Here is a 72,089-nt window from a genome sequence, read left to right on the forward strand (position 1 = left end):
TAGTTTTTGCTGGAATAGTTAGAAAATTTGGAATATTTAGAATTTGGAATATTTCCATTCTGGAAAATTTAGAATTTGGAATTAGAAATTAGAAATTAAAATTACAAATACTTCTAATTTGGAATATTTAGAATATTTGGAAAATTTAATAGTATTTGCTGGAATATTTAGACATAAGTATCAGACAAGTTGAACATGATTCATAGGTTGATGTGGAGAATGGTAGAGCCAATGACAAAGGTTCAGCTAAAGAAAATGATGAGTTTAATTTATTGAAGCGCTGAAGTCGAGGTAACAAATTTACCAGGTGGAAACAGCTTGAAGTCATTTTAAAACGTTGGAATGGGTATGGTGTGAGATGTCATCCAGATATCTTAATCTGGACGCCCTTCTGCTCCTGAAAAGCAGACATTCTCCTCTGTGTTCACTATCTTGGTTAACAACACAGAATTCTTGTCAGAAATCTTGAAGCCGTTTGAGATTGCTCTCTCTTCCCCCATTTTCTTATCCTTTTCTATCATCATCTGAATCTTCTCTCTTCTCTCCATCCCCACTGCCACTTCCCGGGGCTTTCGCCCGGACTATTTCACCAACTGCTGAACTACTCTCTCTGCATCCACTACTGCTCTCCTGTAATCGTTTGCCCTTTCCTCCTAGAGTGACTTTTCCAAGAAACCAGAACGTCATTTTTCCCGCTAAGTATCTTTAAAAGGTTTCCAATGCCTACAGAATAAAATCCAGACTCTTTATCAAGGCTCTATGGTTTGATCACAGAATTCCAGAACTTCACTTCTATCTCCTCTGTCCAACCATACCAAACTACTTATCCCCAAATGCCACGTGCTTCCCTTCTTCCTTGCTTCTTTCCTTTCAACCTTATTGAAATAACAAAGTTATTCTGGCTAAGGAAGAGATATATTGTTTAGGATGGAGACAAGAAAAAAAAGCGCCAAGGAAACTCCTAGCCTTCTAACTCAGATGTGGCCTCCTGAAGCCTTCCCCTCTAGGAAAATTGAGAGTCCCACTGGTTATCCGCCAGCTCACTGCAATCCTTAGCCAAAGGTTAGCTGAGTCACTGACTCTCACATAGGTGAAGTTAAGCTCACTATCCGGCATGTCTATCCTTGAGATAATCTAGCTACAAAACGTTTGGCCACAAGACGTAACCTGTTGTCACACCTCTTTCCGGGCTGCAAATGTGGCCACGGAATTCTACTCCACGACCTCAAGAAGATGGCTACTGGGGGGTGTCGTTACGTCTTACGTAATCACGTGCACGGAGGGTGGGGCCCTCGAGGGAGACGGAGTGGAAGGGCGGGGCCAAGCGGGAGGGGCGGGGCCACGAGGGGCTGGGCGGGGCCGGAGAGGGGTCGGGGGCGCTGCTGCTATTCAGCCGGTGCGCGCGGCGGCGGGAGGCAACGCCGTGCGGGTGCACTCGACGCTCCATCCCGGGAGCGTGCCCAGGACCACTGGCTCAGACCAGGGGCAGCTGCGTAGCAGAGCGGAAGCTGGTGGCACCGGGAGTGGCGGCCGGAGTCCAAGCACCGCGGGCGGGAAGCACCCAGGATCGGGGAAGCCCCAGGAGCAGCGCGGCGGCGCCTCCCTTACCCAAGGGGCCGCGGCGACGGTCACGGGGCGCGGCGGCACCGCGCGCGACCCAGGCCGGCATTCCAAACAGGCTCCTCCTCCGCACGGGCCGCCTCACCTGTGGGCAGCGCCGCGCCGCCTCCGCCGGTGTAGAGGGCACCTGCGCCGCCTCGCGCCCCGGTATCCGCCCCTCGCCCCCCGGCGCCAGGCCCGGGCGGCTCACCTGGGCGCGCGGGGTTGCGGGAGCCAAGGCGCGCGGGGCGCGGCGTCTTCGCCACCGCCCGGGGAGGACGCAGGTGGAGCGGCGGGAGCGGCTTCGTGGAACTCGGCGCCGGCCGCCGCCGTCCGAGTCGCCGCCGGGTCCCGGGGACTGGGCCGTCCGCACCCGCGCCCGGGGAGGAGCCGCCGCCGGTCGGGCACCATGAACAGCAGCAGCGCCAACATCACCTACGCCAGTCGCAAGCGGCGGAAGCCAGTGCAGAAAACGTGAGTGGCGGGAGCGCGTCCTCGGTGAGGGGTGGGCGCGCGGGTGCCGGGGGCGGCCGCCCTCCGCCCCCAAATCCCCGCGGGCTGGGGATTAGGTCCGTTCCGGACACAGCACGTGGAATCGAGATTTGGAGGCCGGTCGAGAGACCCAGGCCTTGGCTTTTCCCTTTTTGAATTATTGCATTTTAAAAATTGTCCCGCCTGTCCCCAGCGCACACGCACCCTCTGACACCCCCACCCATTTGCTGCTCTCTTCTCTTTGCTGTGGTCCTAATTTGTTGACAGCTCTGGTCGGCTATGTGGGGCTGGTGGATTACTTAACCTAAGTCCGGCTTGAAATCCCTTTCCACTTTAATATCCTCATCGGTTAGGTTAGAGGACGGTCATAATTCTCGTTCCCGGTAGGGCGAGATGTTTTAAAGAGCTGAACACGTGCTGTGTGCAGAAAGGGGCTGGGTGCCTCTGAAGGTATTTTTTGGGCCAGCGCACCTGGTTTTCCGTTGGGCTCTTATTTACTTATTTGGCAGTAATTTTGTAGCGCTCAATGTGACCATATCGGTAAAATGTAGAGAGATGGTATCAGGTGTGAGTGAGTGTAATGGACAGGATACAGTGGGGGATTTGTGTTTTCAGCCACCTTTGTAGGGAGCTTTCGTATCATTTTTGGGGTAGTGTTAGGGTGTGTAAAATACAAGATTTGGAACTGGAATTATTGAAACAGACGTTTCCTTCTAAGCATCTTTCTCTAATTTCCTTTTCCCCTGCTGCAAAGTTTTGTCAATTCTAATAGAACGATGACAAACTTAGATTTTTTGTTTGTTTTGGTGAGCTATTTGTGTGAGATGGCAAATACTGTAAAATAATTTTTTTTTCAGAAAAAAATCCGTGCTTGAGACAGGTTCACTTTTGTTGAGTTGGCTGTATTCATGTGTTTATTCCTATTACTTTACTTCCCATTTTTCAGATTTTCCTAAACAATTTTAAGAACACGTTAAAGGTTTGGTCAGAGCAAGTCAGAAGTATGCATTTTGCTTAAAACTTAGGTCACTAATCCAAACCAGAAAAATAACAGTTTAAGATTTCTATTTAAAATCAGTAACTTGGTTTAAAAGTTTCATTATTCCGGAGCTTTAATTTCCTTTTAGAATTTCAGTGATCACAGTTCTTCAGAACTAGGCTTGACATTAATAGAGGATATTCATCTATAAATAGACTGATTAAAATTTGGAAGTCTTAGCCTGCAGTGTGGCTGACATTAGGAATACTGCCGAGTCAGCAATTTTCTGTCTTGGCTGTTCTGTGACATTGGTTTACAATACATGCATTTTGTAGAGTGGTTTCTTATATAAAAATGTATTTGCCTAATTTGACTTTAACCTTGATGGTTATTTAACATTGAGAGGCATTACAAATGCCTGTTCTATGTAATTACTAAAACAATAGCATAATACATAATAGAGGTATCATGGGTTTTATGTGTATGGTCAGAAAACTTGAAGATCTCCCTGATGGATTTTTAAGTTAGTGGGTTTCAGTCAGTGTTGCAAAAGGACCTTAGGTGACTTTTTTAAGAAAAATCAAAAACCTTAATTTTGTATTCATTATAAAGTTTATTTTTGGCTCCTAGTTAACATTTTATTAAAGATCTTCCCTTTAAACGTATTACATTTTCTTTTATTTAGGTAACATGTACCTTTTATTATTTCATCTTAACATCTTAATATACTTCCTAAGACTTTAACATATTGTATTTAATAATCTCTTGTACTACAATATAACTAAAACATTTCCCACATTTACCCTCATTTTGTTTTTTTTAGTTAGTATAGACGTTTATCAGATCTTTATTGAGCACCATGCATTACTTCTAATCATATAAATGCCTTAAAATGTCACTACATTGCTCCATAAGAAACGCTTAGTGCTGGCATTTACAGAATCATGTGGAATTGTTTATCAATTGTTTTTACCCAAATGAAAAGTAATTAACTTTATAAACAGTTAATCAAAGTTCATTTTAGGAATGTGACCATTAAACTCAATATTAAGTTGAATATGAACTTTTTAGCTAAATTACTAGCTTGGAGCTAATGGGGTCTAAAATATGCCAACGTTGTCAGAAAAATACATCTTGTTTAGGCTAAAAATGCTATTGAGATCTATTTAACTTTGACCCCTTAGATGATAGCCATTTTATTTCCTGAAAGAGAAAATATATTGTAGCATAATTATGTGACTGTTAGTAAGATGGCCATTTGAATATACAATTCCATAAAATTTTGGAATCAAGAAGATGACAATTTTAACCTGAAGTTCTTCCAATCTTCAGTTGAATTATATTAAACAAGATAAACTCCCCCTAGTGGCAAGTCTGACATTGAAAATTATCGTATTAGTAGGAAATACATTCTAAATGTGTTAGATTTTATCCCACTAAAGTATCTTGTACGTAGTAGATATTCAGTAAATGTTTCCTTTTTCTTTTTGGAGTAATGAAAGTTAGGAAATTTAAGGATCTGAAGCAACCTTGCATCCGGTACATGTTCTTAAAGAAATTTTCAAAGATACCCTTAGGAATAGATTCTACTATAATTTTCCTTAAAATGTTGTTCTGTACTTAATAACCTTGATCAAAAATAAAAACAAAACGAAATAAATTTTGTGTGTGTGAGGAACATTCGTCCTGAGCTAACATACATTGCCAATCCTCCTCTTTTTTCTTCTTGAGGAAAATTAGCCCTGAGCTAACATCTGTGCCAGTCTTCCTCTGCTTTGTATGTAGAATGCCTCCACAGCATGGCTGATGAGTGGAGCAGATCTGCACCTGGCATCCGAACCCCGGCCCGCTGAAACTGAGCACTCAGAACTTTTAACCACTCGGCCACGGGGCTGGCCCCCAAAATATTTTTTACTTAAGTCCTGGTTTTATTTTACTTTCTTTGGAGATGAAAGCGTTTTTGTTCATTTGTTTAGTTATCTTGTCTCTTGAAGATAGGTATAGTAGTACTTCAATTTACCGTATTTCTAGAATGTTAGTACTGAATGTTGGCAAATAGTAGGTTTTGAGTAAATGACATTTACACTTGAAAAATTACGTCAGCAATTGTGGTGATCAAGCCAGCAGCCATCATGAAGTGTCAGAACTGGAAATAACTTCCCAACCTTAGCTGATCCTTTTTACTTTGTTAACATACTCATAACATTAATATAATATAAAAGTGTTGTCTTCTTTGCTGTATTTTCTAAATTGTTGTTCATTCTATTTAAATCTCATGAATCTCATTTTATTCTACTAAGTAGAATAATGTTTCACTGAAAATGTTTCACTGAAAATGTTTCATATAAATATACTGTGATATTTTCTAAATAGCTTCTAAAATACGCTAAGTTTTTTCAGTTAGATAATTATTTCTCCACCATCATTTTTCTTCAAATAGCTTTACTTAAATAGTTTATACCTAGTGACTATAGAGGCTCTTACGAATTGGAACTATGAAATAAGTCAAAGTGTTTAGTTATGGGTAACATTTATAAAAAATAAATGGCAGCAGTAGGTCTAAACTAAAAGGTGAAGTCTACTTCCCTTGCTTTTGCAGACCTGAGCAAGTGATTGACCAGTAAAGCAGGACAGTCAGCACTTACACTGACACTCTCACAGCTAAAATTAGCAGAACAAAAACATTTTATAAATTATGAGGACTGCTAATGATAGAAATGAAACAGAGACACAAATTCTAGTCTTTAAATAATTTTTGTCTGTGATTATCACAGACAGTCAATTCTCCTGTGAAACAGTAAGAGGCAGTATATGATTATGTTCTCAATTACGGGTATGGCTGAAATATGCTACTCCACTGGCAAATAAACTTACATCCCACATGCTTATTGATGGATATAATTAAGCAATTACTTGGAAATAAGTACCATGCAAATCTTTAACAACGGTAACTTTCTACTTCCACACTGCTTTTACAATTTACTTTTTTGCATAGTGGTTTAATATAAAAGAACTACTGTTTATTAGTACTCACTGTGCTACAAGCATGCACAGTGCCCTACATACATCATCATTTTATTTCATTTTTATAATCGTGGTATGAAAAGGTATTGTTTCAGTTTTCTAGATAGGGACCTGAGGTTCAGATTCACTTGTCAGGTAGTAGATGAAAAAGCTGAGTTTGAATATCGGGTTGCAGGTCTTTGGCTCCAAAGCTTATGTTCTTAACCAGCTCCACGGTACTGCTCAGGTGATGAAGTTCAGTGATGCATATGGCACACCCATATTCTAGGGAGTTCTTTCCTGTCCACTGTTTCTTCTCAAATGGTTAGTGTTTTGAAATAAATTATTTACCATTTCCCATGCATGATTTGTGCTTGCCTATCTGCATACTTGCATTGGCGCCCTTTCCTCCGAGAGTCTTTTCCTCCCTCTGATTGATTTGCTACATATGTCGCCTCCTTTAAAACATTGTTTTCAATGGCTGCGTGGTCCTCTATTCTGTTAATGTTCCACAATTTATTTCACTATTTTTCTTTTGGGGGAAATTCTGTTATTTCCAGCCTTTTAATATGTTAACTAGTATTTCAGAGAATACCCTTGAGATATATGAATTTCTATGCAAATTATTAGTTATTTCTGTAGGAAAAATTCTGTAAGTAGAATTTTGGGGTCCAAAGGTAACTTTTAAGGTTGAGTCAAATATTATGCTCTGGAGCATAGTGTCACATTACTCTACAAAAAATTTACATTCCTATTGGTAGCCTGTAGGAGTGCCTATGTCTTTGCATTTTTGCTTTAAAAATATTGTCAGTTTCATAGGCAAGAAAGATGGGGTAGATAATTGAACTTACATGTTGGGATTGTGTGTGGGTCTGCATGTGTATGTGTGTGTTGTATTAGTAACAGTGTGTGTGCACGCAGACTTTTCTACTCGAGGTGTCCTTTACATTTTGATTTGCTTTGTCATATATCTTTCAGTTTGCTCTTTTCCCCTTTTTTGATTGAAATATTGTTTTGAAAAGTATTCCTATTAAATACACATGCACATGAAAAAAGTCGATAATATATGTATAATGCTGTCTTAAGTTCAGTGTATTAGGCGTTATCTGTTGGCGTGTTATTTTGATAGCTAAGGTTATTAGCACTATTTCATCTCTCCTTCACCTTTCTTTATCCTCCCAATATAATTTTATCACAATTTTGGATTAAATCCGTTTTCGGTGTTGCATCTATAACTGTAAATATTGTTTACTGCTAAGCAAAGTAATACACTACTGATAACATTTCCTTCTGTGATGTCATTGGTTTCTTTTCTACCAATTTTTCGTCTTCATATTATTCATATCTGAGTTTAGCTGTCTCTTAAATTTATTGGAGACAGACTTTGTGTTTCTCTTTGTTTTCCTTGTTTTTCATGATTTTCGGGAAGAGAAGGGTAGTTGCAAAAAACTACGTACTCTGCCATCCTGAGACCAGAAGCGACTTACCTGTCTTTTAAGACCTGATTTAGATGCCACATCGCCCTGAAATCTTGCCCCATTTCTCTACCTGTCCATGAGCTCTGACTTTCATGCCTTTTATGGCACATACGTTATTGAACAAAACATTGTTTGATTTTGCCTTTTTATAGAATGTATCTCCTCCTAAGTAAGAAAGATAAGCTCTTTAAAGATAGATTTATGTTTTATTTGTCTCTGTAGCAACCAGAGCTTCAAAGTCTGTGCACATAGTAGGTATGTGAGAATTATCTACTAATTTAACAGTTAAGCACCACTTAAAATTTTAATGTTTTCATGATTTTGATATACTAGGTATATTTTATGTGAGTTTCAAGGGAAATACTAAAAAAAAGGTGTACATTCATAGAAGAAAAGGAAAAAAACGAACATTCTTAATGATGTTTTTTAGGATTTTGGAAGTAACAGTGCTTTCTAGGACATATTTCATGTTCCAGGTTTTCACTGTTAAAGTCTTGTGCTAGAGACTATGTGCTTTTTATACCTTAATAGCTTCTCCTTAGGAATAGCAAAAAGAAGGGAAAAACCCATCACAGCTGTAGAGTGGCAGCAGGAGAGTGGTCGCCGGAGAATTCTAACTCATTAAAAGTGACTTTCAGCCAAAATTCTCAGAAGTTTTTGTAGATGTTTTTTGCCTCATATAAGGAAATAAAATATCCAGCTGGATTCAGCCTAACAATGATATTTGACTTTGTGTCACAGATCACTTCTCCTTTATTACATTAAGCATGTAATTTATGACTGTAAGCATTCAACATTTGTATTCAGAGATAAATAAGTACACACTGAAGCTGCCGTGGGAGGGAAATGAAGAATGAGTGGGTTTAAGAGTTGGGCTTAATTGGGTGTAGTTGGTATGATAGATTTACTGAGGAATACTTCAATTTCCTAGTTGTTGGATTGAGAGTAGTACCATAGTAGATGCAGAGAAGGGAGTGCCCAAATTCTGGAAAATATGAATGAGAGGACATCCAGGTACAGAGCCTGGAAATAAAGATAAACAAGTAGACTGAAGCTGTGGGAGTAGATTAAATCGCTGAGAGGAAAAAGCTGATACAGCAAACGCAGTACTGTGATAGGTAATCTCTGTTAGAAAATGTCACTTTAATCTCATAGGGTTACTGAAACTGTATGTATCTTTGCATGTCATTTGAGGTTTTATGATAAATGTCATATAAAAATATAAACATTTACAATTACAGTAATTTATGATTAAACTAGGTGGTTAAATTTTCCACTTTGTTTCAAACACTGGGCACAAGTGGTGAGCCTAACAGACATTTTAGATTGGGATATTAAAAAGCCTTTAAGATAGCATTCAGACTGGCATTGGACACGCTGTTGGGCCTGTCACCACCAGTACTCACAGCATGCGGGGCTCCTAAAACACAAATATGGCCTGCAGTCAGCTAGAGTCTTGATTTCACAACAATTTTGATTTACAGGTTGGGACAAGATTTTTGAGGTTTAGGTTTAAAAAACTAATAAATTGTTCCTTTGCTTGATGAACAGCTATGGTGTCTCATTTCGGCCGATGTTTGAACACCAGATCTCCAAAATCCAATCTTACAGGGATGTTTATTTATAGTTCAAGTGTAGCCTTCTATTTAAAGCAATTTTTGTTAGTATATTTTGTCATAAACTTAAAGTTAATACAAAAGTAAAAGTATTAGCATAACCCAAGTCAAGTGTGATTGATGTAGGGTTACTCTCTATTTTTAATTATTCTGTGTATCTTCAATATGTGTGGATAAGTAGGAAATATTTTCACAAAATATTCTAGATATTACTCACAAAATCAGTGAAAAAGTGTGTTAAATCTATTACTTTAACAACAGTGGATTTGAAACACCAAGTCCAGCGGGGACTTCTCCGCCCTGACCTTACTTAATTCTCTGTGCATTTGACTTTGTTTTGTGGCCTCCAAAATATTCTACCCTGGTTCTTGTCTGTCTTATCATTCCTCCCCTCGCCTCTTCCTCAACCTTGTATCTAAATGTTGGTATCATTGAGGTCTGTCCTCAAGACTCTTTTTCTCTTACTTTGGTGTACCTTCCTCTAGGAAATGTCATTGTTATCCTAAGCTACAAACTCCAGTTATTTGCGCCCTCTTCTCACTCAATGTTTTCGTCTCCCTTACTTCCTATACCTAGTCAGTCAGCAAGTCAGTTCAGTTCAGTGAACATTTGAGTCTGGCTATGTACCGGACTTTGCAATAGGCACAAATGCAATGTTTAAGTATCTCAAGCCAGGCCTTACTTACTATTCTTACATCGTTTCCTTTGGTCAGCTCCAGTCATTTCTTTTCTGAATACTCCTAAGCAGTAGACGTTAATCGAGAGTCCACTCTGTGTCAAGTACTATGCTGAGCACTGGGGATACAAAAATGCTTGTTTACGTAGTAATAAGAGCAACAGACAAATATAAGCTTATAGGTTACATAACACTTGACTTAGGAAATTTGATCTCATGCTAAATATTCCATAGTGTGCGCAATAATACATTAGAGCTGTGGACAAGTGTCCATTGTGTAAAGAAACAGTCTCTTCTAGTGCAGGGTTGAATACTGCTGAAAGCCAGCACAAGATAGGCAGCAACACCACGTGGAAGAATACCTTTAAGCTTCTTTCTCATACTGTTACTGTTACTTCTCTCTGTGTCATGTCAGCTTGTATTGCTTCAGTGTTTGTGTTCCTCTCTTCTCCCCAGTGTTTTGTAATCATTACTGGAGAGCTACCAAGAGTGCAAGACTGGATTTCATTTTCAATTTATGGGAAATGCTATCTGCACAGAATATTCCTTAATGGAATGGTTGTATAAGACATTTACATTAAATGCATAAGATACAGATGTATATGGAGAGGCATCCTTTGTGAGTAGGCCAGGGAGGACTTTAAACAGTGATCTAGGGGCCGGCCCCGTGGCCGAGTGGTTAAGTTCACGCTCTCCGCTTCGGTGGCCCAGGGTTTCGCCTGTTCAAGTCCTGGGCGCAGACGTGGCACTGCTCAGCAAGCTATGCTGAGGCGGCATCCCACATGCCACAACTGGAAGGACCCACAACTAAAAATACACAACTATGTATCGGGGGCCTTTGGGAGAAAGAGGAAAAATAAACTCTTTAAAAAAAAAAACTGATCTAATTAAGCAGGACTTTGTAGCTGGTGAGACAGAACAAGAGATTCTGGGGAGTAACGTGTGAAAGCACCACAGTACTTATTGGTAACTAAGTAATCTGTTCACTCTGGAGTATAATGGACAAGGAAGGCTTTAGCTGGAGGAAATGAGGCCAGAGGAGTAGTTAGGGGCTGTAGAAAGATCAAGGATTTTGTTTGCTAGGCTAGAGAAAGTGGACTGTGTGGAGCTACTGAAAGGTTTGAATCAGAGGAATGACATGGATTTATATTTTAGAAAGAACTGCTGGCATCATTGATGTCTGCCCTGTGTTCCATCCTCTCCATCACCAGAGTCAGCTTAGTAAAACACAAGACTGGTCATGTAAACCCGAGCTAGAAGCTTAAGATGACTCTTAGATACGAAAGTCCGACTTTACACCATTTCTGGGAGGAAACTTGCTGTTTCCTCCGGCTTGAACATTTTTTCATCAGACACCCACATGGCTCACTCCTGCATCGTATTCATGTCTCTGCTGAAACATCACATCAGAGAGACCTCTGCAGGCTATCAAAACCAGCAGCCTCGTCACTCCTTAGTTTCTTATCTTGCTTTATTTTTCTTCTTAACACTTACCAGCCTGAAAAGGTATCTGTTTGTTTATTTATTGATTCCTTTCTTTCTTTATGTATCCTCCCGCTGGAATATAAGCTTCCTAAGAACAGGAGCCTTTAGTGTGTTTTCTTCAGTGCTAAGTGTTCTGTGCTTGGCACCTGGCCGGTGCTCAAGATTTGTTAAGACAGTGTGGCCCCAACCAGCTTCCCCCTTCTCCTGTCTCTTGCCGCATGTGCCTCACGCTTCACACAGGGAACTTCCCACCGTTCCCCATTCCTTCGTCATGCCTCCTCCTGAAATCCTGTTCATCTTTCAGGACCCATCTCAGATATCACCTTTTGTCTAAAAATCTTTTTTCAAGCAGTTGCTCGCTGTACTTAGCTCTCATAACCCTTTTTGAATATTTAGGAGGAGTGTTTTCTTGGACTGCCCAGGACATGATAGGGGCAAATAACTATTTGTGTTAACAAGTGGTTAATCAGTGGAGAATTATTCAATGAGGGAGCCTTGCATTATAGGGAAAAGGTGAAATTCAGTTGATTAATTGTAGAAATTCAGTCATTAGGAGTAACTTGAATTTGATTGTAAATGGAATATGATTAGGGGAAGATAGCTGGAGGAACAGTCACCAATGTCTGTTACGTATGCAGGTATGCCAACAGTCTGGAGAAAGTGTCTACTGACTTATTTTGTATATATGCTACTTTACCAATTTATTACCCCTACTTTTTGCAGAAATAACATGAACTGTAATAGAAAAAATAGAAATAGACAACTTCTGAAGAAATGACTTGGTAGGGACAGCGTAGAAAAATGCTAAAATTTCATATTTGCTTTTTATCATCTTTTTGCATAAAGTATTACCTTTCCACATATAACGTTGGAAATGTAAATTATCTAGAAATGTTTTGCTAGAGTCAAATTAATATCACTGTGCTCAAGCCAATTTCTGCTTTTTAAGATACTGTAATTTACATTGTCAAAAATGTCTTTGTCTTCTCGATAAAACTGGGGAAAAAAATGTCTTCATCATAAGAATACTCCAGATAATTCTTTATTTTTGTGGCAAAAGAAAAGTTGCAGAGGCATGATCTAAAAATTACTTCGTTTTTTTTTAATATCTTCTCTATTTATATTTCAGCATGGGTGTCTGAAGAGCTGTAATTTTACTTTAAATAATAAGTTTCTGCTCTGAAATCCTGGCTACTGCCTTTATGCGAAGTCCAGTTTCTCACTTCTGAACTCAAGTTCTGTTCCTAACCATAAATATCTTTTCTCCCAGATGAAAGTCATGCTAAATGTTGGAGTTTCACTGAATTTTCTGAAACAAACAACTGTGAAAGCTAATAGTCAAGTAGAATTACTGACTAGTCATAAAAGCAAAATTTGCCAGGAATCACTAGTTAACCTCTAGTCAGTCAACAAGTGTAAAGAACTAAAGTCAAATTTTTTCTTCTTTAATATTGGAGGACCTCACTGGCTGGTGGGAGGATCATCTGGAGGTGCCAGAAGGGCTTTGAGAAGTCGTCACTGACAGGTTGAAAGTTAAATATAGGAAGCTGGGGATGATGGAGATAAGCTTTTTATTTAGAGTCGCTCTTATTTATCTGTAACATAAATGATTCCAAGATGCTTCTTGTGTGAAGACAGCAAAGGAAGCATAATTGTCACATAATTTATTGCAGATTTCTTTTTTTTCTTCCCCTAACAATGGCTGTGTTTGAGGGGGAAAAAAAGAGTCCTGGTAGACTTTTAATTGGGAGTCACTACACCACAAATGGATGAAGTAAATGAAGTATGAAGTCTATACGACGTGCACTGCATTTTCCCATGATGACTTCCTAAGCTTTTAATAAAACATTTTAAAGAATTTTATGCATTCCCTTGTTTTTCTTAATTAAGATATAAACCAAGCATTTTGAAGGGATTTATGTAAACTTCAAGTAGATTTTAGATGTTTGTTTTATTAGAGAAATATTTGAGATGTTGTAATGCAATAGAAATTTTTGCTTTATATATTTTAAAGTATTTCCTGGTGTGTGTTTGTTTTTCAGCGTCAAGCCAGTCCCAGCTGAAGGAATCAAGTCCAATCCTTCTAAGCGGCATAGAGACCGACTTAACACGGAGTTGGACCGTTTGGCCAGCCTTCTGCCTTTTCCACAAGATGTTATTAATAAGCTGGACAAACTTTCAGTTCTTAGGCTCAGTGTCAGTTACCTAAGAGCCAAGAGCTTCTTTGATGGTAAGACAGAAGGGTTTAATTTTTCCGTAATTGCCTACAAAATACTTAGGTTGAATATGGCTGTTTCTGCTTCTGTGTTGAAAACTGCAAAAATCAGCCATACGTGAAAAAGTTTTGTTTATTGCTGTGTGGTAAAACTTAAGTGGCAAAGCCAAAGTTTTAATATTTCCAAAAATCAGTTTTCCACATTCATTCATCAAACAGCTGCTGCCGCTTTAATGGTATGTGGTGTCATTCTTTGAAAGTCTTCTGTTTGGAAGTTATGCTCAGAGTAAGTATGTCAGTTTCCAGTTCCATTTCTTCCAATTCAGTTTTTTAAAGTCTCTCTTTTTATGGAAAGAATAAACCACATTAACTGCTATGATATTTTTTACTGGGTTTCCATCAATATGTTTTTATAGATGTCATTTCATTTATCCTTCAAAATTATATATACTTCTACAGCTTTATATTAACTGTATATTTACTCCAGGAAAATGTAATTAAAAATCTTTTTTGCACTGGAAAGAGTATTTCATTAGAATTTCAGTAAAATTGGATTTCAGTCTCCATTGTACCACTGACAAAGTATTTGACTTTAACCAAACCAGTGAACGTCTCTGTAGTACCTCATTCACTCAGCTGTAAAGTCAGGCATTTGAGCTAGGTGATATTTGTTACCTTTTAATCATACTGTATTTCATAGTCATAAAGTACTTTAAATGGAAGTTTTTATTTGAAAATAATGTTCCGTTGTGTCTTCTCATGTAAAATAATTCCTCAGTGTCTCTTGTTTATCTGTTTATGTGTCAGAAATAGATTTTTTCAGGAAATGTTCAGTCTTTTAAATATATCATGTTATTTTACAAACGCTAGTAAAGGATTAATAATAAAATCTCAGTGGCCTGTATCAGTGCTAATGTGCCTACAAATCACATAGAGATCTTGTTAAGAAGAAAGGGGTTTAGGTATGGCGAGATTTTGCATTTCTGACAAGCTCTCAGGTGCTGCTGATACTGATACCCTAGACACATTGACAGATACTTGAGTTTGTAGTTTGTGTTTAGAGTATTGCGAAACAGTTTTTTCCCTTTAGGTTTATGTTTAGATGGTTTGACGTGTTTAGTCTGAGCATCTTTTTATTTATTTGTTTGTTTGTTTGCTCTATGTTCTTTATTTTGGATAAAAGCTGTATTGTTTAACGATTGTGATCTGAGTAATATACACTGATTTGAGGATAATAATTTCAGGGAAGATTTTTGTTTAAAGGTTCATAGTAGACACTTAAATTTTCTCTGCTCTATATAAAAAGTCTTTGAATTTTCACTTTTCATCTATTCTAGACCCATCATCATCAAGATGAGTTATGTGATGATATTCGGTGGTGTGTCTGTATCAGCTGTATAGTCAGTTTGTGAGAGAGCTGGAGCTAGAACCGAAATTTCCAGATTCCCTATATTGTTTTTCCTGACCATATGTCAATTACTTCTCTTTTCTAGGAACCATTTATATCTAACAAAACTCTGTGGACTTTTCTCTAGATGTGTGGTTCTCAAATGTAGTCCCCAGACAGGCAGCATTAGGGATCACCTGGGGACTTGTTAGAAATGCCGGATCATGGAGCGCACCATAGACTGATGGAATTATCAACTCTGGTGGTGGGGCTGGATGCATATTGACGTTTGCGAGCCCCTGTTGTAGATTGTAACCTCGAGGCCGCTCCCATCTTCATGGAATGCTGTCCTGATCCTCAGCATTTGTTCACATGCTGTGCTTACTGCTTGATGCCATGATAGTGGGGGTTCCATGACATGTAAGATGTGGTCTCTGGCCTTAGAGAATTTGCAGTCTAGAAGCCAAGGAGGCATTCCTTGACTCTGGTAAAGATGTATTGACGGAGTCATTTTGCCTTTTCATTTCCTGCTCATTTATAATGGACAATCAAGCTAGATAGATGTGTTAAAAAGAGAAAAAAATGTATAGGTTACTCTTGTTTAGAGGTAGTGGAGCCGAACTGAAGCTGCTTAGAGAGTAGCCAGTGTGTCACTTAAGTACTAATTACTACTTTCTAGGCAGTGTGTGCGTATGTCTGTACATATGTGTGCATATATGCACACACATTAATATATGTATATTTAATGTATACATTTATATATGTGTGTGTGTTTCATGATTAGACATGTGTGTCCTGTTCAATTCCTCAGATATAAGAAATTCCAAAGTCTGCCTGATAAAGAATGTCGTAGTTTAGTGGGGCTCATCATGCAGTTCTCACTAGTTAGCAAGTATTTTCTTAGCTCTTCATTAAAGAGTTTGTCTGTTTTTTATTCTGGTTCAGTGTATTTGACAGTAGGATCTGATTACCCTATTTGTGTCATTCCTTCATCAATTATGCTATCTTAGTTTTAGGTCCTTTGGATTACTGATTTTAAAGTTCAGTGTACGTCGGAATAACCTAGAAAGCTTGTTAAAATGCACATTCTAGGACATGCCCCTTTTATGCTGATTCTGTGTAGGTTCTATGTAGAACCTGGGAATCTATATTTTCATTAAGCATCCAAGGCAGTGATTTAACCTGGCCTTGATTATGCCCTGAATTACTTTTGAAAAAAAAGTTTTCTTTGCCTTCAGAAAGACAAATCCAAATGTACAAAATTGTAGGGCGACTGTAAATGTGTTTGCTTGGGTTTCAGTGGAGTGCGCACCCTAAGCAGTTTCTTAGGTTGTTCAGTACAGGAGCAGGGATGGAAGGTGAGGGAAATAATCAGTAAAAAAAGCTCCCAAAGTCTTCTCCAGACCACCAGGGGTCTAGGAGACAAAGTAATATTTTGAGAGGACACAGAGAATAACATTTTCAAGGTAATCCTTATGATCTGAACAAATAGCAAATGCCAACAAGGAGACATGGAGCATGCCCACAGTGAGTAGGATTTTGTGTGCAGTTCAGACCACTCTCACACTGTTAGGGAAACAGTATAGCGAGGTGAAGGGAAGCTCTGAGTGAATAACAGGATGCAAACAGGGGGTGTGTGAATTCCTGCGGAAAGAATAATATAAACGAGTAATCACACAATCTTGTTAGAAAGGAAACTCAAGTTTTACTGTAACAATAGATATTTTTCCAAGAAAATACATCTATTTATTGCAAGTTTAAATAATCCAATTTGGATGGATGTTCCTAAACTTTGGAGCCATGACTATATGCTATGACTGTCTGAAAAGCAACACTCAAGTGCAGTATTAATATTTATTTACCCATTTCTAATTAATCAAAACATTCTAAAATATAACTTTGAAATACTTCAACGAGAATTAGTAATTTTTCAGTTATGGTAGTTAGAAGCAGTTTCTTTGACACTATTAAATTGAAATTATAATAAATTTTGTAATTCAAGATTGTGCTTTATTCTAAACACAGCAGGTGCTAAATTCACAAAGAAAAAGAGGGAGAAAAAAGGTTTCTGTCCTCTGATAGCTCAAGGTCTGGTGTCTCAAACTGACAAATACAGTATGCACAATCCTTTAAAAATGTGCATATTAAATATAATGGAACATTTAGGGGACATTTTCAAGAGAAGTAAAAAGATTAGAAGATTTGTTAGTTATTAATTTTGGTTTCAACTAAAGAAATAATCGAAGGAATCTAATTCTAATGTTTAATCCTTGAAAACTGTTGAATTGTAGAATATTCTAGACAGTAAAACTCAGAGAATTGTTTTCCATTTTGTACTCTGTTTATGCTACAGACAAAGTAATGATTATAAAAATTTTCATTTTCATAATCTTTTTTTTTGCTGAGGAAGATTTTCCCTGAGTTAACATCTATTGCCAACCTTCCTCTTTTTGCTTAAGGAAGATTCGCCCTGAACTAACATCTGTGCCAGTCTTCCTCTGTGTTTTTGTATGTGGGTCACCAACACAGCATAGCCACCAACAAGTGGTGTAGTTCTGTGCCCAGTATTCGAACCTGGGCTGCTGATGCAGAGCACACCAAACTTAACCACTAGGCCACAGGGCAGGCCCCCATAATCCTTTATTTTTTTCGCTGCACTTAAACATACCATATCTTATCTATTTCTCTCACTAGAATGGAAACTCCTTGAGAATACTGTGTTTAATGCTGTACCTTAAACACTTAGAATAAATAATGCCTGCCCCATAGTAGACATTCAGTAAATATTTACTAACTTAATTTCACTAACTTATATCTGAAAAACAATGTAAAATTCATGTTGAAATTCTAGATTATGTGTTTTGAAATATGTTACTAGGGTTTGGTTTAAGGTTTTAATATTTTGGTATTTTTTTCTGTTAATAGCCAGTTACAATTATTGGTTCTTTCAATTATTTTATTCTCTATCTGTAAATATACAGATGCAAGAAATATTTGTTTTGTGGAATTACAGCATTAAGAAATTTTTCACATGGTCTCTAATTGGCTGACTCATTCAGTGAAACGTGTAGAAGTATTTAAGGATTCAAATGTCAAACCTGTATCATCCTTTTTGAACCAATTGCTATTGACAGTACCCTTTCTCGGTGCTTTCGGTATTGCCCTTTGTGTTCCTCAGCCATACTCTTTGCTCTTTCCCTTGGCTTTACGTTTATTATCCTGTTCCTGGGCCACTGGTCGTTTTCTTCTTTGCGGGATGTTCCTTTTGTGCTTCTCAGCAGTCTGGCGATCTTGGTACATTTTTTGTCAGTGTAGATGGGATGCACAAATAGGACTCTGGGTTAAAAAAAATCACTCCCTTTGCGAATTTGATAGATTAAAAATTTCAAAATAAGGTGATACTTTATTTTACATTTCTGCATAATGGATACATTTAGACATATTTTGTGACTAATAACAATATAGTACTAATAATAGATTATTGAAGATAGTAGAGACTGTTTAAGTGCTATTCAGTTTCCACCGTAACATTGCTCTTCTGTGTTACCTTCTCTTCCCGGCTTGCTTTTGTTTTGTGAAGACTTCTCTAATCTGTATCTTTGAAGTATTTCTGTAGAGTCTTTTCTGTTTTTAGAAAATAACAAAAATACAGAATTGCTGTTTTCTAATATTGGCAATTAAACGTGGTGTAAAGGGCAGTTTTTGCCTTTCAGGATAGATTAAAAGAAACTAGAAGGGAGCCTGCGGACAGCTAAATGCTCAGGTGGAGCTGTGGCCTGACAAGGCCATGTGCACGTCGTCCCTGAGATACAGACCGAATGCCTAAAGGCTTTAACATTTCATTCAAACTTTTTCACCAAATCCCAGAATGTAAGATTAAACTGTCCTCTTATAATTAAAAAAAGGAGTAGAATGTTAACCACTAAATGAGTATTAAACTCAAATAGCACATTACCTCTGAGATGGAAAATATTTAATAAGTTTAAGTAACTTAATGACTAGGATCAATAATAGTTTCTTAAGGGAGACTAGGATTTGAGTGGTTACCACTCAGACTTTGAAATTGGTTGGTGTTAAGGGAAAAGATTGTTTCCTCTTATATTGTGTGAGTTGATGCCAGGATCAAACAGTGGACAGTGGACTTGTTGACCAATCTGAGTCAGTGTGGTAATGTTTTATTCTTAGTAAGAGCAATTTCAGCATATTAAAAAACGAATTAGATTTCGTTATCAGTTTTTAAAATACTCATCATCATGTAAGTATTATGTTTAAATTATTCTACTTTTTGACAGCAATCCCCAAAATTAAAAATTCGAGAAGGACTAATTCATGTAGTCTGTGGAGATATAAATCTCTAATGAGGTATAAAAGGTCAAAAAGTTTTCTTTCTATGAGACGATAGTAGGGGTCAGTGGCATGTAGTATGTGTTAATTCAATAAAATGTTCATAGTACATATTGCAGCATTAAAATATAATCATTAACTGAAATCTTTTACATCCTCTGTTATATCTGAATCATTCTTTATTTTTTTTATTCTTTATAACGTTTTTATAATTGAGATGTATAAATTTAATTTGTGGAAAGGAAAACTTAGAAACAAGAAAAAGATGATTTTGTCTAGGTTATGTTACGCCTGACAGAAGTGAGTTTGGAGATCTGAATTTCTAATTCCAAAGTCCTGCATTTGCAGCTGTCATAGGTTATTTCTGGTTATTTTAAAAACTAGGTGATAGAGGAGAAAATCTGAGTCTTGTCGTTATACATGCTTAAAATAATCACCATTTTATAAAGCATGTAGTAGTATTTACATATTGGAATATTTTAAATTCACGAAGCCTGAAAACACTATGAGAGGAGAGGATAACAGTTAACTTACATTATGTGGTGATCTAATATTTATTATACATCATTGTTTACCATGGATATTTGTTGACTTTATTTTAAATCAAAAATTGTGTGTGCTCTTTTCTTAGTCTTCCTTGTGTAGATACTTTTAACAGTTCATTTCCAGTTCATTAGGTTTTCGAAAGAGAGCTATTGTGTTTATTCATCTTCAGCTTGTGTTTCTCTGAATTTCAATCCTGTTTTTGTATCTGTGTAACAAAAACATTATCTTGAAAGACAAATATATACGCCAAAAATGAGCTTGAACAAGCAGTAAAAATGAATTAAATAAAAAGCTCTCTAAGGGTTGTTTTATAAAGTGTAATGGGTTTGCATATATATGTGCTTTTTTCATTCATGGAATTTGTATATTAATTACATCTGCTTTGCTATAATTTTTAAATTACTGTATGCCAAGTAATTTTTAAAATTTTTGCTATCACAGGATTGCAGCAAATGTGATTTCTTTATTCTAGAAATATCCAAAGTAGGTTTGTTTGCCTGAAAGATCAGCATGTTTGAAATCACCAAATACGTAGTGTTGAGTTTCATTTACCCGTGGTGTTATCCATCTTGGACTGTAATTTAGCTGTGTATTTTTTTCCCAGAATTCTCATTCTAAGACATGAAACTCTAAACATTCATGATACTTTCCATAACTAAAACTATAAAATTTAGAGATTCTTTTCAATTTTAATTTATGGTCTTTATGTAATCAAATCCATACAAATTGAAACATGGATGAATAAAAAGGATAGTAGAATATTCTTACTGAGTCAGGTTGAAGTGATACTCAAATCTTGGCTCTTACTATTTAATAATATGATCTCTTTGGATCAGAAATTTAATCTCTCTTGTCCTCAGATATTCTAACTTAGAGTATAAGATCCATTAGATTCTGTGAATAAATCTAATACTCTGTGATATTTTACATAGGACACATTCATCCCTGAGTGTTTTTGTTTGCTTTGACAAGTATTGTAAAAGAGTGACAAATACATATCAGAGGTTCAAACTGAACCTAAACTCATTACATCCTTTGTTATGTGATTTGCTTCTTTCCTGTTTTCTTTTCTTTTTTATCTTGTTCAAAGATTGGCACCCGGGCTAACAACTGTTGCCAATCTTTTTTTCCCCCCTGCTTTTTCTCCCCAAATCTCCCCAGTACATGGTTGTATATTTTAGTTGTGGGTCCTTCTAGTTCTGGTATCTGAGACACTGCCTCAGCCTGGCCTAATGAGCGGTGCCATGTCCACACCCAGGATTCGAACCAGTGAAACCCTGGACTGCCGAAGCAGAGCATGCGAACTTAACCACTGAGCCACAGGGCTGGCCCCATTTTCTTTTAAATTTACTGCATTAATGGATTTTCTCTTTGATCATTACCTAGTGTTATATGACTCTGGGATCTTTAATTTCTTGGCCATGAACAGGTCCAGTTGGTCATAAGTTTATGCCTTTATATTTCTTTTTTCTAAGGAAGATTACCACTGGCTTAATAGAATCATGCGCCACATAACGATATTTCAAAGATGGACTGCATATATATACAACGGTGGCCCCGTAAGATTAGTACCATATAGCCTAGGGATGTAGCAGGCTGTACCATCTAGGTTTGTGTAAGTACACTCTATGATGTTCGAACAACAATGAAATTGCCAAACAATGCATTTCTCAGAACATCTCCCCACTGTTAAGCGACACGTGACTACACTAAAGCCAGCTAACTTTTAGCAGTTTATTTTTTTTTCCCCAAATACAGATTTTAAATGTATGTAGTTGAATTGTTTGATTTTTTTGTGAGGCTTTGTGACCTGGTTAATGGAAATATACAACATCTTCTTCTTATAGTGTTTTAGAAACTATATTAAGATATAAAATTAATCACTTTAAGGTCTGTAATGAAACATAATTACATTACCGCTAGTCATTTTTATTTAGTGATCATATTTATGTGTTATTTTAAATCTCGTTCTTACGGCCTTTTGACTTTTTGATCAACCATTTTTAATCAGTAGCTCAAATTCATTTATTTGTTCATAGCTGGAGATGTAGATTTTGGAGTCATTATAATGTAGTTGGAATAATATTTTAAACCGTGAAAGTGAGTAAACTACTCCGTGGGAGAGCATGTGGAAGAAGAGAGAAAATACCAAAGATGAGGTGTTTTAAGGATGGGTGGAGGTGGAGGAAAGCCAGCCTGTATGTGTGCGGAATATGAACCTGTGCCTCCGTAATAATGAGTTGGCTTAAAGGTGCCTTCTTTTGTGGTTTCAAGTTGTTAAATTAGAGGATCGAAGAGAAAATTGCATGTGAAATTGTAAACTAAACTGAAATTACAGTCCATACAGAAAAATACTAAGATGAGGTAATTTCTGGTCCTTGGTTGTCTAGCATAAAGCCATTCAGGTGTCAGCAGCGGGAGGCTGAGAAGGGAGACAAGCAATCACGTGGGATCAACTTCATGAATCTAAATTTGCCTGTATTGAATTCTTCTTTCTTCAGCCTTAAATTTGCCCACATGATGTGGGGGTACCTTTTAAGGTCAGTTTTACAGAATATTCTGTGTCAACTGGATTCTTGATAGGGTCTAGTTTCAAGTTTCTCGTCCCTGTGTTATGGAAGCAGCATTCCCTCTCTTGATCTTCGTGTGGGAGGGAGAGCGTGTCATGTAATGAAAGCCCCGGCAGGCAGGAGACATGGAGGCAGTTCAGTTAACTAATCTTGGCGCTTTAAATAAGACCTTTAACCTCGCTGTTCCACAGTCTTCATCTTCTCAGCATGGATGATACAAAGGCTTGTCTGCCTGGTGTTTTAAATCTGTAGTGGATTTATCCTAAAAATAAGATTTGTGAAGTTTTATAATTAGAATTATTATATAGATTGTCATTGTTTCTTGCAGAATACTGATATTTTGTTTTAATGGAGAACTTTGTTGTTTTTGAATATGCATAGGTCTCTTTAGGGACCTGGTCTTAATATCATTTGAGAATCCCTTTGTAGAATTAATTTTGTATTTCAATTTAGAGATGGAAATTTGCTAATAAACTCTTTTTAGCCTTTTGGTGTAGTATGTAATAATTTATTTCCCCATATTGTTTTCTTTTTCAGAAGTGGCACACTCAAATCTAGACACATGGTTCAGGGGAAAGTGACGTAGCTTGCTTTGGTGAGGATATAAACTGGACAGTGTGCTACTTGCTGTATTTGTATATAGAGAGAATTTTTCTTTATTGTCCTGTGTTTCAATCTTAGATCATATGCCTCTGTTTTCATTTTTATAAAATTGGGATTAGAGTTATTTCCTGAAGACATTCCTTTTAATAAGTGCACTCTTTAAGCAGAGAAATGGTAGTTTTAGAAAATATGAGGGAATGAGATCCAGAACATTTGTAAGTTATTTCCTAAATCCTGATTCCATAAGTCACTATTTCTGAAAATGTGGCACCGGTCCTCAGCATCACTTGGGAACTTGTTAGCAATGCAAACTGTGGGGCCCCCTCCTGGACCTGCTGAATCAGAAATTTTAGACGGTGGGGTCCAGCACTGTTTTGAATAGCCTTCCAGGTGATTTTAATGTCTATGAAAGTTTAAGAATCACTGCTCTAATTGATTAAATTCTGCTGCTTAGAATGCAGGTTGAGTTCCCCTCTTGTATATGTGGAAAGCTAAATGCAACTCATTCCACTGCAAAGGTAAATTAACTGCTCTCGTTGGTTCCATTCATTCAGAAGAGATCTAACATAATAGTTACAGTAGAATTGCGTATAACTAAATGTAAAACTGGAAAGATGTTAAGTGACATCTTTGGAAGTCAGTTTCCACAAAGTTGACAGTAGGAATAGGTCTAACTTTTAAATACTTTTTCAGCTTTAGAATGATGTTTTTTAGATTTGCTAAAAAGACAGTAACCCCTAGTTATACAAAGTACATTCGTTCATAAAGATATAAACTAACACTTGCATTTTAAAAAAATGAATTTACTTTTATTCTGCCTTGGTAATTAGACTTTTCTAGGCAAAAAATAATAGTCTGTCAATATCCTCTGAGGGAACTGAACTGTGTAGGCCTCATCTTTGGCTCTTAGAAACTTAGAATATAACATAGTTTTCTTAATTTCTGTTTCTTCCGTCTCTCCCTCAAAAGAACACTTCATTTACAAAAAGAAAACCTTGTACTGAAGTGAAATATCTACCTTTTACCCTGAAGTATGTAGAAGAAACTCTCTTTAGGTACAATTACTATCTTATTTGGAAATTTTTTGTAAATACTCATGCATACCAGACTAAACCAAACTGGAGATAGTTTCATTATATTTAAGAAATGCTGCATTACTTAACCCTTTCTAGTTTATAAAAGTTTATGGAGTTGGTTGAATTTTATAAGTGATAGCTTTTCTCTCTTATGCTTATATCAATGTGGGAATGGAATTTAACTTTTCCTGCCAGAAGTAACAAAAAGGATAATAAATATTATTATAAAATAAATTGAATTAATATCAACAATTAGAGATTTAAAAGATTTATGCTTTTCCCTGGCAAGACATTTATCATGCCATCTTTTTATTTAAGTACAAACTATAGTAACAAAACACAAAATATAGTTTACCACATGCCGGTATTTCTTGCTCATGAATTTCTCCCTTGAACAATTCAGAGCGTGTTTTTTGGAGAGGAAATATCTGGCTTGTGGAGAGGTGGAAATCTGAGCTTAGGTGTATTAGGAAGGAAGTCGCCCTATTAGGAAACATGGATATGGTTAAATGCATGTGGTAATAAGACTTGAATCAGTAGGTAATGTGACAATTTGATAATGCTGTGATAGGTTTGCACTCTAAATTCCATCATCAATTAGATTAAATTATTCCTTGTATAATTGCTTCATTGATCTCTCAGTGAGGAAATAGTTGAAATATTTTGATGGTTTATTTTAATATTCCACTGACAGCTCAAGGTCACTTGCTTAGACTTTGGAAGGTGTGGTGATCCTGCAGATGGGGAAGATTTTAACAAATGTCTGTTCAGTACAGCAAATGCTTCCCAAGTAGCAGAATCGGCTCGTGACTTATTTTCAGATGTCACATTTTGTTTCTATGAACTGCTATGTCTTTAATTCCAGTAGTGTAATGTTCAAAGTGTCCTGTATATCTGATTATGCATATAATTTTCATAACAATTTACAATTTTGAAGTCTTTCCAAATCTAGGTTGTATAGTTGTCATAGCAGTGCTGTTAGATACTCACTAATGCTCCCTGTTGAGAGATGAGAAAATGCTTAATCATCCCTGGTGTGCACTTTTACTGTCAGCTTTCTGTAATGGGTTGGAGGTGTGTGAACTCAGCATAGAGCCCATTGTCTGTCTTGTTGACTGTCAGTTATAGATGCGAAGCGTTATGCAGATACTCTGCATGTTATTTTAGCCCTCACTAGAATTTGTGTCCAGAGGTATCACGGTCCTCATTTAAAGATGAGAAAACTGAAGGTCAGAGGTGGTTAGCCTAGGGGGAGCTCTCTGGTAGGTGGTTGGTAGTTGCTCACACACTTAGGGTCAGGCTGCCAGGGTTTTTATCACATAAAGCTGCATACCTTGGGCTACCTACCACACAAAGCTCTGTGACCTTGGGAAAGTTTGTTAACCTCCGTAAGTCTTAGTTTCCTAATATATTGAAAGGACAATCATGGCAGTCTCCTAGGACTGTTAAGAAGATTAAATAAGATATAATACATGGAAGCTGCTTGCCATACAGTGTGTGCTCAGTACGTATCACATGTTATTGCTAAGGAAATTAAGACCACTCAGATGGTAGGAAGTAGCACTGATGACAGTACCCTACGTCATCTTCTTACTCTTCTGTTGCTTTCTAATCAAGGCAAGAAATGTATATGTGAAAGTGAGTAGTAGTAATTAACATAGCTTCTAGCAATTTTACAAAGGGAGAGGGGGTCTGTGTGAGATCAAGAAATAGAGGACAAACTTGGTGGAAGGGCAGAAATTACATAGTTTGGATCAAGAGGCCAGGACATAAAATAAGTTTTCTAAAAAGGCACATTAGTATTCTTTTTAGATGAGAATGGGAAAGGAGTGCATCCTTCCTAGACTTATCTTTGCACAATATTCACATAAGTCTTTTGCTGATTGTTAACCTTAAACATGAGAGCAACAGAAATATGTTTACTTTTGGTAGAACTCTCCGGTGATCCTTCCCGAAAATGCATTGTCACTTTCCTACTTGAGCAGGAGTTGTGTTGTTAAATATGTCCTTCCCACATTTAGAATTCTAAGTGTTGTTGTTTAGAAAGCGTGTGTTCTTTTTATTTTTGCTCCCTTTCAAGTTCCTGTAATACTTTAATTAAATCCCATTCTGGTACTTAATATTTTTGACATTCTTTTCCAGTTCTTCATTTCCACAGCTTATATTCCCAACTTAAAGGCAGAGTCTGTCTAATGTCTAATTACATTGGCTCATATCCCCAGTACAAGACCAGAAAAAATTATGAGTTACTCTGAGATGAATGGTCTCTTTCATTTCTTATTCAGCTTCTCAGGGGTCCAGTAACTCTAGTTGGAACTGACATCAATCCCATTGATGAAAAATTAATTTTAAAAGATTCCTAATAAGATAATGTAGACATTTTAATTTGACACTTAATATTTATACACTTTTAGGATTACTTTACTTTCATAATCTTAAGGGCTTTGATTTTGTTGTTTTCTTTTTAAAAGCAAATCTTATTGATATTTGGTATAACTCTTAAATTGTGCCTCATACTGGAGCTTTGGAAAAGTAGCAAAGTGTAGTTAACCCTGACATTGTGAGGTTTTAATGCATTCAGACAAGCTTGGCCATTAGAAAGCAAGCAGCACCAACGAAATGTGCAGAATAGAAAGGGAGAAAAGCTCTTTCTCTCTTCTACCTTTCAACAAGAAAAGATTAAGCATTTCCTTTGGTCTTGATTAACTGTTAGGTCAATTAATTTACCTCAGATTATTTTATGGCCTAGGGAAATCTGTTCTCTGGCCTTTTGAAATTATTCTATTCAGAGGCCGAGTTTTGAGCCTCTTCTTTCAAAGTTCTGCAAAGGCAAGAACTTGGCAGTAAGATTCCAGTGTGACACATGCACTGACGATTTACCAGAAAATATACTTCTAACATGAAAATGTTGTATATGTGACGCTTTGCTCAAACCGAGAGAAAATCTGGATTTTAGTAAATCTCCAGTTTTTCACTGAGCCGGATGATCTTTCTCACATAAAAATCGAATGAAATAAATCTTAAAAGGAATCTCAAAGTCAGTTTCATTTAATGGTTTCTTTTAAATATCAGGGGTTAAAAAGAGATCAGAAAAATGGAAGATAGTGTAATTCTATCTCAAAGGTTATACTTTGTAACAAGGCAGACCATGAGCTCTGGGAAAGAGTGCTACTAATTAAAGCTTCCATTTAGTGAACTACTCCTGAGCTGCTGTATGCCAGGAACTTCACATATGTTCTCAGGATTCTTCTCAACAACCCTGCAGGATGGCTTTTTGTTGGTTGGTGGTTTTTTCAGTTACCACTTCATGTGTTAGGAGACAAGCTCAAAGAGCTCACACGTTTACTAAATGGCAGAGCTGAGATTTGAACTCAGTGCTGTGAGATGCCACTAATCACGTGCTTTTAAGTGAGATAATCTTTGAGAGTGCTTGGAAAAATTCTAACTAAGTAAATGGTAGCTATTATTATTTCTTTTCAGCTATGTTGCCTCTCAGACTACAGATACACACCCACACCCACACCCACACGTGATGAGGGAGGGAGATAGGAAGGCAGGGGAGAAGAAGAGAGAGAGCATTACAACATGCTGCCTCCATCCAGTAGGAAGCATCCCACCGTGCCGCCGGACTTTCCTTCATATATGTAATCCACAAGCGGTTAGAAGGTAATAATGAAAGAGAAGTCACTTTGCAAGATGTAATACCTGAGAACAAACACAAAAATGAATGTGCAAATCTTTTCAGTGCACACCTTTAAAACACTGTAGCGACACAAAAAATACAGACTTGAACAAATGGAAAAGCACATGTTCTTGAACAGTGATTCAACAGCATAAAGATATTAATTCTCCATGAGTTGATTTATAAATTTTACATGAACCTAATAACAACACTAATAGTTTTTTACCCTAAAACTAGACAAAAGGATTCTAAACTGAAAGGAAATACATCTCTTAATAAGGCGTATGGTTGATTCTTTCTCCTCATCACCACTAGTTCACTGATGTTTAGATAAATAATGTATAGATATTAAAATCATTTTTAGGGGCTGGCCCCATGGCTGAGAGGTTAAAGTTCTGCATGCTCCCTTTCAGTGGCCTGGGTTCTCAGGTTCAGATCCCGGTGTGGACATACTCCACTCTTCAGCCATGCTGTGGAGACAGCCTACATACAAAGTAGAGGAAGATTGGCACGGATGTTAGCTCAGAGTGAATCTTCCTCACCAAAAGAAAAAAACCACAACTTTTTCATAGGTTAAGTTCTGAGGAAGCTTATTCTCTTACATAAGTAGATAGGAATGGGAGGAGTGTTTATAGCAGCGCCATGCAATTCTTTGAAACTTGTAAGTTATGTGCCAAAAATCATATAGTGAATTCATCAAAAATTATAATTTTTAAGAGTCTGCCAGCTGACTTGGGAAACCACTCATTGACAAAAGATTATCTACTTAGTCATTATAGTACCAGTAGACACCAGTATTTCAAATTGTCTCTTTGTTTGGTGTATAGAAGTTTTCCATTATAGCCTTTTGAAATTCCTTATTAAAAACTACCTACTGTATCATTGTTTCCCCTTTTTTCCATAGTTGCATTAAAATCCTCCCCAGCTGACAGAAATGGAGTCCAGGATAACTGTAGAACAAAATTCAGAGAAGGCCTGAACTTGCAAGAAGGAGAATTCTTATTACAGGTAAATTTTAGTAAATATAATTTCATATAATAAGGGGAATTGTAAATGGGAAATTAATTAATCAGTCTTTTAATTATTTCCAGTTTATTTAGAACTTACCCAATGTTTCATGCCACTTTCATCTGAACTGCAATAGTGGTGTTAATGCTAGTACACCAAAAAATGGAATTTTATGAAGTAGATTAGTTAAAAGTCTAGTTATCAGTTTCTCTGTTGTATTTCTTTAAATAGCAAGAACTCCTAGATTATTTTAAAAGTTTTCATTTAAGACATTGGATTTATATTTACTTTTTCAGTAATATAGCTCTATTAAAGTAGTTAATTATATTTATTTAATAGTTTGAAAGTCTTAACCTGAATTTATTTTTTTCAACGTGTTCTCGTAACTACATTGTCCTTTAGCTGCCATGTGTGACTTATCAACATGCTGCAGATTTTCTCAACAATTGTAAGCCCTATTTTTATGCTTTAGAACTTGGAGGGTTTGTAGTAGACTTGTCTCTAAAAATATTGTAAATCTTCTTTTACTCTATTTCTTTCTCTTAGAACTAATATGATGCTTGATTCTCAGTTAAAATTCTCGGGTACTTATTTTGTTGAAGAAGGATGGAATGAAGATATGTGCTGTTGCTATTATGTTATAATTTTCAATTCCACCCAGTTAACTGAGTGAAGAACTCAGTTCTTAGAACCATTTGTCAAAAAGTAGCCACAAGTTTTAGTAACTCCATTAGTCCATTCAATAAATGCTTAAGTGTAACCTAACAATTTATAACATTTTTTATTATAATTTTGTAACTGTGTTCCAATTCCTGATAGTGAAAATTAACTTTTGCTTCCATTATGTTAAACAAATTAAATATATTCAAGCATGAGTCCTTCTCCTGCCCTCGGCTGAGGATCTTTATATATTAGCTGAAACATAAAGACTCCATATTCAGGTCATAGGAAAACATTCTAATAATTGCCACTTAATGTGACTAAACACACATCTTGGGATATGTAGTAAAGTAGTAAATAAATTCTTTATTTCAAGTGAAAATAGACAAATATGGAATTCTTGACACTCAGTTAACTGGTTTAAATTATGTGCCAGTGGTTTTTATTTTTCTCAGAGTATTTAGACAAATTGTAAACATAACCTATTTCAAGAACACAGAATAACAATAATACTAATGCCAAACTAGTGTCATTTTAATTATCTGAAAATTAGAAACATTTATGTATTTAAAATAAATGCACCTGTTATGAATTATATTGGGTACCATTTGTAGATGACTCTGCAATAGGCAGCATCACATACTATATGGTTTGCTCAGGACCCTGTTTTTCTGTTGTCGCCTATGGAGCAGATGACCGAAAGCATTGCAGACATGAAAAAATGGCATATTTCATTATATATAGTTGCCATAATGGCATCTTACTCTATAATTTTAGCATGTGGTTATCAACCAATTACCCCTAAGATGCAGAGGATATTTCCAGAGATAGAGCATACCACTTGGCTTGAAACTTTTGATGAGAAATCTTTTCCTTTGGTTTTAACAAAGGACACACCTGAAGAAACTGTTACAAAATATTTTATTAAAAATTTAAAAAATTTACTCTCTAGATTAGCTTAAATTTACTATTTTATAATAAATAAAAATGAAATAATAAAAATGACATTTTGTATCTTTATTATTTCCTTCAAATGCTTATTTTTATATATTTAAACATGTCTGCTGCTGTTTAATGCTGTGCTTATTAAAATCGGCAGCTTCATTTTTGAGTTAATAGCAGTTGAAATTGTAAATAACAGTATCAATGGCAGTTTACTTCTTATAACAAATAGTAAGTCAGCCTCAACATGATTTCAGCTAGGTAGGGCAAATCCTTGTGACTAAGACTAAACAGTGATAATCTTTTATTAATATGTAATCACCATGTTAATTTCTCTGTTAATTTACTGAGATAATACAGTATAAGTAATAACCTTGTTCGACATGGTATGTAAGATCATTTGAGATATACATAAAATTGGTATGCATATATTCTTTGGAAAGGCTTTTTGTTTTATTTCTGACAATTAACATTTGTCTAGAAGGGTTTGATATTGTACCTTAAATTATCTTTGTGTCTTCTGGCATAATGAGCTTATTGGAAAGCACTAAATCTGCTTCACTGTTTGAAAAAGCTTGGTACTCTACAAAGTCATATGCATGTAATCAGTGGATACTGTTCTCTAGAAAGAATGTGTTTTCAGGGTGAAACAATACAAAAATAGGAAAATACTATTACTGCCAACTACAATTTAAGAATATTCCATTTTGGAAGTGTTAATCATTAACGTATAAGTTCCTGGCGAGTCACCCGCATTCTTCCTGCTGGGGAAATTGCCGGGTAATATGAGGTGTGATCTCTGAAATCAAGCGCCTTAGAGCCCAGTTGTGATTGGAAGAGTTGCAGTCCCGCAGCAGTTGGTGAGCAATATGCATAAAGGCAGCAGATCATGATAGTTAGGTGGGCAGCCTTCAGAGCCAGCCTGAGGCTACCTCCTGGCTCAGCTTTTTCCTACCTGTGTGACTTTGGACAAGTTACTATACAGTTCATTTCCTCAGATTCCTTGATTGTAAAACTGGAAATGGCACCTACCCCCTCAAAGGATTGTTTGGGATTAAAACACTTGAATACATAAAAATATGTAGAAATGTAGCCATTAAATAGTAGGTGCTATTTGTTGTTTTTGTATTGCAGTTCTCAGAAGTATAGACAAAGGAGCTTGAAGGTGAAAGGGATTAGAGTGAAAAGGAAGACAGTCGCTGTATTTCATTTACCTCATCTAATAATGAGAGTGTCTGTTAGACTGTGTGAGCATCGATAGCACAGGGGCAATATCTTGTTAATTCCTGAATCCCAGTATTTAGCATGGGTCCTGTTTGGTACGTGATAGTTTATTTAAACTGTTGACCAAACTAATTGCTGTCATTTTTAGACTTCTTTATAGTTCACAAAGCACAGACGTGGAAATCTTTATTTGCTCCTTTCCACAACCTTACATTATAGTAATGGTGCTTTACACTAGTTAAGTGCCAACTCTGTGCCAGGCACTGAGTTAGATGAGACATAGTTATGATATCCACCTGATAAAGTGCCTGTTTTTCAAATGATAACACTAAACCAAAGCTACACAGCTGGTAAGAGGCTGAGACAGGGATCTAGTCCAAATCTGTCAAACTCCCAGCTGTATTGTTCTTATACTAGAAGGTACCATGTCTCCTTTTACTTGAAGAAGAGAGTCTCAGAAGGGTTTAGTCATGATCACATAGCAAAGAATAGATCAAGTACTGAGTTGAACTCAAGCAGGAAATAGTGAGGGCCTACAGAATTAAAATATGTGATAACAATACATGTTTCAAGTGATCTGAATACTTTTGTTATCTAAGAACAGAGAGAGATTAACATTGGATTTGAATAACCACTAAAAGAATAGAAGAAGAGAGTTTAACTTCCAAACTGGAAGAAGGAAAGAAAAAGAAATAAAAAATAATTGGCCCAAAGCAGGCAAAATGGAAAGAAAAAGAAGTACAGATGGAACAAATAGAAATAGGACATATAAAATGATAGCTTTAAACCCAAATATATCAGTAATTTTATTAAATTTAAATGGGCTACATTTGTTATATATTGTCTGACTTGTGTATATTTGTATTATGTGTTTATTAGATGTGTTTTATGTATAGTCCATATATGTGTATTTTATCTTCTGATAACAAGTTTATAAATGTTTTATAATACTTTGAGAGTATCAGGTTTCCTGTTTCATCAGTGCTTGAACTGTCTTTGCACAAAGATTTTCTCCTATCAGATTTCTAACGATCTAATAGCATCTTTACACACTATCTTCCTCTAAAAAGCAGTGTGACAGATTATAGTAAGTGATGTTTATAAAGCTTCTGTTTAAAAAACATGTAGAATACATTTAAAACAAAATCTGAAGCATGATGAAGAAACCAATTTTCTATTAAAGTTATTGTGAATTGAGCATTAAATTCAGCAGTGAGCTTTTCCTTAGCCAAATCAAAAGGTGGGAATAGATTCCTCTCACTCCACGGGTAGGTGGGATGTCTGTGCTTATGAGGTATAATTATTTTAATCATTTTAAAGAGAAAATTTTTCAGCAGTGAAAGAAGCACCTTTACCTGAAGTCAATATTTATGAGTGACAGTATGGTTATTTAGTCGCATTACTAATTTTATAACTTTTTCCTTGTAGGCTCTGAATGGCTTTGTGCTGGTTGTCACTACAGATGCTTTGGTCTTTTATGCTTCTTCTACTATACAAGATTACCTAGGGTTTCAGCAGGTAAGTATATTTTTCTTAGCTCATTTTAAAAAAATTTTTTTAGGAAATTAAATTTCTACTTTTTATATATCTTATTCTTTAGGGATGCAATTGGTCATTTACATATGTAAAATATCAATTAAAATATATATGCTGTAGAATAAAAATTATGTATTTGCAGCTATATATTTTTATACTATTAATTTACTGGATTATAATTTCCTTAAATGTTGTGTGATGCATGAGATATTGTGTTTCTTCTTTCACTTATTAAGGAACTCTTATATATAAGGAACTTTCAGGTAAGGGGCGGATGGGGTTCAGATGCAGGTAGACAAGGGAACATTTGCCATCAAATTAATTATAGATACTGAAGGGCATATGACAACCATCAAACCAATGAGGTGATATGTAAAGGGACAAGCAAAATACTAAAGCTTATTCCTTTAATTCTGATTTATGTGGATTATGGAAGCTTTCCTGAAGGAAGTGGCAGTTAAGCTAACCTAAAGAAAGTGTAGGATTTAGATGGGTGGACTGTTGTGGAGGGAACGCAGGGAAGAAAAGATCTAAGTACTGTCGGCAGTATTCTGGAAGTCCTTAAAGGATGTGAGCCAATCTGGTTTAACATTATTGAGTGGATGGTGAAGAAATGGAGGTAAGGTATTTGGCGTATTTGAGGGATAAGAACATGTGATATGACTTGAGAACAGTTTGTAAGTACACTTGGATGCCAGCTGTTCTTATGTATCCATAGTTCTTAAATTCCAGTGTGCATCAGAATCACCTGAAGAACTTGATAAAACTTCATAAAATCTTTGGGCCTCTTCCTTAGACATTCTGGTTCAGTAGGTGGGAGTGGGGCCCATGAATTTGCATTTCTAACAAGCTCACAAGTGATGCCAAGGCTGCTGATTTGAATAGCACTGTCTACACTGGTATATAGACTGAAGTTTAAACTATGTTATATACACAATGGAAGCCACTAAAGGGTGTTTCTGTTAGGGGAATGTGTGTGCTCCGATCTGTGTTTCAGATGGTAACTCTGGCAGTTCTGTCGGGGATGGCAGAGAGGTGGTTTAATGCTAGAAGATTAAGTTCATAGGGAGGTTTTAGTTCAGTTCGCTAAAGTAGTAGAATTTGACTACGGTCACAAAGCCTAACTTTCAGTCTTTTTGAATTTTAAAGAAAATATACTAATATCCATTGAAAAGCCTGTTTGAAAATTAATTACATAACTATCTTAATCATTATTTGATAGTGTGATTCATAACAACTAAGAAATCAAACAGATTGGCTATTTCTCAATCTATTTTTTTCCTCATATATGCACTTAGCCTGGATGGTCTTCAAGAAACCACTCATATCTGACGTCGGTGTGGTTTAAGGCACAATTTTTTAAAATGCCTAGTGCTGACTCATTAGTGGGTAATGAAATTGATCTGGTGGATCACCATCAACCATTCTTTTTAGTTGTTTAGAATGGAATCAAATATACAATATCATCACACACAAAAAATATTTTGTGAAACTTTTTCCGGTTGTGTATATGAATGTGTATGCACACATGTGATGGATGGAAAATGTGTTTCTTACCCTGAGTTGCAATTAAAAAAGTTAGAAAAATTCTGGTTTAAGGGCTACGAGCTCAGCACTATAGTAAATGCTGAGAGGCAAGAGGTTTGAGGAAAGATTCTGACCTGGTGAAGGCATAATCCCTTACTCTTAGGGAATTTATCAGAAGTAAAAATTTAATGTAAAGGAAATTATTAGAGAACAGTGAAGGAAATACATAATACTATGAAGCCTAGAGAAGTCAAAGACGACTGGATGTTCAGACAAGGTTTTGTGAAGTAAGATTTAAATGCTCAATAAATGGATAAAAATAAGCAGAACTTACTGTGTTACAATTAAGGAATGGAGAGGTGACATGACCAAAGAGCACTCACGTAGGGGAGTAATGGCAAATAATTTTTGGGTCTGTTACAGTGCTGGTCTCTGGCCAGCATTTCCTATGCTGGCTCACTGGAGAGCTTTGCAGTCATTTGATTGCATTCTTCACAACTAACAAGCACCCACTAATCTAGCTAGGTTTTGAAATTACTTTGGTAATCCACAGTTTTTTAAATCATTACTTTTTAAAAATTTCCCTGTATCTTTTCTCTTTAGTCTGATGTCATACATCAGAGTGTGTATGAACTTATCCATACTGAAGACCGAGCTGAGTTTCAGCGTCAGCTACACTGGGCATTAAGCCCCTCGCAGTGTACAGACTCTGGACAAAGAATTGATGGTAAGAATGTTTAAACAGGTGGCCTTGGTGATTTTTTAATATAACTCTGTGAAAAGAGACGAATGACATTTAGGGGCATAGAACTCCACAGTGAAGGCTGGGAAGAAGAGGAAAGACGCGAGTCTGTAGCTGTAGCCCAGAGCCAGGTCACAGAGAGCCTGATGACCGAAGGAATGTTTTGACAGATGACAGCCATCAGTGAACTTCAGGCGAGAGAGTGTCGCCATACTCAGTAATATATTTTATAAAAATAACTCTTATACTGTTGTGAAAGATGGGAAAGAGTGTATAAGGTTGATACTGGAGTGTGTATAAATTGTTCTGTATTTAAAATGCACCAAATAAAAAAGCAAACTAGCATGGGCAAGTAAAAAATACGTTTGCATGCATGTAGTATTTTCAGATCTCTGTGAAAGTGTTAAAAAGAAAAAAAACACATTAGAAAATATGGAAATTGTTGATAGTGATAGCTCAGTAGAAATAAAAACAAACTGAGTAGGTAAAAATTCTGTGTAGTACAAGTGATATTCAGTGTTTTAGGTTCTTTTCATTAGCTCCTCTTCTGAAAACGACTGTTTTTTTGTATTCAGAATACGGACTCCAGTTTAGAAATTAGCATAGATTTCTGCTATTTTAAACACTTAATTTTATAGCCAAATGGAAAGTAAATTTGTGTTGCTATTATTTGTGCAGAAGCTAATGGCCTCCCACAGCCAGCAGTCTATTACAACCCAGAGCAGCTTCCTCCAGAAAACTCTTCTTTTATGGAGCGGTGCTTTGTCTGCCGACTAAGGTGTCTGCTGGATAACTCATCTGGTTTTCTGGTAAGGTGCAAAATCTTAGGATACTGGCATTTACTATTAAGTTTTAGAAAATAAAAAAGAAAAGTGAAACCAATTTCCTTTGGTTATATTTGTGTTTGGTTTTAAAAATCTACTTTATCAAATAATTTGATAAAGGAAAGTAACTTTTTAAAAATCATTATCTCAAGTTTTATAATATCTTCCATAACTCAAAATCTCTATCCTTTAGGATGCAGTAATGAAGATGGAGTGAAATAACATGGAATCTTGTATTTGGCCTATTTTTAAGACTTGTTAGGTATAAGACAGAGAACTATGTAGCCTTGCTTTAGCAGCAGAAGCTTACCCTCTGGATTTAATGCCTGCTAGATGGAAAAGTGATCATGGCCTTTTCCACAAGGCTAGAATACCTGCCAAATAGAAAAATGATTGTATATTCATGATTGCAGAATCATCTGGTTTGAGATGCTGCTACGTAGTCTGAACACCTGAGTAGTATAACCAGGGAGCAGCTTAGACAGGATACTTAAGAGTGGAGATGGTCCATCTTCTCGACTGTCTGTATCCTTAAAATAGTGCACTCCATCAGGCACAGGAGAAGAGAATACAAAGCGTGTTGCATATTAATTTTATAAATTATCAGGAATTTTAAAACAGATAATCAAATCTTAAATTAAACAATAGCAAACAATGTTAGGATTGTGCTTTGAGATAGTTTTGCTAGTACCAATGATCAATTAGTATGTATTTCTGTGATGGAATTTCTTTGTGTAATTGAGTCTTTTCTTCCTTGTGCTGCTATTATATTGATGTCAGATTTATCCCTTGGCATGGTTAATACTGTTTTAAGCAACTAAATTGATCATGTTCGTACTTAAATTGTCTTTGTTTCTTGTCTTCTAAAATTATTCTTTATTTTTACTTTAACAGAGTTCTGCATTCTTTTCATGATTTCATGATTCATTTTAGTGTTTTAATAAAATTGTATGTTTTCTCTGTATAAAAGGTTACCATGAGTTATGAAATACACTGTGAGCTATAAAATATGGCTCATAGTACACTTGAAAATTAATGTATACTTGATGACTTTATCACCATTCATTCATTCAGGAAATATGTATTGAGTGCCCAGCGTGCACGGAGCTGTGCTGGGTGTGAATGATAGGGCAGTTAATTGCAGGCTCCTAAAATGATATAGGTATTCTCGTTGTGACCATTAAAAAAGCAAGGAGTGGTCCTCATACCCCCTTTCTAGATGGCTTCAGTGGACTTCCTTTGTAGAAAGGAATGAAAGTAGCATTTGTCAGCCTCAGGAGCTTTTATGGAATGATCAAGAACACTGGAAATGACATAATTGAGCCTTTTAAAAAGGAACAATTTTAAAGTGTTAGTTTTAATAAACTGTTTTTGGTTTTTTAAGGCAATGAATTTCCAAGGGAGGTTAAAGTATCTTCATGGACAAAACAAGAAAGGGAAAGATGGATCGATACTTCCACCTCAGTTGGCTTTGTTTGCAATAGCTACTCCACTTCAGCCACCATCCATCCTTGAAATTCGGACCAAAAATTTCATCTTTAGAACCAAACACAAACTAGACTTTACACCTATTGGTTGTGATGCCAAGTAAGTAACACTTCTTCAGTTTAATTTCATCAAATGTGTGTTGTGTTGCAGTAAGTCTCTCTTAGCATGTAAAACATATAGTGTAGATTATAATATTGTTTATTATCATATTAGCTATTATTCCTACTCTTTTAATGTAGCCTTTTAAAATAAAATAATTTCATCAGACTCACAAATCATCTTATTTTGTAATGTTTCACAATACTTCCCACAATTTCTGTATCATAAAGATGATATGCTTATATTAGTAAGATTTGGTTTCCTGATGCCATTTATTGTTGGTTTGTTTTACATTTTTAAATTGTACAAACTTTGTTTGATTTTTAGCCCTAGAAGTTTAGTAACTTTCAGAAAATTATGAAGTAGACTGTGATATTAGCATTCGTATCATATCAAAACATACCATTGCTTTTCTCCTTTCTAATATGGAAATGCAGGCAGGTTTGCATTACCCGGTCCTCAAAATGGAGTACAAGCTTTCTAGATTTTTATTAAATATTTTGTTTTACCTACATAATCTACTCTATTAAATTCCTCTTTAGCCATACTAATTTACATGGTCTTCATTCAGGAGAAGAAAATAGTGTAAAACTGAAATTTGCAACCATAAGCAAAAGAGAGCAATTACATAAAAGTGGTTAATTATTTCTACCTGCTGATGTGAAATTCTGAATGTCAAGTAAAATAGCACAGAAAATAGCATTTAACCAGTGAATTTATATTGGTTACTTCATTTATGAAAGATTTTCATTTCATTCTTATTTTACTTGTTTTTTTTAAACAGAGGAACCATTATTTTAGGCTATACTGAAGCAGAGCTGTGCATGAGAGGATCAGGATACCAGTTCGTTCATGCTGCTGATATGCTTTATTGCGCTGAGTACCATCTCCGGAGTAAGTTGTAGTTCCTGAAGAACGTGTCTGTAACGACAGCATATTCTCTAGTACATGTTTCAGATTATTACATAATGTTCTGTGTCTAAGGAAACTATTTGGATAAACTTCTACTCAGCATCATACATTATGATTAATCTGTGTTACGCACTTTATTCATTAACCGCTCTACAGCTGCCACAGAGAAATATAGTAGTTTAATTACTGGGAAAATGAGTGTTTTTGTCTTATGGATTCATAAATCTGTGTTAATCTGGATTATACTTTAAAATTGTGTAGTAAAATATTAAGCTATAGGAAATGTTCCCTTTTTAAAATGAAAATGATTTTTCTTTTCTCCCCAAACTCTATACTCTTTGTACTTTCATGTGTTACTAGAATTGTCTGACTGACTTAATCTTCCCACCTTTTAAATAATAAATTGTCTGAAATAGGAAAAAATAATTCTGAAGAACAATTTCTAAGCGTATTAATATACTGTGTTTAAAAGTTGTCAAGATATCGATTATCTTTGGTGATGAATGAAATACATTCAGAAATATGTCAGAGGGGCTTTGTTTCAGAGATTTTCTTGAATACGTTGATTTGGGGTTTGATAATTTAATTTTTTATTTTATTTTAGTGATTAAGACTGGAGAGAGTGGCATGACAGTGTTCAGGCTTCTTACCAAAGAAAAGCGATGGGCCTGGGTCCAATCTAACGCACGCTTAGTTTATAAAAACGGAAGACCAGATTATATCATTGCAACTCAGAGACCTCTAACGTAAGCACAAAGACAGAATGTTTCATGTTTTTGTTTTTTCTTTTAATAACAGTTTGTTTTATAAATCCTCTTACGTGAAAACTTAAAAATACAATCTAAGAGAATTTACTCTGGAAATAAAAATTGAAAAGTTAAAGTAATATCTATAAGAAAGAAGAAAGCATAGGTGAAGGCCATTGAGAAGATAGGATTGACAAACTTTATTGAAGAACTAAATATGTAGAGCTACGGTGAGACAGTAATCAAGGAAGATCCCAGGGTTTATCCTGGGTATATGAAGGAGAGATGAAAAGCTAATCCCATCTGTAAAATAAAATAAAAATAGAACAGTGCTTTGTTTGGCCTGTGTTTTCTAAGCAAGCAGTGACTTTTAAGTTTCCTATATATTCTGGAAATTACTATTTTGTCAAATATTTGTGTTGCAAATGTTTTCTCTACTCTGGAGAATTGACTTTTGTGTGTGGCTTGATATAAGGATCAACATTAATTTTTTTTCCCTTATGTGTATATCCAGTTGACCAGTAACATTCATGGAAAAGGCCTTTTCCCCACTGCACTGCATGTTGGTCGGGGAATTGATCTGTGGTTCTGTTTTTGGACTCACGTATGTTCCATTGGTCTAGTTGTCTATTTTTACACCAACAGCATATTGTCTTAATTACTCTATCTTTATAATAAGTCTTAAGATCTGAGTGTATGCCTCCCATTTTATTTGTTTAAGATTTTTGTTGTTGTTCTCCTTCAAGATGGTCTTGGCTCTTCTTTGTTGTTGTTACATGCTGTCAAGTCTACTCTGACTCCTGGAAACGCCATGAGAGTGATGTCCACAATGTCCTGTCCTCAGTAGCCCTACTCAGCCTAGTCAGCTTCTGTAGACTCATGCCTATGGCTTTTTCTTCCTGTCAGTCAGCCTGCTTCACTGTCCAGCTTTCACACCCATACATAGTAATTGGGAATACCAGGGTGTGGATAATCTTGGCCTTAGTCTCTGATGGCACTTCCTTACACTTGATGATCTTTCCTAATTCTTCCATTGCTGCCCTTCCAAGTCTCAGTGTTCTCTTGATTTCTTGGCTGCAGTCTCCATTTAAATTGATGACTGAACCAAAGTAAACAAAATCTTTGAGAATTTCAGTGTCTTTGTTGTCTTTACCCTTTATATTTCCATATACATTTTAGAAACCAGTTGTCAATTCCCACTAGAAAATTGTTGGGATTTTGGATGGGATTACATTTTGGGAGAATTAACATCTTTATAATATTGAATCTTTCAATCCATGAACATGGTGATTGTATATGTACACTTACGTGTATATACATATGGGTACATGGGTATGTATATATCTATGTCTTTATCTCAATAATGGGTTGTAGTTTTCTTACCTGAGTCTTGTACAGCTTTTATTAATTTTATTCTTAGATATTTGATGTTTTGTGATGCTGTTTTAAATGGTGTTTATATTTTGTAATTTCTAACTGTTCATTGCTATTATATAGAAATAGTTGATTTTTTAATATTAACTTGTATCCAATGACCTTACAAGATTCACTTATTAATTCTAATAAGGTGACTGTATTCTTCAAGATTTTTTACTACATACCGTGTTGATTGCAAATAATTTTCAAAATTTTAATCTTTACACATTTTAGAGGGTTTTGTCTTATTTTCCCCTATTGCTCTGGCTAGGCCCTCAGTACAATGAAATAGAAATAATGATATCACATTTCATCTTTGTCTTATTCCCACCTTAAGGGAAATGGCTTTAATATTTTACCATTAAGTATGATGTTTGTAGTAGTGTTTTGTTTTTTGTTATTTTCATAAATACTGGGGTTTTTTTTTTAAGATTTAAAAGGTTCCCTTCTCTCTGGTTTACTAAATGTTTGATCATAAATGGGTATTGAATTTTATCAAATACTTCCTCTGCATACATTGACATCATGATGATTTTTCTCCTTTATCGTCTTATTTTCTTTTTACTGTATAAGATTTGTAGTGATGTTCTTTTTTTTTTTTAAAGATTTTATTTTTTCCTTTTTCTCCCCAAAGCCCCCCGGTACATAGTTGTGTATTCTTCGTTGTGGGTTCTTCTAGTTGTGGCATGTGGGACGCTGCCTCAGCGTGGTCTGATGAGCAGTGCCATGTCCGCGCCCAGGATTCGAACCAACGAAACACTGGGCCGCCTGCAGCAGAGCGCGCGAACTTAACCACTCGGCCACGGGGCCAGCCCCTGTAGTGATGTTCTTTTAAGAAACATTTCCTGATGTTAGAAATCTGTGCCCTCTCTCTTCATATTGCTAGAAGGCCATTAATGTGATTAGTTTTCTCACAGATCCAACTTTTGGTTTGTTGATTTTTCCTGTTGTACATTTGTTTTCCATTTCATTTATGTCTGCTCATTATTTTCTTCCTTCTACTCTGTTTGGGTATAATTTGATATTTTCTCAACTTTTTCTTTTTTTAACATATCAAAATCTAAAAAAATATATTTTTAAGCTACTAATTTCCCTTTCAGAACAACTTTAACTGCAACCTTCATGTTTTAATATGTTTTATTTTTATCATTCATGTGAAAATATTTGCTAATTTTGATTTTTTTAATTCATGAATTATTTAGAAACATAGTGTTACTGTACTTTTTGATGTTAGGGATTTTTCTAGTTGTCTTTTTGTTACTGACTTTTAGCTTAATTCCACTGAAGTTAGAGAACGTTCTGAATAATTTTAGTCCTTTGAAATTTATGGTGGCTTATTTATGATCTAACATATGGTCAGTGTTGGTAAAATATCCCGTGTGCTTTTGTCAAGAATGTATGTTCTCTGTATGCTGTGCTTTATATATCAGTGGTCTAGTTTATCTATTGTGTTGTTTGCAGTTTTGTACATTTATTCTTGTTTTTTTATTTGCTTGTTCTATTCGTTACTAAGAGAGGTGGTTTCATCTTCTTATTACTAAGAAGGCAAGGCATCTTTTTATATTGTTCTAGGACATGTTTCTTCTGTGAACTGCCAGTTCATGTTGTTTGCCTATTTTTCTATTGAGTCATTTGCCTCTCTTTTCAATTCATTGAACTTCTTTATCTATTATGGATATTAAGTTATATATATATGAAATTATAAATATATGTATTAGAAATATTTTCTCCATGTCTTGATTTATGAATTCTTTTCACAATACAAAAATGTTTAATTTTTATATTGTCAATTATGCCAATCTTTTCCTTTATAGCTTCTGGGTTTTATGTTTTTTTGAGACACGCCTCTCCCACTCAGATTCCTAAATTCTCTTACAGTTCGTTTCTGTTATTTAGGTCTTTATTCCAGAAAGAATTTATTTTTCTGCAGGACATCAGGGATGTAAACTGAGCATGGAATGACTGTACAAAATTTTTGGACAGATTCTAAATCATTTACATTTGTTTGTCTGAAAAACAGTTTTATAGCACCAGTCATCAGAAAAATTTGTCAAAATAGTGTATTTCTTTAATATTTAAAAATTTTTGATAAAACTCTTTTTAATGTATGCAAACTTTTTCTTATACACAATTTTAGAGATGAGGAAGGAGCAGAGCATTTACGAAAACGAAGTTTGAAGTTGCCTTTTATGTTTGCCACTGGAGAAGCTGTGTTGTATGAGCTAGCCAGCCCTTTTCCTCCCGTGATGGATCCCTTACCACTAAGAAGTAAAAATGGTGCTAGTGGAAGAGATTCTGCAACCAAATCAACTCTAAATCAGGATTCTCTCAATCCCAGTTCCATCCTGGGTGCCATGATGCAACAAGATGAGTCTGTTTATCTTTATCCTGCTGCAAGTAGTGTACCTTTCGAAAGAAATTTTTTTAATGAATCTATGAATGAATGCAATAATTGGCAAAACAATATTGCACCAATGGGAAATGATAATATCCTGAAACGTGAGCAAATTGGTCAGGCTCAGGAAATGAACCCGACACTCTCTGGAGGTCATGCAGAGCTCTTTCAAGATAATAAAAATAGTGACTTGTACAGCATTATGAAACACCTAGGCATTGATTTTGAAGATATCAGACACATGCAGCAGAATGAGGAATTTTTCAGAACTGACTTTTCTGGAGAGGAGGACTTGAGAGACATTGACATAACAGATGAAATCCTGACATACGTCCAAGATTCTTTAAATAAGTCTACCTTAGTGTGTCCAGGTTACCAACAGCAACAGTCCATGGCTCTGAACTCAAGCTGTATGGTACAGGAGCAGCTACAGTTAGAACAGCAGCAGCGGCTACAGCACCATCAAAAGCACACAGCAGTGGAGCAGCAGCAGCAACTGTGTCAGAAAATAAAGCACATGCAAGTTAATGGCATGTTTGCAAATTGGAACTCTAACCAATCCGTGCCTTTCAGTTGTCCTCAGCAAGACCTACAACAGTATAATGTCTTTTCAGACTTAACCGGGAGCAATCAAGAGTTTGCCTACAAACCTGAGATTGATACTATGCCTTATACACAGAACTTTATTCCCTGTCCTCAGTCTGTATTACCACAACATTCCGAGGGTACACAGTTAGACTTTCCCATGGGGAATTTTGAACCATCCCCATACCCTACTACTTCTTCGAATTTAGAAGATTTTGTTGCATGTTTACAAGTTCCTGAAAACCAAAAGCATGGACTAAATCCACAGTCAGCTGTAGTAACTCCTCAGACATGTTATGCCGGGGCCGTGTCCATGTACTCAGATGCGGTGCACGTGCCTCAGGTCCAGTACGGTCCAGCACTGCCAGGCCCACAGGCATTTTTAAACAAGGTAAGGGTTCCATCAAATTGAATAAACCCTGTCAGTCTGTCTTCTTACATTGTAAATAGACATGAGTTACAAATTTTTTATGCTAGTGAGTGATTTTAATTTATTATCTGCAGTGTACCTGTTAGAGAGCATTTCTAATTGTCTGTGACTCCTGCCTTTTTTTTAATATATAAAGCCAGTATTTTTCCAGGATGTTATTAATCCAAGTATATCATGAAAGCAACATGAATATGTCCTTCAGTTACCAGGTGAAATGAGTGAAGTGTATTGTTTAGCATAGAGACTTTGGTTTATGGTTGATTCTTTAAAATTTTACGGCCTTTTAAAAATTCGGACTTCAGAAATATATTTGAATTTTTAAAAATAATTTCTTCAAAGCTCAGTTGTTTTGTGTGTAGTTTGTCTTTGATGATGTCCAGAATTCAGTCCTAGGCTGGTCACTGTCCTCTGGCAGTCCTTCCATGTTATCTACCAGATCCTCATTTTATCTTTTAAGGTGGAAGTTTTTTCTGTCATTGTTTTTTTTCTTCTTCTCCCCAGAGCACCCCCAGCACATAGTTGTATATCTTAATTGTAGGCCCTTCTAGTTGTGTTATGTGGGATGCCACCTCAGCATGGCCTGATGAGCGGTGCTAGGTCTGTGCCCAGCATCCGAACCAGTGAAACACTGGGCCATTGAAGCGAAGCACGCAGACTTAACCACTCGGCCACGGAGTCGGCCCCTTTTCTGGCATTCTGAAAAAAAGATACCTCAGCTGGCTTTCCATCATAGGACTCAAGTTTGATATTGTATTTTTATTGTTTAAACATGTCATCAGAACCCTTCTAGCAGCAAGCATATTTTAACAAAATCTAGGAAAAAAAAATTACTTAAAAAAATTAACAGTGATGATATTTGCTGTCTATGACCACTCATGAATATATCGTGTTTCATTTATGCTTTTCCATTAGAAGATATTTAGTTCATTTTAAAGTATATTTTAATTTTGAAGAAAATCCTGGCTATAATTCATTGGTATCTGTTTACTGTGTATTAGAGGATAGTAATTTAAAAATCTTACTTGAGTCTTTATCCTTAATTGTTTTTGTCTGGCTTTTTTCATATCATTCGGTTTGTCTGATTGTATATGAGCTTTTTAATAGAAAATGGCAGAGAAGAGTTTTCTTATCCTCATTCCTGACATCCTTCAATTATGTTAAAATTTAATATTCATTTACAGTCTGTCTTACAACATTGCATGAAGTAAGCATGGGTAGGTAACCTAACATATATACTCTTGAGGAAAGGAAATTGTAGAGAAGTTAATTAAGTAAAGTTACATTTTGAACGGGGCTTGCATTAGCACATGAGTTCTTTACAGTGTTTTTTGCCCTGCTACTTTGTATTATTTCTTTATGAATAATAAGATAAGGTAATAATTAGAATTACACTCTAATTCTGTAGACCTGTGTATTCCCTCAGGGTAGGCAGTCCACATGTGCCTCCCTAGCACTTGAAATGTAGCTAGTCTCAATTCAGATGTGCTGTAAGTGTAAAATACACACCAGTTTTGAAGGCTTGATTTGAAAAAAAGTGAAATTTTTTTTATTGATTTCGTGTTGAAATGATAAATTTATATTAGGTTAAGTAAAATATATTATTAAAATTAATTTAACTTTTACTTTTTAATGTGGCTACTAGAAAAAGTAAAATTACATGTGTGGCTCACGTTACATTTCTATTGAACAGCACTGCTCTAGACAATATATTTAAAGAGAATTGCTGGCATGCATTGTGTTATGATTGATGAGAGTAATTTATTTAAAACCTGCTATTCTCTGGGCAAATAATATTACCTTCCATTTAAAGACTTGACAAAGTTGCCATTCATTGTGGAATTTGAAGTTAAAAACATGCCAGATGAGATTTTTTAAATATTTTATTATTTAATGGCTTAAGATATTTGAAAGATTCATTCTAATAAATTGCATTGCTATTTTTGTTTTCAGTTTCAGAATGGAGGAGTTTTAAATGAAACCTATCCAGCTGAATTGAATAACACTCAGACTGCCACACATCTTCAGCCCCTTCATCATCCGTCAGAAGCCACACCTTTCCCCGATTTGACATCTGGTGGATTCCTGTAATTCTAAGCCCAATTTTCACCTTGTTTTTTGTATTAAATTAGTTTGCAAAAGATTACAGAGTAATAAAACTGTCGATGTTGGACATCAGCAAGTTCACAAGGAGGCATTGATGAATGTGTTCACTGTTATTCCAAACCAAATTTTAATGTTTTTTGAAAAGGAGTTAAAAATATAATGTCAAAATTACGTATACTACAGTTGTTAAAATAGAAAGTGTGCTGCCACAGAGGAGTGGGATACTGTCTGCATTTGACATTCTTCTGAGCACCGCAAAATATACAGAGCTGATTCAGGGAAGCTTTATGACTCTTCTAAATAAGAAAACTCAATACAGTTTTCTCTATGGGAATTTCTGTCATAATAAAAATGAAATACTTTGAGTTGTTAATTTCTGAATTCTTAGTCCTCCAAATACGAAGTTACGAAACTAAACTATCTCCTTATATTTTCAGCTTCTGCTTTTATCTCAGATGTTAAAATAAGTGGTTTGGTGCTTTTGTAAAAAGGTAATCTCAATACTTTCCTCTTCCATTGTTAATGTAAGTGCCTCACAGTTTTTCCTACCTATAACACTGTAGGATGTATATTTTATATGAAATATACTTTTCCTTTTTTAAATTAATAACATTCTGCACACAAATATTATTTGTATTTCTTAAATTCAGTCATTTTTATTAATCCAAGCATGTTTTAACTGCACTCACCCACTTTCTTCAAGTAAAGGACAAATAATGATTGAAAAGGTAATTATTTATTACATCTAGTTCCTTCTAGACTTTAAGTGTTTCCATGTGCCTTATTTTGAAAAACTTTGAAAGTATAAAATGTCTTTCCAAATTATTTCTTAATTATTATATAAATATTAAGACAACAGCACTAAAATTTCAACAGTGTTTTTGGAAGAAAGAGAGAGACCACTATTTCCCTTTCCTGAAGTCTCCATCATGATAGTTGAATGTTACAGTGTGAAAACTCTGCCATGAAAGGCAGCTTACCAACTTGCAATGAAGAGAAGCAGCTTTGTTTCTGGTCTTTAAACAAAGCACCGATTTCAGTGTCGATAAATTCTTTAAAAACTGTTTTAGATCTATTATCTTTTAAGATATAGTATGTTGACTTTATAAATTTCACTTAGTAGAGTGGAAACTGTTTTTCTCATATTTGAGGAGTGTTAAGATTGAATATAGCAGTGTTTGGTGGAAAGTATTGTTATGAGTGAAATGAATGGTGCATTGTATAGTTTATAATGAACAAAATTATTTGTAAAATATTTTTAATTTTTTGTTTAAAAATAGTCCATACCTTATACATGCACGTAAATAATTTGTTTGGGTTTTACATACTTTTATCAGTCTTTCTAAGAAGTCAAATAATGAGTCCAACTGCTTTTAAGTGATATTAAGAAAAAGAGAACCATGCATTCTCTTAATTTCAAACATTAGGTTGTTTTCATAATAGAATGACCTTTATTCTCAGTAAGGCAAATTAATCACTGTCCTCAGGTGATTTAAAAGGAAAGTGCCACCGGCTGTCATTCTTTCATTCAAATATGAGGTCTGAGGGCACAGACACGTTTTGCATGCATTATATAAAAACTTGATGGGATCCCAAACTGAGATGTAGTATTAAAGTACATTTGTCATTTCTTTTCTTTTCTTTAGTAAATTAATGTATATAAAAGTGACTTCAGACAAAATATGTCAGTTCTCTGCATTTTTAGTCAAAATATTAAATCTGTAGAATCAATTTAAGTATTGGAGAAAACAAATTTGTCTAAAACATTTCATAATTTCTTTCCAGCATGAGGTGTCACTAGATATTTAGACCAGTATCTAGATTAATAAACCATTTTTACATTTAAACCTTTCATTAAAGTCTTCATATAAACCATCTTTTTAAGTCTTTCCCACAGGTTATTGGATGAATTGTTTAGTGTAAAAATAGGCTTTTTAAATTGTGAATATGATGACAATCAATTATACACTTATTATAAAATTAAAAATTTTTAAGCAATATTGTATATTTTTATCTATATAAAAGAAGTAAATTTATCTAAGAATAATAAAATCACATTAAACCAAATACACCTTTGTCTGTATTGCTAAGTGCCAAACAAAGACAGCTTTGCATACTGCTGTATTGAGAGATTGATTCTTAGATGATGTGCACTTCTAAAGCTATGGCTGTGTCTGTTTTGAACTTTCCCTGTACCAGGTGATTCTTATAGTATCTGAAGATCTACCAGTATTCTGATGTATTATGAAGCTCTCCATCATTACTATGCACAAACCCAATGTTTTTTTAGTATTACTAAATTTTAGGTAAATGTTTTCATGACTTTTCGCTTTCTTTCAAAATGTTACATATGCCATGCGTACATTTTTGTTTAAAATATGACTTATCCTTATTATCAAACAAAATTGTATACAATAATATATGGTAATAAAATAATCACCAAGTATGAATAATATGTTTTAATGTAAATTCTTCTTTATGGTCCTATAAAGGAAATTAGTATTTGTGGTATAGCATTTTAGCTATTTTACTTTAAGGCAATCTGTAATATTTAAGGACATGTTAAGTCAATAATTCAGAAACTTCTTATAAAGTTCTTCCTCTGGATATTTTGGCCTTTACTTGAATATAAAAAACACTTCCAATAACTTCATAGATTAAAATGCTTCTGAAATGGACTGTTAAACCTTGTGTTTTCAGTGTTGTAATGATGTTAGTATCTCAGATTAAAATCAAAATTCCATTTCCATAGATAACATTTTAAGAATATTTATGAGGAATTTTGAAAACAACCATTAGTTATATTTTGTGCTTAGATTAGAAAAATTATTGCCCAAACCTATGCTCTCTCTCTAACAAGTATGACATGTTAAGCCTTTGGTGTTAAATTCATCACTGCTAGACACTCACCAAGAATTCTGCAATTAAAATTGTTGAAGAAGGATTCCTGAGAAAAACAAAGTTTCATTCTAGTAACAAGTATTTTCACATTAATTTTATGTTTATCCTTACAATCATTAGATATTTTTCTCAACCCAATAGAAACATAGCAAGTTAGCATCATACTTAGTTCTGAACATTTTGGAAAGACCGTCTTGTGTCTAAAATGCACATAAAATATGTAATTTTAACTATTTGATCTGAAAACAAGTAAAAATCCAGATAATTGTATTTCTGATCTCTGCTTTCACTCAGTCAAATGGCTTCTGTCAGCATGAATGACTTCAGCTTGCCCTCTTTTCACCAAGCCTGCCCAACACTGACCCAGGGATGTTAGCTACTCACAGGACTAGGTAATACCTCTCTAATTCTCCCAGTGTGTACACAGGACCTTGCTTCCAGTTTTACTAAGAAAATTGAGACCATCAAAAACCCAGAACACATCCTAAGTGCATCCGTACTTCAACAGTACCGCTATCATTGGTCTCAGGCTCACCTCGAATGTGAGGAGGTGAGTTTCCCCGAACTCCAAGAATAACATCCTTCCTTTCCAGTTCTGCACTTGGCTTCTCCATCCCCCTTCTCCAGAGTCTTTTCTCTCGTCCTCCATAGGCTTCCCTGTGTGGAGGTTTCTCTCCATCCTGTAAAAAACTTACTTGATCCTGCATCCCTTTTCTTATTAAATTACTTCCTTTCTCTAAAACAATTTTTGATTTCCTGAAATCTGGCTTTGTTTTCCACTCTTCTGTTATACTGCTTTGTGGAAGTTCTCTTTACTCCCTTCTTAACCATAGGCTGATTCTCTGTGGCCCTACAACCAAATTGATTGCACCCTCAGTGAACTTTTTACTTCCCATAGCTTGCATGATATTAGTTGTCCTGCACCCTTCACTTTCCATTTTTAGCTTTTTTCCTCTCCTCCCACCTGTCAACAGGCTTAGTTCTCACCATTTGTGGTTCTTTCTCTACATACTGTCCCCTTGGAAGGTCATCCGTTTACAACTACTACACCTTTATGATGAATCCCCTCAAAACCTTTTATCTCACCTCTAAAGAGAGATGAGTTAAAAAGACATCTTATCTCTGACATTTGTACAGCATCCTTTCCTTTTGGGAGCAGCATAGAAAAGCTAAGCACACAGTCTCTCGAGTCAGACTCCTGGCTTCAACACATAGAAGATGAATCATTGGGAAAGTTTCGTACTCTAAGCCTGAGTTTCCTTTTCTACAAAATAAGGATAATGGTAATACCTGCCTTACTGGGTCGTTGGAGGATTCAATAAATAATCTATGTACAAACACTTAGTTCCCAATGGCCAAAAGTTGAACAATTTGAGTAACAAAATAAATAATGATAGCATTGAATCACAAACCAAATAGGAAAATAAATATGCATGGGCCCATCCTGATGTAAATAAATAATTGAATAAATAAATGAGGGAGAAGGGGCAAATACTTGTAGATACTACACCCTCCAACAGATGGAGGTTAATACTCCTCCCCTTGAGTGTGGGCTGCGCTCGGTGACTTGCTTCCAAAGAATAGAGTACGGAGAGGGAAAAAATAATTTCATGTTGTGGAAATCTGGCAAGCACTACTTTAACTGAGTGCTCAAGGTTAACGTCACCAATAATAATCACGATAGTATGTCCTCCTGATAGGATGCTATGACAAGCACACCTCAGCTCTAGTATCCTTGCAAACACGTAACCCCAGTCTAACATGAGAAAATATCAGACAAACCCAAATTAAGGGGCATTTCACAAAATTCCTGCAAGTACTCTTTAAAGCGTCAAGGTCATGAAAAACAGACCAAGACATTGTTACAGATCAGAAGAGGCTAAGGAGACATGGGATTCTGGGTTGCATCCTGCCATAGAAAAAGGGCATTAGTGGAAAAACTGCAGAAATCCAAATAAAGTTTAGTTTAATAATATTGTACCAATGTTACTTTCCTAGTTTTGACCAATGGACCATGGTTACGTAAGACATTAATGTTACAGGAACATGAAGGGAATAAATGAACTCTATATCTTTACAACTTTTATGTAAATCTACAACTATTCCAAAAGTTTATTTACAATCATTTTTATATTAAAAAATACAGAATTTGTTGATTGCCACATAGCAAGTACTCAATAAATGTCTGCCATTACTATTTCTCTGTGATATCTAAACAATCTCTTTTCAGTCAGAGGCAAATCTGTACATTGACACCAACTCTCCGCATTCTGTTTCTGTTGATTTGATGAATAGCTTGGTTTTTAGTCACCAGTTCAATGTTCCTTTCCACTTTGTTCTCCTGACATCATTCTTTTCAAAACCCTTCTAGCCTTGTTTCCATAGCTCCTATACATTAACTATAATAACCTATTTTTCCATTCCAGTTAAGTACAGCTAACCCTCAGACTGAGCATTTGTAATTGCCTGACTTCTGTCAACTTGAAATTTCCTCTTCTAATCACAGCCTCTTCTTTCCACTTTCCCAATCCTTTCTCCTTTGTTCAGCTAGCTCTTCACCTTTGTTAGGATCTCCAGAACCTTGAGTGCATGTTGTTCTTTTTCAGGCCACTAGCCTGGACCTCAGTATTAGGATTTCAGCAATATTTTTGCTTTTATTCTGGAGTTGCTCACTTCCTTATTGGTAACTGCCACTCTAAGCCATAGTCTTGCCAAAACTTTCTTTTCTTAATAAGCAGTCTTGGCTAGAAAAAGTGGCAAAACTGAAATAATTAACCTCACCTCAAACTTTTACCATGTTTATGGCAGAGACTGACAATTACCTACACCAATACCATTTTCCTTTCCTTTTTATTAAGAGAACCCTAACTTTTCTCTGGTCACGCTGAGGATAAAAAGATTGTGTTTTCCAGCCTCCTTTGTGGATAGGCATGGCTAATGTATGTTCTGGCCAAATATATGAGAGCAAAACTTGTGTGTGGTACTTCCAGGAAGGCTGCTTAAAGAGACCTAATGCATCTGGGAGGAGCCTTTTTTTGCCTTTCTGCTTTTCCTCACTTGCCAGCACATGTGGATGTGGTGGATAGAGATCCAGCAGCTATCTTGAACCATGAAGACAGAGGCCATAAACTAGGATGATGAAGCAAAAATAGGATGGCCCAGGGTCCCTCATGACTTGGAGCCACCAAACTAACCCTTATCTGCCTACCTCTAGACTTCTTTTATGTAAGAGGTCAGTGGACTTCTGTCCTCGTTAACCCATCTTTCTCATCTCTACCCACCACCCACCCTGTAGTATCCTCATCTCACTCTGCAATGACATTATCTCCAACTTGACTGAAACTGTCTAACATCATCTTCAGTTTTCTACTTTTTGACTTTTATGGTTTTTTCTCTCAGTTATCCTCTCAGATTTTTCTTAGTTCTGTCTTTTTCCTGCATCTTCAGTCATTGAATGCAATGGTTTCTTCAGCATACAAGCACAATCCATTCTCCTCTAAGGAAAATAAATCAAACTACCACTTCGGTTTTTTTCTTCTTTTTCCTTTCTTTTTCTTTTGTTGTTATACATCTGAATAGAGCAGCTGGCTAACACTTGCTCTCTTTACTTCCTTACTGACCTCTTATTTTTTAAACCTTCACAGTCTGCATTTAACTATTACCAATTTTATGTGGACAAACATTCTATTAAGTCAAGCAATCTACCTTCCTTGATACTTTCTTACCCTGGTTTCTGTAACATTGTACTCTCCTAATTATTTTCCTGATTTCCAATTATTCTTGGTCCCTCACCTTCTGTAACACTACAGATGGACTTTTTTAAAGGTTCTGTGTCCTCTTTCCTTCCCTCTCTGTACCTGTCTCTCCTAATAGTCTCACCTAATCATATTATTGTGTGTAACTCAGTATGCAGCCTAATCTCTCATCTGAGTTCCCTGCCCAGATTTTCAATGGTATATTTTATACAACACATAGTATAGTACATTTGTTAAAATAAAAAGTACTAGCACTTAAATTGTCCTTCAACAAAACTGAGTGGATAATTTTCCCTCCTGAGTCTAGTGATTTTCCTATCAATTTTGTTAACGCCCCATCCCCATGCTTCCAGCAGCCCAAACCCCAATGCCCACATCTGTCCCTCTCTGTCACCCCAGTAGTCAGTGCCACGGGACAGTGGAATCATTTGCTTCCACACTTACAATCCGAGACACTTTAGGCTGAAGTTATATTTAGGAACTCAGCTAGAATGATCTACCAACTCACAGCAAGAAAAGGCAGACTAAGGGAGAAAAAGACTTCTTAGTGGAGACAGGAGAGGCGCTTGTAGGATGACCTGGTTATAGGGATTGAGATTTAGAACTGAGACTGAAATCTGTGTTTCAGAATTAGGTTACAAATTTTGACTAAATATTCTCAAGGGTATTAATTTCCATGGTCTTTGAAGGTACTTCCCTTCCTTCTTAGCGAATCAGCTGACATGTGGAATATCCAGACTAGCTATCTTTGAATATTGAGTGAGTCACCACACTTCAGAAAGAGTGGAAAAGTTCACCTTCTTGTCAAGAACTGGGAAGGGTTTGAGATTTTACCGTACAGTCAAGCTAACGAGTTAGCCAGTCTCAGTTTCATGGATACTGGCAAAAAGACATAAGACTCCTGGGTCAGAGGCAAAGGGTAGTTTATTCCCTACAACAATCAGCAGTAGCCAGAATGTCAGCATCTGCACTGGTTCCCCACAAGGCAAGGCAAACATCTTCACATACAGGCGTAGGAAAGGAACCCTGAACTTACGGAACCCAAATCTTTTATAATGGGCGGTGTACATGCTTGACATTTTGCTCTGAAGGGAGAGACTATGTCTTCTAAGGCTGTTCACTATACAAACATCCTTGAAACGATTGTTCAGGACCAAAGCAGTCAGTGTGCCTGCTTGCAAAATGTGCAAAAACCCAAGAGAGCCATGGAGAATTGTCTCCAGCACTTATGACTGGTTCTGTTTGCTCTTTCAAATAAAATTTTCATCCTTCCTTTCTTGACTGCCACCCTGCTCTTGGCTGAAGAGACAACAATTATTTGAGAGTGATGATAGCATGGCAAACCTGAAAAAGTCTCTATCCCCAGATTACATTATTCTGACTCTCCATGGAAATAGCTCTGAAACTCTGACTCTAACACTCTGGTGCAAGCCCTTGTAAAAGTCAATATGCCCTGATGTTTAAGAGTCCCTGGGGTACAGTGGGTTTGAAGTCTGGTTCTATTCCCTTGCTAGATGTGGGATCTGGGGAGCTTATTTAACCTTTCTGTGCCTTAATTCCCTCCTCTGTACAAAGAATATAATGACTCTACCTTGTAAGATCTTTATGAGAGCCAAATGAGATTATGTGTACAAAGTACTCAGCACAGTGAAGTGGCACACAATAATGTGTTAAAGAATTGTTAGCTCTTATTATTTTTGGAGTCCGTATTAGTGTGAAGGTCAAGCTGGTATAATGAAGAGACCAAAAACTGTATTTTTTCAGAAATAGACACTTGTCTAAAGTAAATGGGCTCTGCTCCACAAAGCCACCCAGGCTGGCGGGGCAACTCTTCCATCTTCAATATGCTTCTGACCCTGCCTTTTCCAACTAGAAGGAAGGAAAGGAAAGAACATGTCCAGGACAAGGATCTTTGAGTGAATAAGTCAGAAGTTGCACACATCATTTCTGCTTAACATTCTGTACCCATGAACTTAATCGCATGATCACAGTTGGCTGCAACCATCTGCACAGTCGTAATTCTATTTCCATGGAAAGAGAAGAAACAGGTTTTGGTGGATAACTTAAAGGGCCTAATAAAAAATAAATAGCACCTTCCTTTTCCATTTGAATTTTGAAGCTATTGAGAAATAAGAAAAAAAGTATAAACAGAAAAAAACACATCATCACTTTAGAAACCATAACTTAGCACAAGAGTCAAATGAGAGTTGCTCAGTCCACTCCCCAGTCTCCAATCTAGACGTGAGAACAGAATATTCTGGGATATTTTGAGTGGGCAGTCAGCCTACTTTTCCATGTAACTGCCTCTTAGAGCTCGAGATAGAGAAAAAAGGAAAAAGAGACCAAATTCCTCATGGCCAAGACAATTAATAGGTTTGCTTTGCGTGTTTGAGAAATGTAGACAGTTGCTGTCACCCACCTGGCCTTTCTACCCTGGGGAGAATTAAGGAAAAAAGCAAGAGGCTAGGAGTGCTCATCTTTCCTCATGGAAACCTGAGCAAAAGGAAAAAGATTTTTCTGTCCAAAACGTGACCACCACTATCATCATCATCATCAACATTATTGTTATTACAAAGCAACCCAATTTGCTGAAAACTTCTGTTAACAACCATTTCCATTGTCCATTATTTTGTTCAATGGCTTCTATGAGATGCAGAACTAAGTCAGATTTAGACTTAGAAAACAATTTGTCTCTCTGGCAAAGTATTTTAATTTATTTCATTCACCTCTTTGCACCGCCAGGAAGCACAGAATTCAGTTTTGTACTTCGATGCAACAGCATCCCTCTGCCTTTATTTCAAGCAGTTATTTGTGCTTCTGCCTTAGTACTATTCCTATCTCATGTGTTACTTCCCTCCTGATTTCATCACCTTTTTTTTTCAAGTTTTCACACAAGTTGCCACAAATTCTTTTAAGGTAGGATATAAATTATCCTTATAAAGACACAGTCACTAATTGCAATGAGGTGGAGAAAATATTGAAGAGAAATATGCTGTGAGTGATTTCAAATAAAATGTTGGCCAATTAAACTTAGGAGCATTTACAGGAGATAGAGTGGCTCAGTATAGAAGCAACACCTTAAGATAAAGAAATGATGCCTATGAACAATGGTTTCAATCCTGTCTGCCTTTCCAGAAGCAATGACATTTTTCCATGATCATTCTCTTTGACATTACTAACTTAAAATTATTTGCAATGTCCATGAAATTCTTTGCTTTTTGGCCCCTTTAATATTCCCAATCATAGTTGTCTTACATCCTCTACTATCTCATCCTTCATATTGTTTGTTCTCCTCGCTGGACCAGAGTAAACCAAAGGAGCCCAGAGTGGAAACACTTGTGAGAGTTCATGTGGGGATACATGTGAAACACCTCTTTAACACTCCTATAAATAAGTGGGTGAGACTGTGGGAAGGTCGTCAGTCCTTTCTTTTGTAGATGAGGTCACATTGAAACTTGAGTCATTACTGCCAATTCTCATAGGCTGATAGGAAAACTCAAGCTACACACTTAGAGATGAGGAAATTGAGGCCAAAGAGGCAAAGTGGTCTGTTCAGGTCACACAGGCAGTAGTGGAGACAGAATCTAGGCTCTGCACCTCTGAATTAAGAGTGCTTTCAGAGTAGATCCTCTAACAGCCACCGTACAGGTGCTTTGCTGTGTTGCTTAATCTAGGTTATCTCATTGACTCACTATATCCCCATGAGGTAAATATATCTATCCCAATTTTACACATGATGAAACTATATTTTAAGAAGAAATGAAAATGATGGTTGCGCTAAACAGAATAATGGCCTCCCAAAGATGTTCATATTCTAATCCCCAGATTAGATAGTAAAAGTGTCTTCACAAGTGTTGTTAAGGTAAGGAGCTTGACAGGGGAAGCTTATCCTTGATTATGTCAGCAGGCCCAATGTAATCATGAGAGTCCTTATAAGAGGAAGGCAGCAGGGTCAGAGTCAGAGAAGGGGATGTGATAACAGAAGAAAAGATCACAGAGAAAGAAAGAGAAATTGAAATTGACTTGAAGATGCTCTGCTGCTAGCCTTGAAGATGGAGGGCCACAGGCCAAGGAATCCAGTCTCTAGAAGCTAGAAAAGACAAGGAAACCCATTCTCCCCTAGTGCCTTCAGAAGGAATGCAGCCCTGCTGACCTTGATTTTAGGACTTCTGACCTCCAGGAATATAATCAATCTGTGTTGTTTTAAGCGACTAAGTTTGTGATAATTTGGTACAGAAGCAACAGGAAACTAATATAGTGGTTATAGATTTTAAGAAGGCAAAGGAGGCTTTTGGGAAGAAAACAACTACTCTTCTATTATAATCATTTCTAAAGAAGAATAAAAGAGCTGTTCTCTGTACCTCTCCCCGGCCATTCTGTAAGGGAGGACCAGGAAGTTCTGGTAGTATTCCCCAACCTTCCTCTCCACCCTCAGATACATCTGGGTGTGCAAAAACCCTCCACTTTATGAGGATGATAGTGGTGCCTGATGGGCTCCAGCCTTGCCTTGGCATTGCAAAGAAATGTGGAAGAGCACAGCCAACTCACAGTTTCATTACAGCTTTGCCTTTTCCAGATGTTTAGCTCATGCAGAAGCCAGGAAATACATTGCTTACAGCCCCACATGTGTTTTTGAAGAGGGATCCTGATAAATGTGTTTGGTCTTTGAAAATAACCTTAAAAATTGGCCTTATTCCTAGGAGAAAAATGGCTTTACTGCAGTAAGTTAGACGTTACACAAGCAGTGTCAGATCTACATCTTCAAGTGTTTGTTCTGTGCTTAAAATTAACAAAGCTATTTTGAGGATGGTTTTTACAGCTCTGCATCTAAGGTGCTTGTGTATGAAAGAAAATAACGTTTTTGCCTTTACCATGATGTCATCACCTCGTAGCATCTAAGAAAAGACCATTAAAAGAAAATAAGTGACCCAAAAATGTCAGAAAAGCTCTTCTTTTCTGAACACAGTACAGTATACATTTGTGCAGTGCTTTATTTGCACAGCAATTTCACATCCATTACTGAAATTGATTCTGACTAGTGCCCTATAAGGTGAGTTTTTATGGAAAAGGAAGAATCCAAGAAGATTGTTCAACACCACATGGGTAGTAACTTGTGACATCAAAGATTGTACTCAAGTCATCTGACTTCCAACTTCAGATTTTTTTAGTATTTCAGGATGGTCTTCCGTAGGATACAAGAGTTGAATCATTGGTTTAACTACACGCATCAAGCAGTTACAATTTCCCTTGAATTTCAGATGCTAAGCTGTGGGTTAATCCTCAGATAGTGAGGTGGAATTTCTACTGTGGAATCTATTGAAGAATTAGTATTCCTACAGTAGAGAAAATTGAGGCCAGAATGAAAGATAATTAATGCTTGTTCCACCTAAAGTGCCCCTCATTTGTCCAGTAAGCTAATAAACTAGATTTAAGAATGATTTGGTCATTTGACGGACCAATCTTTCAGGAGGCTTCTCTCCTTGATTTAAGTAGATGTGAAATTAAATGTCTCCCACTGAATATTGATATCACCTAAGATATTCAAGATGGCTCTTTGCTCTCGATAGAATTTCATCTTTCCTAGAAAATTAATGTGTGCCTGTACAAAAGCTATTTACAAAGTTTATTCTTACATTTGTGTATGTATCAAAGAAAAGTCCTTAACGGCAAATTAGACATTTAAAAAGTTATGAAAATATTTCAGTTTAAAACAAAAGTGTGAGAACGCTTAGATAATAGACTCCCATGATTTCTTGAATTCACAAACTATAGCACTTCAACAATCACTTAAAAATTGTTACCAGATTCTACAGTATAGAAAGGAACTTTGACTTCTGAATATCTTCCATGTTCTAGACATTCAATATAGAAATTTTCACCAGCCTTTTGGAGTTTTGAGGAAGCCATACTTCCATTTTATTTTTGGTTGGAGTAAATATACCAGAAGCCTATGCAAGAGCTTTGAGTTAATGTCTACTGTTTTGTTTCCTAGAATGTTCTTCATGATGACATTTTAAAAGTGACTTTAATCTTAGTAGCACATTGAGTCAATGTCTTCAGAAACTACAAAATGTTTTTCAATTTTCTTATAGAATATTAGTAACACAAGATATTAACATGTGGATTTGATGATTAAATAAGTTCGGGAAACACTAGGCAAAGAAAGTTGATCAGACTTTTTTACTACAGGTCTCTAATATGCTGCCGTGCATCATACTTTTCTAAGAGATGGAACTGGTATGCAATATTTTCCAAACTTATTTGACACTGGAACCATTTTCAGAGCTCATCACATGACATTAGCATTCCAAGGAAAATATTTTGAGAAAATCTGAACTATTGTAAAAGATCCCAGGTTCTTCTCTTATATTGTTGGTATGGCTCAGAGTCCTTATTTATAGATACGATTTGGAATACCTATGATGTGCCTATTCACATTGAATTTATCTGCCATTTCTCTGCCTAAGCACACAGATTCCCCAAACTAGCTTTTCATTATTAGAAGAGTTTAATGTTATTTCCACACCTGAAGGACTCACTGTATGGCTTCTTCTCTATATCACATGTAAACATATTCTAAATTTTTCTTTTGATCAGGCTTGACCGTCAAAAAAACTCTTTGTAGTTTAGCCATACTATTTTGACCATCTGAAGAAAGTGTTTCACTGAGTTTTATTTTGGTGTTTTTGATCTTACTTTTTGTTGAGAGGTACTAGAAAAAGCAGTCATGAGATATACTATGGCATTTACTGTAGAGATTGTATTTAAGTCCCTTAGAAAAGATCCATATGTTTTTCTTAGTGTTAAGAACTAGGAAATCATGTTTTCTCCTCATCAAACTGTAATTGACTCTCTTTTTATTTTGGACACCATTTATTTTATTTTAAAGCTTAAACCCAAATAAGGGCACAACTAGAGCAATGATTTATGTCCTTACAGCCTGCAAATTTGTGTTGTGCATATTTTCACCTTTCTCTAACTTCCATTACCCTCCTACTCCAGTTTTTATTTTCTCTGCTGTTATTTTGCAGTTATTTTTCTCTTCGTGCTGTACTCTTTTATATGTTGTTATTTTAATCAAATTCATTTTTCCTTTTTGGAATGATTTCAAAAAATAGCAAAACAAAGAATGTAAAAAAAAAAAAAAGGAAGAAAAATAATTCTGGTCCCAACTCTGATTACTAGAAGCTGTGTTGCCAGATATAACTGATGCTGAGAGCATTTAACATTCATAGTTCCATTTGGAGTACACATCAACAAGTTCATGGTAGCTGATTTTTTTTCTGATTTTATAATAGCGCCAATGTACACATTAGAGGATGTAGATTCTTCAATCCTCTTTAGCTGCTTCAGTTAAAAATCCATGAGTGCTTAAAGGTTTGACATAAGCCATCAAGATAGTTATGAATGGGGAGGTTGATCAAGATGGCAACATAGGAGGCTCCTGAATTCCCCTCCTCCCATGTACACACCTAATCTATGGCTACACAGAGCAATTACCTCCAAAAGAAATCCAGAAACTAGCCAGTAACTCTTACACATCAGGAAATGAGAAAACACCCACATCAAACTGGGTAGGAAAGACTGAGACACTCTCACTATAAACTTTACCCCCGGCACAGTACCATGCAATTGGGAGGGAACTCCTAACTCCCAACATCTCCCTGAGGAGCAAAAGGTTTTGCTTTGCTCCAATATTTAGTACCTCAACTTTTAAGACTCCCAACTAAGGGATAGGCCCCCAAAACATTGAGCTCTGAAAGCCAACAAGGCTTGCATCCATGAGACCCACAAAACTACAGCAAACAAAGGAGCCGTTAACAGGGATGCAAGCATTTGTCATAGGGCTACCCTCCCAGGGCTCAGTGCAGAGGGAGCATGCAAAAATCTCCCATCTCCCAGTCTATCCCTGAAAGGGGTCCATCTATATACTTTGAAAGCTGCTACTGAGGGTCAGGCTTCTAATTTAGCACACACATAGGGGCTGGCTGCAATCCTTCTTGCAGACTGGGGAAAACAACAGACACCTCTCCCACTGACTCCCTAGAGCCTGCTCTAAGTCACCAGTATCTTCCTGGAAGGAGCTTGTACACAGGTCTATGTCCCAGGTTTTGCAGCTGCTTTCCATGGGGCAAGTCCCCAGTATACCTAGCTCTGATAGCCAATGGAGCTTCCATTCACAAGTCCCACAATACTGTAGAAATCCAAAAAGAAGTTCTTAATGGACACAGGAGCACCACCCTGCAGCTGAACACCCAAGCCTACTACAGAGGAAGCAGGGAAAAATGTCCACCTCCCAGTTTCTCCCTGAAAGGGACTTAACTACATATATTGCTAGCTGCTGCCTGAGGGTCCAGCTTCCATTTAGTCTTCCTTTAGTAGCTGAATATGATCCTCCCCTTTGAAATATTGACAGGTCTTGGAACCCTCAGCTACTGGGAGTCACTAAGAACAAAGAAGTTATCTTGGACAATCACAAAGGCTTGAGAGAAAACAAGGAACTCAGGTTGGGCTGATTGATGAGGTACATCTCCCACACAAGACTACTTTGTCAAGACTGGGAAAGGTGGCTGTTTTATCTAATGTGCAAAAACCAATACAGAGTATCAAGGAAAATGAAGAAACAGAAATATGTTGCAAACAAAAAAACAAAGTAAATCTCCAGAAACAGATCTTAATGAAATGGATATACATAATTTACCTGATAGAGATTTCAAAATAATGTTCATAAAGATACTCACCAAGGTCAAGAGAGCAATGCATGAACAAAGTGAGAATTTCAACAAAGAAATAGAAAATATTAAAAAGCATCAAACAGAAATCATAAAGCTGAAGAACACAATAACTGAACTGAAAAATTCAATAGAGGAGTTCAACAACAGACTAGAACAAATGGAAGAAAGGATCAGCAAATTCAAAGACGAGGCAGTGCAAGTCATCCAATCAGAGAAGCAAAAAAAACAATGAAAAAGAGTAGAGATAGCTTAAGGGACTTATAAGACCCAATAAAATAGACCAATGTTTGCATTATCAGGATCCAAGAAGGAGAAAAGGGAGAGAAAAAGAGACAGAAAAGAGCAGAAAGCTTATTCAAAAAAATAATGACTGAAAACTTCTCTAACTTGGGGAAAGAAACAGACGGCCAGAACCAGGAAGTCCATAGGGTTCCAAATAAGAGGAATCCAAAGAGACCCATACATTGTAATTAAACATCAAAAGTTAAAGACAAGGAAAGAATCTTAAAAGCAGCAAGAGAAAAGCAACTTTTACATACAAGGGAACTTTCATAAACAATTAGCAGATTTTTCAACAGAAACCTTGCAGGCCAGAAGGGAGTGGTATAATATATTCCAAATGCTGAAAGAAAAAAAAATGCCACCAAGAATACTCTACACTGTGAAGTTGTTCTTCAGAATTGAAGGAGAAATAAAAAGTTTTTCAAACAAACAAAAGCTGAAGAAGTTCATCACCACTAGACCAGCCTTAAAAGAATGTTAAAGGGGTTTCTTCAAGCTGAAACAAAAGGATGCTAATTAAGAGGAAAGCTTATGATACTATAAAACTTGCTGGTCAAAGTAAATATATAGTTAAATTCAGAATACTCTGATGTTGTAAAGGTGGTAGGTAAATCACTTATAACTCTAGAACAAAGATTAAGAAACAAAAGTATTAAAAACAATTATAACTACAATGATTTGTTATTGGATACACGTGGTAAAAATATGTAAATTGTGACATCAAGACATAACATGTAGGGAAGGAGAGTTAAAACGTAGAGCTTTTGTATGCATTTGAAGTTAAGCTGTTATCAATAGGTTAAAATAGACTGCTATAAATAAAGGATGTTTTACTTAAGCCTGATGATAACCACAAAGCAAAAACTTATAGTGGATACACAAAAGATAAAGAGAAAGGAATCTAAGAATACCACTACAGGAAATCATAAAATCACAAAGGAAGAAAGCAAGAGAGGAAGAAAGGAACAAAAGATTTACAAAACAACCAGAAAACAATCAACAAAATGGCAATAGTAAGTCCTGACTTGTCAATAATTACTTTAAATATAAATGAACTAAATTCTCCAATCAAAAGACACAAAGTGGCTGAATGTATACAAAAATAAGACCAAACTATGTGTCTTTAAGCTTTAGCTTTAAGGATACACATAGGCTGAAACTGAAGAGATGGAAAAAGATATCCCACGCAAATGGAAGCCAAAATGAAGGAAAGGTAGCTATACTTGTTTCAGACGAAAAGGACTACAGTTAAAGACTGTAACACTAGACAAACAAGGTCATTATATAATGATAAAGGGGTCAATTCATCTGGAGGATATAACATTAGTAAATATTTATGTACTAAACACAGGAGTACCTAAATATATACAACAAATTTTAACAGATCTGAAGGGAGAAATAAGTAGCAATACAACAATAGTAGGGGACTTCAATATGCCACTTTGACAATGGATTGATCATCCAGACAGAAAATGAACAAAGAAACAAACTCATACTACATGTTAGAACAGATGGACCTAACAGATATTTACAGAGCCTTCCTTCCAAAAGCAGCAGAATATACACTCTTCTCAAGCACACAAAAATTATTTCCCAGGATAGACTCTATGTGAGGCCACAAAACAATTCTTAATAAATTTAAGGAGATTGAATAATAACAAGCATTTTTTCTGACCACAATGGTAAGAAACGAGAAATCAATTACAAGAATAAAATTGAAAAATTCACAAATATGTGAAAATTAAGCAACAGACTCCTGAACAAACAATGGATCAAAGATGAAATCAAAATGCAATTTAAAAGATATCTTGAGACAAATAAAAATGGAAACACAACATCCAAACTCATGCAATGCAGCAAAAGCAGTTCTAAAAGGAATGTTCATAGTGATAAACATCTACATTAAGAAACAAGAAAGACCACAAAGAACAACCTATCTTTACACCTCAAGGAACTAGAGAAAAAAGAACAAACTAAGCCCAAAAGTAAGAGAAGGAAGGAAATAACAAAGATTAGATTGGAAATAAGTGAAGTTGAAACTAAAAAGATAATAGAAAAGGTCAATGAAACTCAGAGCTGGGTTTTTTTTGAAAAGATAAACAAAACAGACAAAGCTTTAGCCAGACTCACTAAGAAAAACAGGGAGAGGACTCAAATAAATAAAATTAGAAATGAAAGAGGAGACATTACAATTGATATCACAGAAATACAAAGGATCATAAGAGACTACCATGAACAATTATGAACCAACAAATTGACAAGCTAGAAAAAAAACAAAAATTCCTAGAAACATACAACCTTCCAAGACTTAAATGTGACGAAATAGAAAATCTGAACAGATCAATTACCAATAAGGAGATTGAATCAGTAATTAAAAAGCTCCCAACAAACAAAAGTCCAGGACTAGACAGCTTCACTGGTGAACTCCACCAAACATTTAAAGAAGAATTAATATCAATTCTTCTCAAATTCTTCCAAAAAGTGAAAAAGAGGGAACACTTCCAAAGCCATTTTATGAGGTCAGTATTACCCTGATACCAAAACTGGACAAGGACACCACAGGAAAAGAAAATTACAGGCCAATATCCTTGATGAACATACATGCAAAGATCTTCAACAAAATATTAGCAAAACAAATTCAACAACACATTAAAAGGGTCATACACCATGATCAAGTGGGATTTATTCCAGCGATGTAGAGATGGTTCGACATGTGTAAATCAATCAGTGTGATACACCACATTAACAAAATGAAGGATAAAAATCATATGATCATCTCAATAGATACAGAAAAATCATTTTACTAAATTCAACATCCTTTCATGATAAAATCTCTCAACAACCAGGATAGAGGAAATGTACCTCAACATAATAAAGATCATATATGACAAGCACACAGCTAACATCATACTCGATGAAAAGTTGAAACTTTTCCTCTGAGACTAGGAAAAAGACAAGAATGCCAGTTTTCACTCCGTTTATTAAGCATAGGGCTAGAAGTTCTTAGCCAAAGAAATCAGGTAAGAAAAATAAATAAAAACCATCCAAAACAGAAAGGAAGAAGTAAAATTGTCTCCATTTGCAGATGACATGATATTATGTACAGAAAACCCTAAAGACTCCGCCAAAAATTGTTAGAACTAATAAACAAATTCAGTAAAGTTGCAGGATACAAAATCAATATACAAAAATCCATTACATTTCTATATACTAACAATGAATTCTCAGAAAGAAAAATTAAGAAAAGAATCCCATTTATAATAGTATCAAAAAGAATAAAATACTTAGGAATAAATTTAACCAAGGAGGTTAAAAATCTATAGACTGAAAACTATAAGACATTGATGAAAGTCATTGAAGATAATGCTAACAAATGAAAAGGTATACATTCCCACCAACAGTGTACAAGGGTTCCTTTTTCTACACATCCTTGCCAGCATCTATTATCTCCTGTCTCTTTTATAATAACCATCCAAACAGGTGTGAGGTGCTATCTCATTGTGCTTTTTGTATGTGTATCTGGAATCCAAAAAAAAAAAAAAAAATTTTCAAACTCATAAGAACAAGAGAGTAGAAAAGTAGTTGCCAATGGCTGGAGGGTAGGAGAAATAGGGAGAGGTTGGTAAAAGGTACAAACTTTCTTCTATAAGGTAAATGAGATCTGAGGATCTAATGTATAAAATGTCAACTACAATTGATAATACTGTATTGTGTAATTGAAATTTGCTAGGAGAGTAGAACTTAAATATTCTCACAAAAAAGGGGGGGTAAATATGTGAAGTGATGGATGTATTAATTAATTCGATGAAGGGAATCCTTTCACAATGTATACATATATCAAATCCTAACATTATATGCTTTAAATATCTTACAATTTTATTTGTAAATTATACCTCAATAAATCTGAAAAAGAAAGATTGTTATGAATGGTAGAAGCTGACTTTAAGAGGCAAGCATAGAGTTTCCCCACCAGCTTAAAAGGAATGACCTTTTGGTCTTGATGTGGAGCAGGGTTTCTCATTCATGGCAGTATTGACATTTGGGGACAGATAATTCTTCCTTGTGGAGAGAGCTGTCCTGTATATTGTAGGATGCTTAGCAACATCCTGGCATCTACCCAACAGATGCCAGTGACAGCCCCACCTCCAGATGTGATAACCAAAAATTTCTCTAAATATTGCCAAATGCCCCTTGGGTTGGGAGGGTGGATGTTGCCCGTGTTTAAAAACCACTAATAGAAGGAGCATTTCCAAAAAGACATAATTTTGTGTGTTGGAGATAGTTCAGGAAATGCAATTAAATGGTGGTTTTCTGATAGGTTCTATCGAAGTCCTGTATCTTTCTCTTTTCCAACTGCTCCCATGAAATTAGTAAACAGTTCTTTGCTCTGTGGAGCCTAGGTAGAATAGATCACTGGCGGGGAAGATCAATTAGAAGGGAGTCAATTATTCATACAGAGACCAAGAAGAGAGGCCTTTGACACAAGATAAACTAAGCACAATGAGTAAGGATTGATAATATGTTGATTAGAAAACATTAGTAGGATTGGTGATATTATATAATTAAAAATTGTTCAGGGCTGTCCCGGTGGCGTAGTGGTTAAGTTTGCATGCTCTGCTTCAGTGGTCCAGGGTTCACAGTTTCAGATCCCGGGCGCAGACCTAGTGCCACTCAACAAGCCATGCCATGGTGGCATCCCACACAAAGCAGAGGAAGATTGGCACAGATGTTAGCCCAGTGACAATTTTCCTCAAGCAATAAGAGGAGGATTGACAACAGATGTTACCTCAGGGCAAATCCTTCCTCATGCACACAAAAAAATTGTTCATCTTTATCATTTGTTTCAGCTTACAGAAGTAATATGTGTCCAATGTAAGAAGCCAAACATTAATCGTGTTTGCAAAGTAGGACCTGCTATTGCAAAAAATTCAGAGTACAAGAATGCATAAAACAAAAAGTGAAATTACTATCCCCCAAACCACTCTCCAGAGGTAGCCATTTTTAATGGCCTGCTGTATTGATGTATATCCTTCATATTCTATTCATATGCAATCATTTCCAAGTAGTGTGTGTGTGTGTGTATGCAGCTTTTTCACTTAACATGTTGTTGGCTGCATGATTGTACATATAATTCAATTTTTCCTTTCTAGGAATTTGGGTAGTGATTACTGTTTGTTTATGCCACAAATTATCTAATCTATCTCCTATTAATGGGAATTTAAGTTACTCACAATTTTTTTACTATTTTACAAACAATGCAGAAATAGCCATCTTTGTGTACTTTTGGAGATATTTCTAACTGATAAATTCTTAGCATTGGAACATCAGCATCAAAAGATATATGCACCTAAAATATTGAAAGATAACTGCCCAGTTGCTCTCTGAAAAGATTGTAGCAATGCAAATTCTACTACAGTGTTTAAAAATGCACCAAATATTAATAATTATTTTATATTTTTTACCATCATGATAGAAGATAGACTGGGGTGTGTTCGTTTGTTTTAACACATGGTGCACTTTTAAAGAAAGAAAGAGTCTCAGAGAGGTTGAGTTATTTGCCTGAGTTCATAGGGATATAAGTGGCAGAGCTGAATAGCAATCCTGGGCTATTTCATGCCCAAATTCATGCTTTCTTCCTTCTCCAGTGATTCCCAAGCCAGGTATCTGAGACACCCATAGAGATTTTAAAAAATACAGATTTTCTCCCTTATAGATGGATCTGTATTTTTTAAGTTCCCCAGTTGACTCAGATGATCAGCTGTATCTCTGATTACATATGGTAGAATATTCTCAATTTAAGATTCTAAGCAGGGCAGACTGGCCCACTGGGAACCGAAACTCCACTTGTCTTTTCTGTGTGTGCCCTTCACTGTTTCTTATTCATGGAGTGGCATGAGGAGGTGGCCACTGTGCTTCATTAGCAAAGAATGAAAGAAAAATAAATTTTCTCCTTCTAGAAGAGTAGAAGGGCTAGTCTTTTCTACTTCTAAGGTCCAACCTCTTCCTAATAGGACAGTGCAAGTGGACTACCCTAACTGCAGAGATCCCCACTGGCCCGGGAAGGAAGCTGAATGTATATGGGGCTTTGAGGCCAGCCAAACATGTGTGTGTAGAGCTGGACATGAAGAACAGTGCCAGGTCTGCAGGAGCCACCAGCCTGGATGCCATCCCAGGCCTCCCACCTCACCGTCTATCAGAGAAGCACAGCACAAGCCATCTGAGTTCTTGAGCGACCTGGGGAGAGGAAGTAGTGCTGGACTTCTTGCTTATCTAGTGGTTGGCAGCTTGACTCAGTTCTAATCTGATTTGGGAAATGAAGAATTGTGACATTATTTCCGTCTCTTGATCATAGAGCAGTTTAAACTGGCTACCTATACAATAATAAACTATTTTTATTTTTTCTATGCCTGGTTTGTAGTAAAAGTAAATTTCACTCTTCTGCTTTAATTATTCCATCTTTTCCAGGGGAGAAATAACTTTGAGGGTCCCTCCAGTACTTCACAGGAACAGAGATGTGGTGGTGTCTGTGACTGGGCTTGCAATTGTGATCTTGCAGTCTGTTGAATTGTGCAACAAAAAAGCAAAAGTAGCATCTCCCCAAATCACTCTCCAGAGGCAGCTCTTGAAAGAAGCTGAACTGCAGATTGCTTTCCACCTTTGTGAGTTGTGTTAAAGGTCCCCCCACATCCAGTCTTTCTATTTTCAAATGGTATTGAACAGAAGAATGTAGCTGGGCAACCTCTGCTTGGGGACTCAAGGAAGGTGACCAGCAGCAAGGAGGCATAGCAGGGGCCCACCTTGGCACTCTGGTTAGAACCTGCTTGTACCGACACGGATGGTGCTTGGTAACGGGTTAATTTACACACAATGGGATGGTCAGGCAACCAGGGAGGAAAAGAATGCCAGGACAAAGAGAGGCCCAAGTGCCAACCAGGAGAAACACCCCTTCAGTAGGCTCAGTTTCAACGTCGGAGGTGGAATATTTTGCATAAGAATTCAGTGACTATTAATTAACATGAGTCTGTGCATCTATGGTATTTGCTGGCCAGAGACTCTCTTTTTCTTAAGTTTACACTCACCAAGACAACTCAGACAGTTATAAATTATGTTTACACTGGAGGAAAAAATATTTCCTGCAATGTTAGAAGTAGAAAAGAACCTAGAAATCCTCTTATCCTCACTCTCTTTTTACAAATGAGAATACTGAAGACCAAAAGGTAAACCAACTAGTCATAAACAAATGCCCACATATTTTGCTAAGAGTAAAATCCATTTTATTCACAGTCTCAAAAATTAGCACTTTATTATCATGGAATGAAGTTCATCTAGCAATGTTTCCTGATCTTTAACAAGCATTGAAATACACCCCCCACCCCCTAAATGCAGATTCTGATTCAGTAGGTCCCGGCTAGGCCTTAGTTTCTGTATTTCTGACAAGCTCCCAGGTGGTTCCCAAGTTGCTGGCCTATGCTTTTGAATATCAAGTGTTTACTGGCAATGCCCTGGCCTGGTGTGTGTGGACCTAAGCCTCCAGCAGAAAGGTATGTAAGACTTTCCACAGAGAATTAATTCTTCCCTAGGGTGGTAAGGAGTTCCCATCAGACAATTCTTTTGCTGTGCCTTAGGAACTTGGAATTTCTTGTGAATGCTTCTTTCAGAAAAGAAGTAAAACTAAGAGGATGGATAATTTAAGAGTCTTCTATTTGTGTAAATGCACAAATTGTATTCTTGAGTGTCCTTGGCAGAGGAACCTTCTCATAATTAAGAAAGTTCACATCTGTGTCTCCCACTCAGTCTGAGCATGCTTTGCTTCCTCTTAAGTAATAATCAACATTGCAAAATTGCAACTAGGCAACTAGCAAAACGTTCCCAGGAAATACAACTACTAGTGTTCATAACAAGTTCCCTTACCAAACCCACATCTTTCCCTCCTGCATGCACTCTTTCATGGGTTTCTCAACCTCAACGCTACTGACATTTGGGGACCAGTCATTCTTTGTTGTAGGGAGCTGTCCAATGCATTGTAGGAAGGTTAGCAGCATCTCTGGGATCTAGCCATGTCTTAGTTCAGGCTGCTGTAACAGAATACCATAGATTGGGTGGCTTAAACACCACGTATTTATTTATCACAGTTCTGGAGGCTGAAAGACCATGACCAGGGTGCCAGCATGATTGGGTTCTTGGTAAAGGCCCTCTTCCTGGATAGAGATGGCTGCCTTCTCATTGTGTCCTCACATAGTGGAGAGAAAGAGGTAGCTCTCTTCCTCTTCTTGTAAGGACACTAGTCTCATCATAGTGGTTCATGACCTAATTACCTACCAAAGGCCCCACCTCCAAATACCATCATATTAGGTGTGTGAATGAATTACATACATGAACCTATGAATTTTGGGAAGACTCAAACATTCAGTCCATAACAACCCACTAGATGCCAGTAGCACCCCATTACCAGTTGTGACAACCATAAATGTCTGCAGATATTGCTAAATGTCCCCTAAGAGGCAAAATCACCCCCAGTTGGAAACTATTGCTTTAAAAAATAATAATACTATGTTGGAAAGGACAATGAGCTTAAAACATAGAATTATATAATTTTAGATCTGAAAGAGATCTTAGAGCTCTTCTGCATTTTGGGTGTCACACACTGAGTTTTGGCTAGAAATACTCTTATTATTATAGGGCACAATTCTGTGTTCAAATGGCAAATTCAAGATATTTTCAATGTTCCATTTTTCAATAGCACAAACTTCAGTCAGCAAAATCTCAGATTCCATGTCTACATTGAGTCTTTGCTGATGTGGTGGGGAGCAGGAAGAAGTGAATACTTTTCTTCATTGTCATCAGTACAAGCTTAGAAAAGGTGAGCCCAGAGCTGTACAAAGGCTCCAACAGGTCCACATATCAGGGAACATCCAGTTGGGCTGTGAAACGTCTTCAGTCTGATGTAAAATGCAAATGTACAAACACCACTTCAAGATAACTTTCCTACCCCCTCCTCACAGCTTCTTAGCCATCTAGTTGGCTAGCTAAATTCTGGAGCAGCTTGTGTCTACATTCAATGACAGTGGGTGAGCTTACAATATAGTCCACATGATTTTGAAAGGGGCTTTCTCACTGCAGTGTTAGTGAAAAATGATTTACTAATACTCTATTGACAAAAGAGAGAGCGTGAGCAATTAATCAGGTATTTGCCTTTTGGCAAATGCTGAACAAAAATGATCTACTGAAGTGACCACTTGTTATTAGATTTGTTATCTCACTGTTAAGAGAATTCTGAAGGAAAACACAGATATTAAGTACTTAAAAAACTCATTTCATGTTCATAGATTCTCTAAAGTTACTAAAACATTATGGCCTAGAAGTATGTCAGCGTCAACACAAGTTATTTATAGTAGCTAATGTGAACAGCTTGAGGCCCTGGCACAGGGTTAAAGTGAAGGAGACCATTGTTCCCCCTCTCCTCTACTGAAAGAAAGGAAAAGCGTTCTCTCTCAGCTCTAAGCTGGGGATGGCATCCATTGCCTTCCAATAAACGGGGTCTGCTGCCCTGCCGCTGCCACCACCACCTCCATTCACACTCGACTAACAGTTCTTGGACACCTACCATGTCCCAGCTACAAATCCAGGCACCCCCACATAATTTATCTTACTTGATTTTTACAATATCTCAGTATACTTGGGCACTAATGGGAAATAGAAGGAGAAACATTAAGGCCAATAATGCCAAGCTTATTTTAGAGTTCTCTGTGCTCAAAAAAATAAAAAGTACTTTCATTTTTTTAATTTTCTAATTTTTATTTTATTCATCTTTTATTTATCACTTACTTCCTTGCTTGATTTCTTTATGCCATAGATGTGCTCCCAAAATTTGGAAGCAAATTACAATTTTCTAAGTTGACTCACTTTTGAAGTGTTTTAGTATGGCTCAATATTTAAGACGCATGAAGTAAATCTGCCTTTCATAAACAAAACATCCTTTGGTAAAATGACTAGCGAACCTTTATCTGATTTTTAATTCTAAATTTTTA

At 36.3% G+C, this 72,089-nt stretch overlaps 1 protein-coding gene across 1 annotated transcript; it reads left to right on the top strand.

The window, feature by feature from the left end:
• The first annotated feature begins 1,381 nt into the window (after positions 1-1,381).
• Positions 1,382-48,841, top strand: AHR (aryl hydrocarbon receptor). Its single transcript, XM_046669497.1, has 11 exons — positions 1,382-2,073; positions 13,371-13,558; positions 28,656-28,759; positions 33,014-33,103; positions 35,252-35,375; positions 36,069-36,199; positions 37,599-37,801; positions 38,586-38,695; positions 39,318-39,459; positions 43,013-44,246; positions 46,236-48,841. The coding sequence occupies exons 1-11, from the start codon at positions 2,009-2,011 to the stop codon at positions 46,371-46,373; spliced, it is 2,529 nt and encodes an 842-aa protein (XP_046525453.1). The 5' UTR covers positions 1,382-2,008; the 3' UTR covers positions 46,374-48,841.
• Positions 48,842-72,089: the final 23,248 nt, after the last annotated feature.

The sequence above is a fragment of the Equus quagga genome, chromosome 8 (assembly GCF_021613505.1).
Source record: "Equus quagga isolate Etosha38 chromosome 8, UCLA_HA_Equagga_1.0, whole genome shotgun sequence".
Taxonomy (NCBI): Eukaryota; Metazoa; Chordata; class Mammalia; order Perissodactyla; family Equidae; genus Equus; species Equus quagga.

Coding starts and splice junctions, on each gene's coding strand:
- AHR (XM_046669497.1), top strand. CDS start 2,009: ATGAACAGCAGCAGCGCCAACATCACCTACGCCAGTCGCAAGCGGCGG. Junction 28,760..33,013: donor AAGGAGAATTCTTATTACAG/GTAAATTTTAGT, acceptor TTTTCCTTGTAG/GCTCTGAATGGCTTTGTGCT. Junction 37,802..38,585: donor CCTATTGGTTGTGATGCCAA/GTAAGTAACACT, acceptor TTTTTTAAACAG/AGGAACCATTATTTTAGGCT.